The sequence below is a fragment of the Hibiscus syriacus genome, unplaced genomic scaffold (assembly GCF_006381635.1).
Source record: "Hibiscus syriacus cultivar Baekdansim isolate YM2019G1 unplaced genomic scaffold, ASM638163v2 tig00111614_pilon, whole genome shotgun sequence".
Taxonomy (NCBI): Eukaryota; Viridiplantae; Streptophyta; class Magnoliopsida; order Malvales; family Malvaceae; genus Hibiscus; species Hibiscus syriacus.
The window spans coordinates 389,849-460,938 of record NW_024063134.1 but is presented as its reverse complement, the minus strand read 5'-3'; the positions used below and the strand labels follow the sequence as shown (position 1 = coordinate 460,938).

Here is a 71,090-nt window from a genome sequence, read left to right as displayed (position 1 = left end):
TTATTAGAACTCTTATTAGGATTTTTAATTTGATTATTTTTTGAATTAATTATTTTATTTTCTTAGAACTCTTGGGTTATAAATACCCTTATGTTCATCTGTTGAAACTCATATTGGAATTTATTTTCCTTGGTTATTTATTGAAGTTATACTTTTCTTTCATCTCCATCTTTCTTTATTTTCTTTCATTATTTTCTTTCATTATTTTCTTTTCACAATGCTAAGCATGATTCAGTCCATGCTTGGCTAAACTTCTACTTAGCCAAAGGTTTTTGAGAAACTCAATTCCATTCGTGAGAATTGAATCTTGATCTTCATACCTTTAGATCGTATTCTCGATTCTCTGGAAACTGAGAGTGTAATCGGTCATTCTTTTAAAAGTTATTACATCTTCAACTCAAAAGGTGCACGTTGATTTGAAGATTATTTTGCTTGAAGTTTGGAAGTCGGATCGGTTGGTCTTAATTTTGCTCCATGTGAACAAACTTAGTGGCGTTCCGTTAAGGGGAATCAAGATTGAGTTTGATTCTCGGTGAGACGCTATAACTCGAGTCAGACTTTTTTAGAATTTAAATTTATTTTGGATCTAACGGCGATAAATATAGCTAGACCAACAAAGATCATATTTCGAAGCTACACTTGGAAATTTCAATTAACCGGAGAAAAGAGTTAGCTGCAAGGGTTGGGCTCTGTCGACTGTAACCGACAAACATCACGATGATCGGTCGAAATTGAAACTAAGCAAAACCTGAGGCTATATAATCTTTATTGAATTCTTCTACTGTATATTCTTTATTTATTTTCTCATTATTATTATTTATTTAGTATTTATTTTATTCATTTATTTTCATTAATTTTAAATCCCCTTTTTATTTTTCTTGCAGTTGATTCAATCCAAGAAAAACATTATCAAATCTCCTTAGTCCCTGTGGATCGACCCTACTTCTCTATACTACTTTATTTATTTATTTATTTACTTGAGAATTAGGAATTATTTTTATTTGAAAAATCCGACGCTTGTCATAGACGATTTGTAACACCCTCAACTCATATACGTCCTCGTATATGAGTCAAAGATGTCACATTAGCTGAATAAAACATTTACAGTCCGAAAATCGATAAAATTGTGTTTCCTTTAAATTCGACATTAAAAATATTTAATTGCATTTAAATCTATAATGTAAATATATAAAATACTATTCATTCATCACATGGTCAAAAAGAGTTCAAACATATTTGATTCGAGTCCCAAAATATAAATATGTACATGCAAACTAAGGAACATCAAAAACATCGAAAAGATGTCATACTGGTTTTGGCTGTATGAACTGGTCTTAAAATATATGTAAGATGTTCTACTTGGCTCCTCACTCGACTGGCTTCTCTTTACCTACGTGTAGACCAATTACACGCTAAGTTTTTCACTTAGTGAGGCAACAGAAAAACATACTTAAAATAATTAACATATACAATAAATCATTTCATATATAAACATCATCAAAATAAAACATATATATAGTTTACATCTAATCGAATATTCGAAACAAAATAGTATTATAAAAATTCGATAAGTCACTGTACTGAGTCATTCTAAATTGTAATTTTCTACTTCATATCATATCGTTTTCATATTTTTTTCAAATCAAATTTTTACGTTTCCCACTGTATTTTTCATGAGAATATATGATACGCGAGTCAAATAACGAGTAAGGGCACTATATACAAATTCATTGTCAAAACAGATTGCACCGAGTCACTTCACCTCGTGTATCACTAAGATACGCCGAGTCAGAGCACGAGTGACCTATCTTGGTGCCACATCATATATGTGTAGTGTCAAACAGTTGCACCGAATCACTCCACGTCTTGCACCACTAAGGTACGTCGAGTCAGAGCACGAGTGATCCATTTGGTGCCAGATCTGAAACAAATATAGATTCACTCCACTTCATGGCATGCCATTGTACCACTAACCCTCATTATAATACAATAAGATTCATTTAAATTCAATTACTAATTTTCATAAAAATACTAATTCATATAATTGAATATAAAACCATTATCATAAAAATCAGAATTTTGGGTAGTATGTACCTAAAATTATTCAGATGCTAAGAAATAAAATAAAAAATAAAATGTATGTATTTAAAATACGATTTTAAAAAAATTCTTTTCATATCAGTCGAGGTTGACTCATCGCAAGTCGTCCTTGAATTATTTTTGATAAAAAGTTTGTTGCACTCACCTGTTGCCTCATTGCACTTTAATTACTATATTCCTTGCATCCTCGAACTTAATATTATTATATTCCTTGCACCCTCGAACTTAATCCAACTTTGGACCCCAAACATCATTTCAAGCACCTAGGATTATTATTACATTCAATCTAAACCATTATGATTTTTTCCAAAATTTTCTCTTTATTTCCTCCCTTAGGCCGAAACTTTGCAATATTTCACCTATTGGTCTTCAATTTGATTTCAAGCTTAAATCATTCTCCAACATTCATTTCTAATCAATCTAAACCATTTTAATATCAAACACATCAAATTCAACCATTGTTCATAAAATCTCCATATGGTTGAATTCCCTATATAGCCCCTCTAATATTTTTTATTCAATTTTCATGCTTGATTCTAACTCCACAACACCACTAACACCTTAATCCAACCTTATTCCATTGAATTCATATCTTTCCTTAATCCATTAAATTCACAAACTCCCCAATACAAGCATGAAACCATGAAATTTTACTACAAAATGAAAGATAATTTAATAGAGATTATTTTTATTCTTCACACTTTAATCCAAATCCTAATTAAAATGGACCAAAAATTGAAAAAACAAACTCACCTTTTCTTATGGAGGTTCGAGGGTTTATGGAGATGGAGAGAAAATCTCCGAAAATTTTTAAGTAAAAATCCCCTAATTTTGAATTTTAAAACACATAAAATAATTTTTTATTCATTTTGGGCCAAAAACCCAAATCGTTATTCACGAATCCTCTAAATTACAACCATGCCACTCCATTATCTCTAATTTAATATTATTACATAGCTGTAAAAATATCAACTCCCAAATTTTCTCTTTGACCTTGTAATTTTCCAAAATTTCATTTTAGTCACTAAATTGTACTATTTCACTTTATAGTGCAATTCTCCCCAAATTCCACCCATCTAGCTTAAATTTCACTAATTAAAAATATTTATATAATTTTTCCAACCCAAATATACCTTTCTTAAAATTTTTGTAGACTTCTGAGTCGATCCAGTTATTCGAATAATATATCAAACTTTGTCATTTAATAAACCTTTGTACAAACCCCAAATAAAAATTCTAAAGCCCAATAAAATAATTGTCTTGGACTAAATTACTAATTTACAAACCCAAATTTTAACTTTTGAAAAATTATATTTTAGTCCCCAAACTACAAAATTTACAACTTTATACTTTAGTCCCCAAACTACAAAATTTACATTCCAATCACTAGTCTAAAATTTGAGATATTACAATTCTTCCCTCTTTTTGAAAATTCGACCTCAAATTTTCAGCCGTTACCAGGTCGAAGCAAGTAAAGAAACTGCTTTCTCATATCCTCTTAATGTTCCCAAATAACTTCCTCTACTTTATGATTACGCCAAAGGACCTTAACCAATGGAATTATCTTGTTCTGTAGTTCTTTGACTTCATGTGCCAAAATATTCACTGGTTCTTCTTCATATGTTAGATCTAATTGAATTTCAATTTCCTCCAGTGTAATAATGTGTGAAGGATCCGATCGATACCTCTGAAGCATCGACACATGAAAAAACATTATGAATCTTATTCATTTCCGGAGGTAAAGCTAACTGATAAACTAACGACATCTTCGTCGTGCTTAGCGGTGATGGTGACGGTGTCGCCTTAACGGCAACGTTTTAGTTCATGTACAAGGTTAAAATAGATCAAAATCTATTAAATTTAACTAAATTAAGCATCTCAAATTATATCAATTCAAGAGTTAAAAACCTAAATGTTACAAGATTGACAGAATTAAAATATCTTAAATGATTGAAGAAACCATACGCAATAGAAGAATTGTATTGTTAGGATTGTACCCACATGGCCACATTCTAAGACATTTAAGAATTTCTATATACAGTTTTATGTCCTACATGGCTTAAGGTCAGGGTTTGATTTTCCTGGATAATTTTCTAAACTTTTTACGGTTTTATCTTCTTAGACAATTTGTTTGGGTATATAAAGTACTTTCGACTCTATTAACATTTTCTTATTCACTCTTTCACAAAAGAAAACTGGATTTTGTTCTTCCTCGTGATGATGGATCAGTTTTTGTTAAAAGTGTAGACACTTGTTTTTGCATGGGATTTATTATTATTATTATTATTATTATTATTAATTTTTATTATTTTCAGGTTATAAAATTGGCACAAATTACAAAGTTTACAACCAGCCCAATACTACGAACAACACCCAAGCCCAATGGAGATCCAAGCTCACATGTATGAGCCCAAACCCACCTAGGGTTTTATGGACCTTCTTTTTCTCTTGCGCGCCATCAATCCACAGCTGTTGGATCTGATTTTAGATCCAACGATCTTGATCTCCCAATAATTAGGGTTTATCCTAATGCATCTCAGTTGCCGCCGCCACTAGCAGATATGGACCATCTGATTGCTGCGTGAGATGCACGCGCTACCTTTCCTCGCTGCATGAGCCGTCGCCGAATGATCCCCACCTTCGCTGTCGTCAACAAATCCGACCGAGTAGTAAAAAATATACACCAAATCAGTCAAAAATCAAGGAAATCAAAAACCGATTAAAAATTTCATAAAAATCCCGAAATATCCGGATTTTATCTACCAAAACCAAGGTATATCATATCCCTACGAATATAGTCATGATTTTCACCCGAAAATCAACCTTAAATTGGGCATGCAAGCAATATTTTCGGGGGATTCAAACAATAAAAGGATTTTTTTCAAACCGAAAAGGAGGAGGCCATTCGAACCAAGGAAAATCCCAAGAAAAAAATATTCAAAAAAAAGACCCACCTTTTAAGGAGATCCGACCATTGATTTGCTTCACCGGAGCAACAAAGTTCCATTACTGAAGGTAAAGTTTTTACCTTTAGGTATTAGCTTTTGATTTTTTGGGTTTGGGTATTTTGTGGGGTTGAGTTTTAAGGGGATCGACTGGTGAAAGGTGTTCCAACCGTTTTATGTCCCATGGCCATCGATTTACTGTGGTTGGAGTCTTGGTTCGTGTTCACCAGCGGCGGAAAGGAGTAAAAGAGGAGAAAATGGGAGAGAGTTTTGGTTCATATTTTAAGGGTTTGAAAAAAATGAAACCCAAAGGATTTTCAGGCCAATTTCGACCTTGCATGTGGTATATATTACAGATGCCAAACGGTGTCGTTTTGAGAGGGAAGAGGTTAATGCTTCAGCGCATGGTTTAATAGCATATTAGGTCCTTGTTTCTTTGTAAAATTGTATTCTGGTCACTTAATGAGAATGTTATATTGCCATTTCGAACTCATTATTTATTTTATGTTCCATTTTAGTCCCTACATATTTGCTATTGTGCTTGTTTATATTTAGATTTTGACTATTAATTTTGCATAATATTTATTTTGATCCTTTGTATGTTCTAATACATATAAAATTGAGTAATTCTCTCTTTGAGCCTTATGTTTAGCCTAATATTCATTTCAATCATTTTTTTTATTTATTCGTTGCGTTTTAGTTAAATATCTGTTGGTAACATGATATTATTAAGTTTTTTTTATCTTAGTCCTGCACGCTGTTTTAGATTTATTGCTATTTCAGTACTCCTGTTACATAATGTTTGCATGAAAGTTATGACATGTTCACGGTTATACATCTAAAATTATGGGCTTCAATATTTTTAACAAAGCATGATTAGTTCTTTGGTTATACTTTGGTCTATCAAGATTGTATATATGCCTTTTAGTCCAAATTGAATTTTTTTTATCAACAGTTTATATTATAGTTCATAATTCCATATATATATATATAAATCAGGTAAATGTTATTTATTTACCACTTCTGTGTTAAATATGTTTTATTCTTAGTATTTCTATTTATGTATATGTTAAATGTTTGTTTCTATATATATTTCGAACCTCATTTATTTTTAATTATTATTTTATATTTCTTTATTTGATTAATATATATGTTTTAGTTTGCTATTCAAACATTTTCGAGAACACTCGTAGTAGAATGAGTGTGAAAAGCACCACCTTATATAGGTGAACTTGAAATAAATCGAATATATTTATTTTTTAAATAATAGTAATATTTTATTCTATCTTATTTTTTATGATATTTTATTTTTATTTTGTTTTATTTAATTTTAGTATTGACAATTTTTTTCGTTTTAGAAAAAGTAATAAATTATTTCATGCAAATTCCGATATTAATTTCTTAAACAATTTAATATTTTAAACAATTCAAGGAGAGAATATTCTTTTACATATAAGAAATAGATGTGATAACTTTCCCGATGGAGGATTACAAATCTCGAGATTTTTTTTTTCATTTTCAAGTCAAAGAATTTTCCCCAATAATTAATTCGGAATAAATTAATCAATATTCAATAAATGAATCATAATTTAATTTTCTATTCCAATTCCAATTTCCACTATTACGACAAAGTATAAGCGACTAGGTACCAATTTTGGGCACGATGGGGGTGTTTACCCTTCCCCACACGTAATCGACTCTCGAACCTAAGATGAATCTTTGATAAGCGCATACCAGTTTTTTGTCTTAAAAATAATTTTTTCTTAAAATTGTTTAAAAGACGTTTTTAAGTGTTCGACCTACTTGATCCAAAGGTCGATGACGAATCCAAATCAATTTAAACAAAATAAAAACAAAAAATCAATTTTTTTGAATAAGTCGTCATTTAGGGTTTTCATTGAAAACATATTCTTTCGTCAAAAAAGATGTTATGACAAAAAGGTCTTTGAAAAAAAATTTAGTTGAACGTTGGAGACATGATGCTGTTCTTCCCATTTATTCTTGATGGATTGATTTTTTTTTCATCTTGTCGGTTTCTTCAATCTAGTTTCTACCCTAATGATTTATATGTATCGACAGTTTCAATTAAATCTATATCTGCAATCCAATCACAAAGAACTAATCACTATTCATAATCCTTGTAAGTTTACCATAAAAGGATATTGTGTGTTCTATTATTCCTCAATGCAAGATCGTACAAGCTACTCCATTTTCACCAGACAGGTATCAGCAACACATGCATCTTTATTGAACATGATGTACTTGTTGGAAAAACGAGTTATTTTTCACACGAACGTAGTTTTAAAATTGATCTAAAATGTCAAGATTAAAACCACCAAAGGTTGCACAACGGATAAACCTGTCAAACTATTGAATATTGAAACACAATGGAAAAGAACCGAATAAAAAACAATAAAGGAGAGAACACACCAAATTTACGAGGTTCGACGAGAATATCGTCTACTCCTCAGGCACCACACCGGATGATAACTTCACTATATCGCCAATATTACAACAAATGGAATTCTTTGGAATTCCCAAAGTGGGAGAATGAAGAATACAAGAGAAAGAGAGAACTTGTTTTTGGGATGATTTCTAATGGAAATACTTAGGCCTATTTATAGTTGAGTTTCAAGAACAATATGTTCAAAGTTTGGCCACTTACCAAAGAATTTTCCAATGTGTACAAGTTAGCCACCAAATATGAAATTCACATGTTCAAAGTTTGGCCACCAACCAAGATGAAATTTCCAATAAGTTGGCCACCAACCAAGATGAAATTCCCAACTTGTCAACTTAATTTCTAGACAAATCTAACAAATCTCCACCTTGGCTTGAAATTACCAAGCCTACTCAACTTCTTTAACTCCCCAAATTTGTAGTGCCTCTAATTGCGCTCACAAGCGCCACACACCCGAAGGTGTTCATACTTTCAGGATGTTAATCAAATTCAAACAATGATTGAACTTGATTACTGTTACCACCTTGGTCATCATATCTGCAGGATTTTCTGATGTCGCAATTTTCTGAAGTAGAATCTTTCATTCTTCAAAGATCTCCCGCACAAAGTGATACCTCACGTCGATATGCTTAGTCCTTGAATGGTAGACTTGATTTTTCGCTAAGTGAATAGCGCTCTGACTGTCACAATAGAGACTAATGTGACTTTGAACAACTCCCAAGTCTTCCATCAACCCGTTAAGCCAAATTGCTTCCTTTACAGCCTCTGAAACTGCCATGTATTCTGCCTCTGTAGTAGACAAGGCCACCGTAGATTGCAATGTAGACTTCCAACTTACTGGGGCTTTAACAAGAGTAAAAAAATACCCAGTAGTTGATCGACGCTTATCCAAATCACCAGCATAATCGGAATCAACATATCCAACCATACACTGACCAAGTGCTTCATCCTGTTAAAAAACTAAACCAACATCCACGGTTTGTTGGAGATACCGTAGAATCCATTACACAGCTTGCCAATGTCCTTCTCCAGGATCATGCATGTACCTGCTCATAACTCCAATTGCTTGTGAAATGTCAGGACGCGTACACACCATTGCATACATCAAGCTCCCAACTGCATTAGTATATGGAACTTTTGCCATATACACTCGTTCTTCGTTAGTTTTAGGAGATAATTGAGAACTAAGTTTCAAATGAGAAGCCAATGGGATACTTACATGTTTGGTATTTTCATTCATGCCAAAACATTGTAATACCTTTCTCAGATACTGCTTCTGTGTTAAACAAAGCTTCCCTCTCTGTCTATTTCTGCTTATCTCAATACCAAGAATCTTCTTGGCCTCACCTAGATCTTTCATCTCATACTCTTGATTCAACTGAGCCTTTAATTTGTCTATCTCCTTTTGACTCTTCGAAGCGATCAACATATTGTCAACGTACAAGAGAAGATAAATGAAAGATCCATCTTTGAGCTGTTGCAAATACACACAATGATCATATTTGCTTCTAGTATACTTTTGACTCCTCATAAAGCTATCAAATCGCTTGTACCACTGCCTCGGAGATTGCTTCAATCCATATAGCGATTTGTTCAGCTTACAAACCCATTTCTCACGACCACCATCTTTGTATCCTTCTGGATGAGTCATATAGATCTCCTCTTCTAAATCACTGTGCAAGAAAGCCGTCTTTACATCAAGTTGAGCTAGCTCCAAATTCAACTGTGCTACCAAGGCCAACAATATTCTAATGGAGGAATGCTTCACAACAGGGGAAAATACTTCATTGTAGTCGATTCCCTCCTTTTGAGCGTAGCCTTTAGCTACCAACCGTGCCTTGTAGCGAACATCTTTCTTGTTATGAGATCCATATTTCTTTACAAATACCCACTTGCATCCAATGGCTCTTTTACCTTTCGGTAATTGTGCCAGTTTCAAAGTGTCGTTCTTTTGGAGAGATTGCATTTCTTCATCCATGACACTTTTCCACTTATCACTTTCCAAGCTTTGTATTGCTTCTTGGTAAGTGATAGGGATATCATCATCAACAACTGGAAGAGCATAGGCCACCATATCAACAAATCGAGCAGGTCTACGAATTTCTCTCCTTGGCCTTGTAACTGCAAGTGTTTCTGGTGTCTCCAATGGTTCTTGGGTTTGAACCTCTTCATCTTCTGATTCTTCTATTGGAGTTGAAGAATCAACTGCATCAACTTCTGGGATCATCATCTGCTGAAACTCCACCTGTTTTGGAGTATGCTCCACCTGCTATGGAGTACTACTTGTCTGGACAGCTTCACTTGTTACCTTCTTTACTAGGGCAGATTCATCAAAGGTAACATCTCTGCTACAAACTATCTTCTTGGTGTCTAAACACCAAAGGCGGAATCCCTTCACTCCATGGGTGATTCCCATAAAGAGAGCCTTCTTTGCTCTCGGATCAAGCTTGGATTCCTTCACATGATAATATGCAGTGGATCCAAATACATGTAAGGAATCATAATCAGTAGCAGGTTTTCCAGACCATACCTCCAATTGTGTTTTTCCTCCTATCACTGATGACGGTAGACGATTAATGAGATGGCCAGCATATGTCACAGCCTTAGCCCAAAATGCCTTGCCTAACCCAGCATTAGACAACATACATCGAACTTTCTCCAATAGTGTTCGATTCATACGCTCTGCCACCCCATTATGTTGTGGTGTATGTCTAATAGTGAAGTGTCGAACAATACCATACTCATGGAAAACGTCAAAGAATGGGTCACTTTTATATTCCCCTCCATTGTCCGTCCTAAGACGTTTGATCTTTCTACCAGTCTGGTTCTCGATCATATTTTTCCATTTCAGGAAAATTTAAAGCACTTCATCTTTAGACTTCATCGGATACACCCAAACTCTTCTGGAAAAGTCATCTACAAAAGTTACAAAATAATGGTTTCCTCCCAAAGACGATGTCTTTGAAGGACCCCATACATCTGAGTGAATATAATCTACAATACCTTTTGTATTATGTATAGTGGTGCCAAACTTCACTCTCTTCTGCTTTTCCAGAACACAATGCTCGCAAAAGTTCAATTTGCAAGTCTTTGCACCTTTCAACAATCCTTTCTTTGCCAGAATTTGCAAGGATTTCTCTCCAGCATGTCCCAACCGCATATGCCACAACTGGGTTGCGTCTAAATCATCACCTCCGGAAGCTGCTGCAACTGCTCCAATAATTGTAATACCTTGGTAGTAATACAAATTATTTTTCCTGATGCCCCTCATCATCACAAGTGCGCCATATGTGACTTTTAAAACTCCATCTCTCATAGTGACTATTGAGCCTTTGGATTCTAAGGCTCCCAACGAGATGAGATTTTTCTTCAAACTGGGCACGTGTCGGACATCTGTCAGAACTCTGGTTGATCAATCTTGATTCTTCAATCGAATTGAACCTATCCCAACAGTTTTACAGGCATTGTCATTGCCCATATAAACAACTCCTGCATTTAGTTCCACTAAATCGGAGAACCACTCCCGATTAGGGGACATATGATAGGTGCAACCCGAATCTAATATCCACTCATCGGAATAGAATATTGTTGATGAAGCAACCAATGATATGTCAGAGTCATGTGCATCATGCTATGCAACACATGCATCTGGAGCAGCTTTTCCTTTCTTCTTCAGCTTCGGACAATCTTTCTTTCAATGACCTTTCTCATGACAAAAGGCACATTCATCTTTTCCCAGTCTGGACTTCAACTTTGATCTCCCTCTCCACTTTGGCTTTTGACTTTTCGAGCGACCTCTTGCCACCATGGCCTCTGCTGCTTCGTACTTGCTCTCCTTCTTGGTTTTCTTCCTGAGTTCATAACTATACAAAGCAACAGTTACATCTTTAAGGGTAACATTATCCTTACCATGAAGTAACGTTGTCTCAAGGTGCTCAAATTCATCTGGAAGAGATGACAACAACATCAAAGCCAAATCTTCATCTTTGAAGGTTTCATCCATGCCCAATAAGTCTTCCACTAGCTCATTGAACGCAGTGATGTGTTCATTCATACTAGTGCCTGGTTGATAATCAAATCTGAACAATCTTTTCTTCATGTGGAGACGATTCTGAGAGCTTTTCTTCAGGAATTTTTCCTCCAAAGCTTTCCACATCTTACTTGCAGAAGTCTCGTTCTTGTAGCCATACTTCTGCTCCTTGGAAAGACAAGATCGAATCGTGCTGCACGCCAAACGATTGATTGTTCCCCATTCTTTCTCCTCCATATATTCGGGCTTTTCTTCCTCAATGGCGATGTCTAGACCTTGTTGGAATAAAGCGTCTAACACCTCGCCTTGCCACATGCCAAAATGACCGGATCCATCAAACAACTCCACCGAGAAATTTGCATTTGACATCACCCTCCTCACCGGTCCAGATGAAGAGCTTGATGTCTCAACTGATCCGTATTTTGGCATTTTAATTCTAACGAATAATATTCAATATCACGAACTGTATCTTTTCAGCAACGGAACCACCATGATAACCTCAACCAAAGCTCTGATACCAATTATTGGGGAAAACGGGTTATTTCTCACACGAACGTAGTTTTAAAATTGACCTAAAATGTCAAGATTAAAACCACCAAAGGTTGCACAGCGGATAAACCTGTCAAACTATTGAATATTGAAACACAATGGAAAATAACCGAATAAAAAACAATAAAGGAGATAACACACCAAATTTACGAGGTTCGACGAGAATATCGTCTACTCCTCAGGCACCACACCGGATGATAACTTCACTATATCGCCAATATTACAACAAATGGAATTCTTTGGAATTCCCAAAGTGGGAGAATGAAGAATACAAGAGGAATAGAGAACTTGTTTTTGGGATGATTTCTAATGGAAATACTTAGGCCTATTTATAGTTGAGTTTCAAGAACAATATGTTCAAAGTTTGGCCACCTACCAAAGAATTTTCCAATGTGTACAAGTTTGCCACCAAATATGAAATTCACATGTTCAAAGTTTGGCCACCAACCAAGATGAAATTTTCAATAAGTTGGCCACCAACCAAGATGAAATTTCCAACTTGTCGACTTAATTTCTAGACAAATCTAACAGTACTCACTCTAGTTTCAACCGAGTGGAGAAGGCTATGTAACCTTCCTTATCGCGTTCGATCGGGATCCGCACCGGTCCAAATGTGAGAAATCCATCATGGTGTTCTCCATGGAGGGTGAAAAGTTCAGTACACTGCCTCATCCAAGTTGTTTATGCAAAACAATTAAATCTCATGATCGGATGAATCTATTAGAGATGGATGGTCGGCTAACGTGCTGGTATTTGTTGGGACAAGATGTTCGAGTATGGGCCGTTGAGGGCTGCGGCCACATCGTCAGTGATAATATCACGGTGGTGCATGAGGTTCAGATCTACCATCTTGATTTTAATCGATGTTTTACGAGTTATTTTTTCTCATGTGTTCCGGATAATTGCCAAGTGAAACTTATGAGCACATTGAGGATAGGAAAGTATTACTAATTTGGCTACATAAAGAAAATTCTTACTACAATTTATCGACGAATACTGTGGAAAAGGTTAAATTAGAGAATGATAATCCTGCATTAAGTATTTACGGCTTACCAATTAAACCAAAAATATGATCTTGTTGAAGAATTTTTACTCTGGCTTATCTAATATCCATGCGAATTAAATGCATTTTGATGATTATTTGTTTTACTATATCAACAATTGTTAGAATAAATTTTAGATATCATATGCCAAATTTTGATTAAAGATTTTGCTCTTATTTTATTAATACTATATTTTCATGATTAATGTCTAATTATCAAAATATTTATTTAAAATTTTCAAATTACAGATTAAGAATAATTTTAATATTAACAAGTACCTAATTATGATTTAAATAAAAAATTCAGAATTACCAAATTTCAAAATAAATAAGTCGGATTTTGAAAAAATATGTTGCTATAATGGTCCTTAAGCTTTTTAAGGTTTAGACGAGATCGATCTAATTTAATCTTAAAAAAAATCGGTTTTTGAAAAATAAATTGATTTGGAGTCGTTATCGACATTTGGATTAGGTACCTCAAAATATCTTCTAAAATAATATTTTTTAGAAAAATCAAATTAAAAGATAAGAATAGCATGTGTTTATCTAGAAACTCATTTTGATAAGAATAACAAGCGTTTATCTAGACACTTATTTTGAAAATGGTTCAGAAACTGATTACGCGTAGAGAATGATGAGCACTCCTACAACGCCTAAAATTAATACGTAAGTGATCATACGCCATCTAAACAATGAAATTTAGAAACTCGAATACACATATAAATTATGATCATTTTTTAAAAGAAAATAAATGGATATTCTTTTGTGCGAAAAACTTTAAAACACACTTCTTGTCAATCAATGTGAATTTTCATAGATTTTCCGTTTGAAATAATAGTCTAATTATTTTTATGAAATACATATATTTAATATAGTTAAAAAATCACTCGAATACAAGGGTTGATGAGTGTTTAATATTATATATATTTATTATTATTTACTTTTTATTTTCGATTAGATATTACTGATTTATCATTATTTGAGGTTTATTAGTCCCAATGAGAATGTTTGCATCTTGTTATGTTGTCTCTAATCAAATTAAATTGATGTATGAACATTAATTTTGTGAAAGAGATTTAAAAGACGCTCAATAATTATGTAAGGGATAATATTAATTACACGAAATTAAATGTTTGTTCATTAAAAATTTATTTATTCGATATTAAATATGATATGATTATTGTTACACGATGTACTTTGATATTATATTTTTAGGGATAAATGTGATTTTAAATAAATTGGAAATATTTTTTTTATTTGTTGCTCGATATGGTTATATTTTATTTATTTTAAATTAGTTTTTAATTTTTGAAAAAAGGTACTATGATCTAATATAATTATTTTTCATTTTATTCAAAAAAATAGTGATAAAGGAGAAAAATATATGGAGAGTTATATTGTAATTGTTATCCCTAATCATATACGGAAGAATCATAGAAGTTGTCTTGAGTTAAATTAGATCGGATCAAAATTTTTTATTTTAATTTCGATCTTCATCTAATTATGACTCTTATTTTATAAAATTCGTAAACTTTAATTTCTAAAAAAAATAAATTTATGATATTGAATTAGATCAAAATTCATTATTCTAAATCTAATTATTTTTTAGCAAGCACATTTGATTGGTTAATTAAGTTATTGATCTTTATCTTTTCATATTTTCTTAGGTCATAGATTTTAGACCCACCATGAACACTTCTCTTCCCCTCTTTAAAGATTTTTATCTAAAATAAAATTTAGGATAAAGTACACAAATGATCCCTTTAGTATAAAATATTGTTTTATTGAGTCCTCTAACCATTAAAAGTTAGAAAATAATCTTCTGACTATAGGATGTTGTTTTTTTAAGTCTCTCAACTATTAAAAGTTACAAAATGGTCACTCAACTATTCATTGTATTCCAAACTCGTCCTTTTTCGTTAAAAGTTGGTGGTAGTTTGAGTTGGACGTTAACCTGTTGACTAAAATATGATAGTCGTTTTAGATTATGTGATTATATTATATCATATCTTAATGAATAGGTTAATGTTCAGCTCAAACTGCAATCAATATTTTAATGAAAAATGATGAGTTTGGAACACAATGAATAGTCGGATGATTATTTTGTAACTTTTAATAGTCAATGGACTTTAAAAAGCAATAACTTATGGTTGGAAATCTATTTTTTAACTTTTAATAGTCAAATAACTCAATAAAATAATATCTTACCATCGAGACACCATTTATATACTTTACCCTAAAATTGAATGGCACTCCAACAAAATCTTTAACTGATAAAATTAAGTCCAATTCAGCTCATATTGGGCTTTATATCTTGGACTTGTATACAAAAGTCCATATATAGAATATGAACATTCACGAACGTCCTAGAATTGAGTTGTCTTTTTAGCTTCTGATTGACACGAGACAAAACCCTGGATAAATGCCCGAGAAAATGATTTAAGTAAAACTAGAAAAATCTTGTGAATGCTAGAATCCTCCACTACTACTATTAATACCCCCTTCAGGTTCCTCGATTCACAGGACAGAACAAGCAAGGCTTCCATAGCAATCAAAGTATTCCGAGTTTTTGTTGATACAAAGGTTATTTCAGTTCTGAAAATGTCCCTGATTCCAAGCTTCTTCGGCAACCGACGCAGCAATGACTTCGATCCCTTCTCTCTCGATGTTTGGGATCCTTTCAAGGACTTCACTTCCTCTTCGCTGACGACGCGAACTCCAGAAACGTCGGCCTTTGTCAACACTAGGATCGATTGGAAAGAAACCCCTGAAGCTCACGTGTTCAAGGCCGATGTTCCTGGTCTTAAGAAAGAAGAGGTCAAAGTGGAGGTCGAGGACGACAGGGTGCTGCAGATAAGTGGGGAGAGGAAGGTGGAGAAGGAAGACAAGAACGACACGTGGCACCGTGTGGAACGGAGCAGTGGGAAGTTCATGAGGAGGTTTAGGCTGCCTGAGAATGCCAAGATGGATCAGATCAAGGCTGCCATGGAAAACGGTGTGCTCACTGTCACTGTTCCGAAGATGGAAGTTAAGAAGCCTGATGTAAAAGCCATCGACATTTCTGGCTGAAACACTTCCACTTGAACAACAGATTACTCTGTTTTAAAGTTATGAAATGTGTGGGTTTGTCTTTATCAGATGAGAGTTTTATGCTAAGAAACTTATGTTTGTGTAACTAAAGTGTGTGGAGTGGAGTGAAGTGAAGTTGTAAACTTCGCTATGTAGAAAATAAAAGAGTAATCTTTCTTCTTAATTCAGTAAGCTCAGTGTTTATGAATGTGGATTTTGTTTACAACAGTACATCCAGGACAGTAACCATAGTACATTCTTTTGATTAAAACTTCTATTGTATTTCATGGGCGATAAAAGAAGAGCTGCAACCTTAATTGCATTGAAATTGGTGTTGCTTACTTGTAAAGCACCGAGGGAGTACCCAGGGCAGTTTTATAAGTATACCACTTGGCAATCCCTAGGAAAACCACAAAATTGGCCACGCTTAGAGCAGCCAATAGCCAAAAGAAGTAATCAACATGACCGAAATTAAGGTTGTCGGGTATCCACCCCGGCTTCCCATGTTTAGCTGTCACTCTAGTAACAATGGTAACAAGCAAAGAGCTCAAGTAGCTTCCCAGAGCCACGGTCGTTAACGACAGCGCCGAGCAGAAACTCCGCATCGCATCGGGCGCCTGTTCGTAGAAAAACTCCAATTGTCCGATGAACGTGAAGACCTCGGCGCACCCTATGAGGAAATACTGCGGAACTTGCCAAAATATCGTCAGTGGCATTTCCTTTACGTAATAGTAGTTGTGTTCTTTCACTATTTTCAGCCTTTCTTGCTCGAGGATGGCTGCTGCTACCATGGCGAATATTGATATGAAGAGTCCGATCCCCATCCGTTGAAGTTGTGTTAGGCCGTTTCTATGGCCGGTGAATCTTCTTGCCATCGGGACGATGATTCTATCGTAAACCGGCACCCAAAAGATCACGCTCAAAGTGTCGAAGATAGAGAGTGACGCCGGTGGGATATGGAAGTTCGAGTGGCCGACTCGAGTATCCATTCTTTCACCTTGCAACGTGAATAAGTTTCCCATCTGGCTGTAAACTGTCGAGAAGATGATCCCCGAGGCCCATATCGGAAGCAACCGAATTATGGCTTTTAGCTCCTCGACCTGTGTGACGGTGCAAAGACTCCATGGATTCACCGAGCCCTTTAATCGATCTGTTTGAGTTTCCACTGCTGCTTTGTCAAAGAACCTGAACATATAACATCCATTATTACATACTAAGTTTTCAAGACTCGGGATGAGTATCGGATTTATGAGTAAATGATCGATTAAAGCTGAAGTGCTGACCTGAGATTTCGAGTGTGTTCGATCTTGCGGCTTCCTTTGATATTGGACTCTGCATCTGCTGTCTCATACAAAAGAGAGCTATCATCAGGTACTGCAACATTATATTTGCTGATGGATGCCACCAAAACCTGACAGAGACGCGTGATCGGGCTGCCTCCTGGTATTTGGTTCCGATATAAACGAGTGCCGGAGAAGAAAAAACAAACTGCTATAGCCATGGCAATAGCAGGGATACCGAAACCCCATCCCCAGCTCTTATTGGTTTGAATCCACACCAGCACAGATGCTGCAATAAGAGCGCCGATGTTTATGGAAAAATAGAACCAATTGAAGAAAGAACCCTTGTGTTTCTTCTCCTTTTCATCCGCATCGTCGAATTGATCGGCACCGTATGATGAAACACAAGGCTTGATCCCTCCTGTTCCTAGTGCTATCAGGTAAAGCGCTAGAAAGGTCATGGCACTTTGTGTCTCGGTCGGATCACAGTTATCTTTCGCATAACATCTTGGCCTCATTCCATGGACTGAAGCAGACAATGCTAAAAGTGTCATTCCCTGTGCAAAAAAAGAAGGTAACCTTTTGTTGTCATAATTGCAGGTACGGATTTCGGGTTGATTCTTTTAGTGGTGACAGAGACTTACAATGATATAGATGATTGAGAAACAGGCAATTGTCCAATATCTTCCTAGATAAGAGTCAGCCAGAAATGCTCCAATCAATGGCGTAATGTAACACGTTCCGCCCCAGTTCTGGTTGTTTTTGGTGGCGGTCGCGCTTTGCTGGTTTAGTTGATGCTTGAAATAAAGCACCAAATTGGTGCTCATCCCATAGTATGCCAATCTTTCACACGCTTCATTTCCTGTTTGATAAAATACCATAAAAAGCATCAAATCTCCATCTTACAATCACAAATTTCAGGTTCATCTAATGGTTTCCATTGATTACCTATGACATATGGGCAGGCTTTCCAGGTACCGGTTTTCTTCTTATTAGCTGGATATCCCTTGTAATCCACTGTCCCATCTTTTGTATATATATCATCTTCTTCCATTTGATTTTCAGAAATTTATCCAAGCCTGTTGGGATATAGTTCGGAACTCACTCAGAAGTCTCAGAACTGTCCCATCTTTAGTGATAGTTTCTTCTTATTACTTGTGAAAATATAGTTGCAATAGGGTTGTGTTTGCATACACGAAAAGAATAACATGAACACGATACGGACAAGTGTCTTGAACTATATGTAATAACAAAACATTGATGCATGAGAAAAAGGAACATCGGGTTTATTTTCGTTACCTTGAATTCCAAGCAGCGGTGGATTTAGTGATGGTTTCTTCTGACTCAAGTCTTCTGAAATAAATGAGGGTTTGAGCAAATCTTTTTTCGGATGACGGAAACAATGGTGGAGATGGCTTTGGTTTCAACAAGGGAAAGCATTGGTTTCAACAAGGGAAAACGTTGGTTTCATTAAGGAATTCTGTACTCTTTTATAATCAGCTATTCATATGCTTCCAAAATCCAAACACAGCTTTAGCTGAGTTGCTTCTTCCACTTTAATTTATTAAAAATGTTGATTAATCGAATATTAAGACATATTTGGTGTTGATTAATCCAATATTAGGACATATTTGGACCGACTTTAGAAACAATTAGTAACATGAACAAAAAAGCAGTCCCATGCCATTGCTTTGAATTTCTAGTCCAGAAAATGACAAGCTTGATGATATATACAAACTTTCTTTCAAGCAACCAATTCTTCATTAATTAGTTTCTTAATGCTATTTTTAATCATTGATATGAAAGCTATATTGCCTTTCACACGTACGCCGATGCCATCTTGAAGTCGACCTTATCATTTCGAGTATAATTTATAAGTACGATATGAACATGATATGATGTATAAATGTAAACACAATCAATACCTATTTATATGCATCCATACAGGACAATTAATCTTGTCTAGCGCCTGCAGTCTTTTTCCAGAATAGCTTGTGCAATCATACTTTGATAAAGGCTGTGTGACATAAAATTAAACCCCTATTGGGACATAAAATGATGATATTTGCAAGCAAACCTTCCCTTAGGGGTTAGGATTTTTTTAATGCTGATAGTATCATATTAATATACAGATATAATTTTACAAATGTTGTGGATACAGAACTGAAGCTAGAAAATTTAATTTTCACTTCAAAGTTCTACTTTATGTACCTTAAGATGGACAAAATCGATATGTTCAAGACTTAACAGTATCTAAAAATTGCTACATCGATTCAAAAGTGGAAGTATTGAGCGTATCTCTGATGCTGTATCTGATGGCTTCTAGATGTGTGACAGAATTGTGTAAATCGTCTCATTCTGCCACTGCATCGCTACCATTTCCCTCTGGCTTGACAGGTTTCACTTCCGATTCTTTTGGCTTTGATGCTTCCATGGCACCATTAAGGTTATTGGCATTGTGATTATCCTCCTCCGACTGTGGTGCATCTATGGTACCATCATGACCAGTCAGATTTTTCATTTCTTCACCATTTTTAATGTTATTCGAGCTATTTCTTTCTCCTGCTGAAATTGTTAGGCTTGTGCAGGCTTTAGCTTCAGTTAATTTTTCGGTTCCATGTGTGATATCTTCGACAGATTGAAGACTGGTTTCCCCGGAGACCCTTGATGGTTCCACGATAGGCACGGTATTCTCTCTACTTAATATTTGGGATTCCCCTTTGTCATCAACACCAAGGTTTAAAATCTCTTCGTCCGTCACATTACCGGCAAATGAGTCATTCACATTGCATATACGATCCACTTCTGCTCTCACTTCCATTTTGGTTGCGTTATTCACATCAGCTTCATGTTGAATTGATTTTCTGGTCCCTGGATCACTTCCAGTCCAACTGAGAGTTGGGATTCACCTTGATTTGCTGTTGACTTCACCTCTTCGTCCTTCTTATTGACTACTGAATTATTGATATTGACGCCAATGCTACCTTCCTTGGTGCCCTTCCTTGAAGATTTTGTTGGTTCCTTTTACAATTTAACAGGACACAGGCTCACAGGCTTAGTAATCCAGCAGTTTACAACGTAGTTAATTGATTTAGAATTGTTCTGAAAGGTAAATCTGTAAGTCAAAAACAGGCTGAAAGGTGTCCCCTAGGACTACCACATAACACATTCATGCTCTATGTTAGGCAGACTCTTTGTTCTTTTCTATGGTACCCGTGTTCGACATTGGTGTCTTACATATATTTATACCAAACATTATATGGCTCCAAGACTCCTTAAATGTATTAAAAGAACCCATGCTCTCACACTGACCTCCGAGGTTCCGAGACTGCTATTACCTGATAATTGATCCATTGAATTCTCGGTCAACTGCCGTGCATTTTGCGGTATGTTATAAGTTTTCTTGTGGCTGCTTCATATCTGACTGAGACATTTCATCTTCCAGGACATTTTCTGGTAATACCGACCTCGGAGATGAAAAAGAGTTTTCAGGAATTTGTTCAATCACCAATCTTCGATTTAGAGCCATGGAACTTGAACCATCAAATCTCTGATTCGATCCGGAAACGTTATTCTCTATCAAGCTGTCTCTACTTTGAACTGCATTTGTTGCACCCCCAGTGTCATGCTTAGGCTCAAAGTTTCGAGTATCTTTTTCAATATACTTTGAAGGATGGCTTCCCTTGATCTTCTTTTTCGATTCCAAAGGTGTTTTAGACTCATAAAATGTTTCTAAATTGACATGACTATGCTCAGTGGAACCTGGACCGATTGTCTCAGTCGGTTTTTTCATCTCTCTTGAAGCTTCAACCGATATTTCGGCTCCATTTGCCCTGTTTTCTGATGGTTTCGAATAAAAAATGCTAGAATCTCTTTGAGTTATCGGCTTCTCCATCAAATGCATGGTTTTCTCTGGATTTTCAAGTGATAATTTATCAGGAACATTGGAAGTCTTCAATCCATCAACCTTTTCATCTACATTTTTGGTATCTTCATGAGCTTCAGGGTTCTTATTTATCGGATGGGATGCAACTGTTCCTTTGCTATTCAGAACATGCTTGACTTCCTGCTCAGATGGAGAGGGTGATGCATTTGGCTTCTTGAGTTTCTTCTTTAGACCCGAAGCGTCTACTTTGACAGAATCCTCTTTGATAATACCATGTAATTCTCTTAGTTTTTCTCCATCTGCCATAAGATTCGGTTTTTCTTCGTGTGGATCGTAAGGTAGGTCGAAAGGATTCTCTTTAGGCAATGAGAATGAAGGTGCAGATCCTGGCATCTGTAATATTTCTTTGCACCGATCATTCGAAGAAACATGAAGGTTGCTTTTAGCAGTCAGAATGGGAGGCAGATAACTAGGGAGAATAGCATCCGTGTTCATCACGCTTTTATCGACTGTCATATTCACCAGCTTCCTCACTCTATGTTTCGCCATTAAACTTTCTAGCTTTCGGTTAGCATTGTTCTGATCATCTTCGGTCGATTCAGCCGCCTTTTTCCCGTCATCCTCCTTGTCCATACTTTCTAGCTCTAGCTGACCCCCACTATTAGGAACCCTTCCTGACTGTCCTTGAAAGCTATTACTTGACAGATAATTCGTATTATCAAGCACTCGATCATTTACCGTCTCGATGTTGGAGTAACTCTCTCCATGTTCCATGTTATTCCTCCCTTTCTCATCGAAGACCGTCTTCAGACTTTCATCCAAGAAATTAGGATTACTAAACAAACTAGAAAGACCATAAGGACTTCTAGGAGAAAACATTTTCATTTCCTCGCGGAACAAATTAGCAATACCATAAGGAGTTCTAGGAGAAAACCTGTCCATTTCCTCCCTTCCAGACTGTTCTTGAAAGCTATCACTCGACAGACAATTCGTATTATCAAGCGCACGATCACTTGCCATCTCGATATTGGAGGAACTCCCTCCATGTTCCATGCTATTCCTCCCTTCCTCATCGAAGACCGACTCCGTATTTTTGTCCAAGAAATTAGCGATCACTTGCCATCTCGATATTGGAGGAACTCCCTCCATGTTCCATGCTATTCCTCCCTTCCTCATCGAAGACCGACTCCGTATTTTCGTCCAAGAAATTAGGATTACTGAACAAACTAGCAAGACCATATGGACTTCTGGGAGAAAACATTTTCATTTCTTCACGAAACAAATTAGCAATACCATAAGGAGTTCTAGGTGAAAAGTTGTCCATTTCCTCCCTTCCCACTGTTCTTGAGAGCTATCACTTGACAGTGAATTCATACCAGCAAGTGCTCCATCATTTGCCATCTCTTTATTGGAGGAACTCCCTACATGTTCCATGTCGTTTCTCCCTTCCTCGTCAAAGATCGACTTCGGATTTTCATCAAAGAAATTACGATCTTGGAGAAAACATTTTCATTTCCTCACGAAACAAATTACCAATACCATAAGGAGTTCTAGGTGAGAACTTTTCCATTTCCTCCCATCCTGACTGTTCTTTAAAGTTATCACTCGACCGCGAATTCATATATGCAAGTGCTCGATCATTTGCAGTCTCAATAGTGGAGGAACTCCCTCCATGTTCCATGCCATTCCTCCCTTCCTCGTCGAAGATTGACTTTGAATTTTCATCCGAGAAGTTACTATCACTAAACAAACTAGCAAGACCATATGGACTTCTCGGAGAAAACATTTTCATTTCCTCACGAAACAGATCAGCAATACCATAAGGAGTTCTAGGAGAAAACCTGTTCATTTCCTCCATGACTGTTGTTGAAAGCTATCACTAAACCGCAACTTGTACTGTCGTAACCGGTTTTCGTCCGGGTACGAATTTTTACTTGGCGGGAAAAGTGATGTAAATAAATGGTTTTTAAAATGTTTTGGGAGTCGTCATCGGCTTTTTGGGTCAGGTGGGTCGAATACCTAAAAATTATATTTTAAAAGAGTTTTTAAGAAAACATCAGTTAAAAGATAAACTGGTCTGCGTTTTAATCAAAAATTTGTTCTTTTTAATAATAAAAAGGGATTCGTGGTCGATTACGTTTGGGGAATGATTAGCACCCACACAACGCCCAAAATTGGTACTCATTAATTATAAATTGTCTCTATTATTGAAAATTTTAAAAATTCAAAAATGTATTTAATTATTAATCATGTTATTTCAAATTTATTAATATAATTTTAAGAGAATATTTATATATAAATAAGGTATTTATTTACTTAGAAATATCAGAAAAAGACTTGTAGGTGCTTTAAGACAACCAATTTCTTAATATTAAAAAATAAATAAATATTAATAAAATATTTTTAAAAATAATTAAAATAAATTAATATATATAATTGATGTAATATGTTATTTCAAATTTATCAATATAATTTTAGGAGAATATTTATATATAAATAAGGTATTTATTTTTCCACTGGGGATGATAATTTATTTTCTTCTGTGATGTAATATGGCAAAAAGTTGAACAAATTCTTCTCATTTTGAATTTCTTCTCATTCTTCAGATGAGTTCTTCTCATTATGAACTCCTTCTGGAAATGCTGATTTTCAAAAGAGGGGTTGTTAATTCAGCTTTATATGTGATGAATTAAGACAATGTTGAACAAGTTCTTCTCATTATGAACTTCTTCTCCTTCTTCAGATGAGTTCTTCTCATTATGAATACTTCTGGAAATGTTGATGCTGATCTATCTCCTTCTGTGATAGAGTCATGCAAAAGGTTGAACAAGCTATTCTCATTATGAACTTCTTCTTCCTCTTCAGATAAGTTCTTCTCATTATGAACTTTCTCTGAAAAAGTTGATTATCGAGTGATGAATTCAAACAAAAGGTTTGAACAAATTCTTCTCATTATGAATTTCTTCTTCCTTCTTCAGATGAGTTCTTCTTATTATGAACTTTCTCTGGAAAAGTTAATCCATTGAGTGATGGATTCGAATCTTTGGTAAAATCTTTGAAATTCTTGTCAAATATTAAACCTGAATAAAATGAAAGAAAATGCCCTTATTTTGCAAAAGTCTAAATATGATGCATGAATGTTAAGTTCATCTTTATTTGATTTCAAAGTGGTGAACTCGGTCTTCCTTCGCTTAATCAAAATGTCATTTCAAGCTGGCATTTCTGATTTGGAAGAGTAATCTTTGTATCTTCTTTGTTTCATGAAAGTCTCAGAAAAAATGTTTCATTTGCGTTAAAGTCTTAGAAGAAATGTTTCATTCACAAAATTCTTGCTGCTGATGATGAAACGCACATGATAAATCAAATAGATGAAAACTCAGTTCACCCTGACTGGAAATGATAACCCCAGTAACAACGAGAATAAGAATAACATAAGCTGAGCCTCCTTATTCAATGTCATCAAGTAAGCGAAAATTATTGTGAAAAACATCTTCATAGCCCCTACAGTATGATTGAAACTAACTGCAATGAATCTTAAAGAAATATTTCCAATCATCACCGATACACATAATACAAAATTCAAAGCTGATATTTTGATAAACTGAACCCTGTATCGAATATTCTACCTGGGGACCATCTTTATCCATCCAACCGTGATGTATCTTAACAAAGATCACGCTGTCATGTAACACATGGTTAAGAAGATTGGGTATTTGAAACCATATTTGTTGAGTAAATATTTGTTCAACATCATGACCTTAATGCAACTGCCTGATGAACGAAGCAATTATGTATAGTCAGCTCCATTATCACTGTTTCACCATTTTTATTTTTCATTCCTTTCTGTCTCATTGGAAATATTTGCTCAAGTCAATAATCTTTAACACATGATGATGTAGACCTTCAGCATACTCCAGTATTTGCTAATACAAGAAATCAAAATGCGTCAATATTCCTCATTCTAATTGAAATGGGCTTTCAGCATGCCCCATCATTTGCTTCTTGTTGACGTGAGCTTTCAAAATACCCCAAATATTCATATTGATGTGCCTTCAGAAGACCCCACATGAATTATTTATGTCTGAAATGGGCTTTCAAGATATCCTGCTTGGATCTGTCTGAATTGGGCCTTCAAAATGCCCTCAACTTTCAACCTTATAAACTGTAAGGCTTACTTTCAATGTTTGTTTGATTTCAATATCATGATCCCCACGAGGTCCAATTTTGACAATGTACTGTTGTGGGTACTTGCGGCTTTATCCGTGCCTCAAATCTGTTTATCTTGAATACTCTCATTTTGGTGTCACTAAATAGCAGTTGTCAAGTAACTTGAGGAATTCTCTTCATGTTGTCACAAACTTAAGAATCAATCATTCAGACGGAAATGTCTGAGATATGTGCCTCTTCTGAATGAGGTGCCCATTTTTTGGATATGGAGGGATTTAGTCGGACAGAGTGATATAAATCGCTTGGTAATTCATTCCAAACCGACACAGTGAACCTTGTTTTCAATGAAGGCTATTTTTGGAATATACTTTTCTGTAGGAGAAGCGATCTTTTAGGATGATTTCACGGATATTGATAGTTCTTATGATACCAAGGAAATCCTGAATTCTGATTCTGATGAGGAGAATAAACTATTATACTTGACAAAAATGGGGTACTCAGATGCTGAGGCTTCAATAGCCATGGAGATATGTGGTCTGGATTCATCAATTGCAGAGTTGATATATTTTATATGTGCTGCTCAAATGGCTAAGGCTGCTGACGCACTTCTTCCGGTAAAAGATAGGAAGCCATTATGCAATGACCCCAATTACAAGAAAAGAAAAAACTCGGGCAATGATTTTTGGAAAAGGAAGAAGTAGAGGAAGCTTGAAAAGAAGCTTCTTAATGAAGACGATCATGCAGTTCATCTTCCAAATCCAATGATTGGTTTTTGGGTTCCTACCGAACCAAATCAGATAACTCAGAGAACACTTCCAGAAGATGCTATTGGGCCTCCTTTATTTTTACTACGAGAATGTGGCACTTGCTCCAGTTGGTGTTTGGACCGAAATGTCACGGTACTTATACGATGTAGAGCCAGAATTTGTAGATTCGAAGTATTTTTGTGCTGCTGCACAGAAAATGGCTATATTCATAATCTACCAATTGAGAACATATTTTCTCTTATTCTGCTTCCAAATGACTCTATGGTGGTAATAACTTGTTCGTTTTTCAACAGTGATTGCAAACGTTGATAAGACTTACTTTGGTTTCCATGTACTTAAAAGTATTAACATAAAGTGATAACCAAAAATATTTTGTTTGTTTCAAGATTATATTAATCCATTTACAAGATGTTTATGTGAAAGAATAAATTGAATTTCGAAAATAAATTGAATTTCAAAAAGATAATCTTGGAATAAATAATAAATATATAAAAATGTATTCAAAGTTATGGCAAACATAGGAATGATAAAATTCAAATGACTCAACAAATTATTAGCATAAGTATTTCTAAACTAATCAACTTGATATAATTTAGAGCATTGAGGTAAGCTTATGTCTGGAAGATCTCAAACGTTGCCAAAATGCTTGTAGATGTAAAGTTTCTCCCAAAATAACAAGCTCTTAAGAGGGTTTGATTGCCAGATGCCTAATATCAACATGCATTTGAGCAGCCCTTTCAGGTCTTCAACTCAAATCCTTCATTTGGTTGCAAGACGCCCTTTGTGGGTTTTCATCTTGACCCTCATTTTCTATATCTTTTTTCATCATTTTTTTCTTTTTTTTTTTCATTTCATTTTTTTTCATTTCATTTTTTTTTCATTTTCATTTTTTTCTTCTTCAAGCATAATATTTCTTGACAGAATCTGAGTTTATTGGGTTTCTCAGAACTTTTCCATCCATTTCTGCCAAAATCAACGCTCATCCAGAAAAGTCTTTTTTTTACAACATATGGCCCTTTCCAATTAGGCATCCATTTCCCACGGAAATCTTTATGTATAGGCAAGATCTTTTTCAGCACTAGATCACCCTCTTGGAATTCTCTTGGATGCACTCTCTTGTCATGAGACTTCATCATCTGTTTCTGATACATCTGTCCATGGCAAATAACTTTCAATTTATTCTTATCAATAAGGTTCAATTGATCAAATCGAGCTTGGATTCATTAAGACTCATCCAATTTTACCTCTCTCAAGATTTGAAGTGATGGGATCTCAACTTCAATCGGTAAGACTGTTTCCATTCTATAGACTAAAGAAAAAGACGTTGCCCCAGTAGATGTTCGCACAGTAGTTCGATATGCATATAAAGCAAAAGGTAATTTCTCGTGCTAATCTTTGTAAGTTTCAGTAGCCTTTGTAATGATTCTCTTGATGTTCTTATTTGCTGCTTCAACTGCCCCATTCATCTTTGGACGATACGCCACTGAGTTTGCATGTTTGATCTTAAAATATGTACAAAGTTTAGTCATCATTTTGTTGTTCAAGTTCAGAGCATTATCTGTGATGATTCTCTCTGGTAGCCCATATCGGCAGATTATTTCTTTCTTTATAAATTTACAAACTGTAGACCTCTTAATATTGGCATATGAAGCAGCTTCAACCCACTTGATAAAATAGTCAATTGCCACTAGGATAAAACAATGTCCATTTGATGCTTATGGTGTGATTGCCCCAATGACGTCTATTCCCCACATAGAAAATGGTCAAGGTGTAGTTATTACATGTAAAGGTGAGGGAGGTACATGAATCTTATCTACATATACCTGACACTTATGACATCTCCTTGCATAATCAATGCAATCTGTATGCATGGTAGCCCAATAATATACATATCTTATTATTTTTCTAGCCATGGAAAGACCATTTGCATGTGTTCCACATGTCCCGCTATGTACTTCCTCAATGATGATTCTGGCTTCGCTATTATTTACACATCTTAATAGCATTTGATCATTGCTTCTTCTATATAAAGTCTCACCATCAAGAAAGTATCCAACAACCATTCTTCTCAATGTTCTTTTATCAATCTCAGATGCATTTTGTGGATAGCTTTGATACTTTATATATTGCAAGATATCATAATACCATGGCTTGCCATCTGCCTCTTCTTCTACACTGTAGCAATGTGCAAGAATTTCATATACTTGCATTTTAATCGGCATTATATCAACTTTTTTATTTGCCTGAAACATAGCAGCTAATGTAGCCAAAGCATCTGCCATTTGATTTTTCTCTCGAGTGAGATAATTTAATTTGGGATCTTTTACTAATTCGAGGGTAAAATTTCTGTATTCCAGCAATTTGGGATCTTTTGTTTCCCATTCTCCTCGTAATTGATACACCACTAATGATGAATCTCCGTATATCTTGAGAAATTTAATTTTCCTTTCTATGGATGCCTTCAATCCCATGACACAAGCTTCATATTCCGCCATGTTATTGGTGCAAAAGAACTTCAGTCTACTTGTAAAAGGATAATAAATATTTTCTGGAGAAATTAACACTGCTCCAATTCCTCGTCCCAAGGCGTTGGATGCTCCATCAAAATAAAGCTTCCAAGATTCATCATTTGTTCTGATTTCTTCGTTCATGGATATGCACAACAAATCTTCATCTGGAAAATTAAAACTCGGAGACTGATAATCATTTGATACACGACTTGCCAGAAAATCAGCTATGACACTTAATTTTATCGCTTTTTGGTTGACATATATGATATCAAACTCGGATAATAACATCTGCCATCTAGCCATTTTGCCTGTCAAAGCTGGTGATTCTATTAAGAACTTTAAAGGATCAAGTCTAGATATCAGCCAAGTGGTATGATATAACATGTATTGTCTGAGTCTTCGAGTAACCTACACCAAGGCACAACATAATTTTTGTATTGGTGGGTATCGAATTTCACAATCAGTAAATTTCTTACTCAGATAATAAATGGCTTTCTCTTTTCTTCAAGATTCATCATACTGTCCTAGTACACATCCCATCGAATTTTCAAAGATTGTCAAATAGAGAATTAACGGTCTATTAGAAACTGGTGATACTAAAATAGGGGCATTGGATAAATATTTCTTAATAATATCCAAAGTTTCTTGACATTTATCATTCCAGACTTTAGGATTGTTCTTTCGAAGTAATTTGAACACTGGATCACATTTGTCCGTTAATTGAGAAATGAACCGAGATATATAATTTAATCTCCCCAAAAAGCCTCAAACTTTTTTTTTGTATTAGGTGGTGGAAGATCTTGAATTGCTTTTACTTTATCTGGATCAATCTTGATTCTTTTTTGGCTGACTACAAATCCCATAAGCTTTCCTGATGTTACCCCAAAAGTGCATTTAGCAGGGTTGAGCTTTAATTGATACTTTCTCAATCTCTGGAAAAGCTTTCTTAGATTTTGAATATGTTCTTCTTCGGTTCGGGACTTGGTAATCATGCCATCAACATATACTTTAATCTCTTTGTGCATCATGTCATGAAACAGAGTTACCATTGCTCTCTGATATGTTTCCCCTGCATTTTTCAATCCAAATAGCATTACTTTATAACATAAAGTGCCCCACATGGTTACAAATGTCATTTTTTCCATGTCCTCAGGGTTCATTTTTATCTGATTATACCCTGAAAAGCCATCCATGAATAAAAATCATGCATGTCCTGCAGTATTGTCCACCAATGTGTCTATGTGAGGTAATGGAAAGCTATCTTTCAGACTAGCTTTGTTAAGATCTCTGTAATCCACACACATTCGAACTTTCCCATTCTTCTTTGGTACTGGAACTATGTTGGCTACCCATTCTGGATATTTGGCTTCCTGTAGGAAACATGCATTGATATTCTTCATCACTTCTTCTTTAATTTGAAACAACATTTCTGGCCTCATTCGTCTGAGCTTTTGTTGAATATGTTTGTATTCTGGATTGATCGGAAGTTTATGGACCACAATATCTGTACTCAAACCAGGCATATCTTGATAAGACCAGGCGAAAATATCTTTGAATTCTTGAAGGAGATCTATTAATTCTCATTTTATCTGGGCTGACAAAGTAGTACCAATTTTTACTTCTTTCATTTCTTCATTGGTTCCCAGATTTACAATCTCAATTTCTTCTTCGTGAGGTAAAATTTGTTTATCTTCTTTTTCTACTGGTCTTAACAATTCGGTAGGAGCATCACATTCTACTTCATCCTCACACTCATTGATTTCCTCCAAACATATGGGCCGCTCTAAATTTATCTCATGATTAGATTTAGGAATAATCATGTTATTAACATTGTGACACCTGTAAATTTAAATCGGACATATTTCCGAAAGGATATAGTAAATTTATGAAATAAATATAAAGAATGAAAAATAATGAATATAAAAATATAAAAATGTAAAAAATGTAAGGTATAAAGAATGATTGTCATTTGATAATTTTAAGAAAACTTCTTATATTTGATATTAAGTGAACTTAACATAATTGCCCTTACAAGATAACAAAAACTTTTTATATTCTTGGGTTAAAGCATAAAAGATTAGTTCTGAGTATTACTCTGAGTTAATACTAAAAACTACAGGGAGATCTTCAGCAGTCCAATTGTTGAGTGTTTCACCAGGAAGATAAGGGCGAATTCCAACCAAGTATTTGCCAGTCTTGTGGTCATCTGTGATCATGTTGATAAATAATTCTCCCATAGCTTCTTCAACTATGTTTTGATCTTTTGTCAACTTTTCTTCTTGAAGACCATCAACAAGCTGTTATTCCACATTAACCATTCCTCCAGATTTGAATGTGGACTTCAGATGAGGGAAAGACATGCGTTCCCATGGAATTTCTTCTCCTTTTAATCTTGCCCTTCTATCTTCAGCTCTTCTTTTCATCTCTTTGTTCTTTTGTTGAAAATTAGGCTTAAATCCAAGCCCAAAACGATCATTCTTCATCTTCATATTTACAGGAACTGAACTTCCTTGAAGATTCTTTCCCAAAACTCTCCCAGTTTTAGCTCCAATGCTTAAAGTCTGTCGTACAATCATTTTGGTGCAATCGGACAATCTGGGATGTGGAATTTTGCTTCCTTCATCAATAAAGGTTGCATTGACAAATTCCAAAGCTCGGAAAGAGCACTCGAGAGCATCATCATTGGTTTCAATATACAGAGCATCACTTATTACAAAGGCAATGATTTCTTCCTCAGCTCCTACATATATCAGTTTACCGTCAACAACGAATTTCAGTTTTTGATGCAATGAAGAAGGAACAGCTCCTGCAGAATGAATCCACGGCCTCCCCAATAAACAATTATATGTAGGGTGGATATCCATTAGCACAAAATCAATATTGTACACTACTGGTCCGATTAATAATGATATTTCCATTCTTTCCATTACTTCCTTTTGAGTGCCATCAGAAGCTCACATTATGTTCTAATAATTCTTCATGTGCGATTTGTCCACTGGCATCCTTTGTAGTGTAACTAATGGCATCAGTTTAAGAGAATATCCATTGTCAATTAGTACTCCTGGCAACACATGGCCATGACAATGTGTGGTAATATTCAGAGCTTTTACTGATCCCATTCCACCTTCAGGTATTTCATCATCAGTGAACGTTATATAATTATCAGTGGCTATATGCCCCACAATCCTGTCAAGCTTGTTGAGGGATATATCTTCAGGGATAAAGGTTTGATTAAGCATTTTCATCAAGGCATTTCTGTGTGCTTCTGAATTCATCAACAGATCAAGAATTGAAATTCGTGCTTGTTGTTTATGTAGTTGTTCAACCACACTATATTCGGTATGTTTCAAAAATTTCAAGAATTCTTGTGCTTGCTTTTCTGTTACGGGCTCATTGACTATTGGCGGGGATTCATCATAAAATACCTTTTGGGGTATCACTGTAGCTTTTTCCTTTGCTTTTGCCTGTTCTGATGCATTCGATGTTTCAGGAGAATAACACCTCCCACTTCTTGTAAAGAATCCGACTTCACTCACTGATTCAGATGTCGAATCCACACTCTGTACTTTCTCTTCTACTTTTTCCAGAGAAATAGATCCTCCTACCATTGAAACATTGGTAGTATAATTCCAAGGTACCCTGCGGGTATCCTTATATGGAAATGGTAACGGAGTTGTGATAATCACTTTCGGCTTTGTTGGTGCATGATTTACTGTAGATGATTTCACAGTGATGATCACGGGATCACTTGTTCTTTGTTTAGGTTTAGAATCTTCTGATGTGCAAACGTCATCTTCTTTTTTTCCTGGTTTTTCTTCAAAGAATTCTATCTCTTTGTCATTCATCAATTTTTGCACCAAATCCCTAAATTCAAGGCATAGTTGAATTACATATCCCTTTTCTTGATGATATTCACAATAATTCTCGCCTTCATTATGCTTTGGCTTGAATTATTGCTGAATTATACCAGATAGGGAGAGTTGTTGAAATATCCAACCAAAGGGAGATTTAATCTAAGAAACATCAGTTTTTGCTTTTCTTCCATTCTCTTCCTGGATTGCGTTCACGTTTTTATCTCCATGATTTGGCAGCAGATGATTTGATGTAGCTGGTGAATTGAATTCTAGTTTTCCAGTATTAATCAAATTTTGGACCACCCTTTTGAATGCCAAATAGTTTTCAATAGAGTGACCCATAATTCCGTCATGATAAACACAGTGTGCTTTCACATCATACCATGGTGGGAATGGTGGTTGCATGGGAATCAAAGGATAGGGCCTTATGACATTTGCCTTTAACAACGAATCTTAGATCTCTGCATAGGGTACTGGTAATGGTACAAAAGAAGACCTCTCATTTTCCCTGTGAGATCCTCTAGATTCCGTTCGATTAGTGTTTGTTTCCTCCCTTGGTTGGGTTATCGTAACACTTTTCGAGGTATCATTGTTGTAAGCGTTCGCATTGTTAACTTCATTCTCCTTTTTTCGGTACATGGGTCTTTTGGAACTAGACCCTCACTTGATTCAATTTTGCCACTTTTCATGACATTCTCAATGAGTTCTTCAGAAATGACCAGATCTGCAAAATTTCTGGTTGCATTCCCCATTAAATGGCTTAAGTATGGGGCTTTTAAAGTGTGGACGAACATCATTGTGGCTTCTTTCTCTGATAAAGGTGGATGAACTTGGGCTGCTGTGTCATGCCATCTCTGAGCGTACTGTCTGAATGTTTCATTGTTCTTTTTCTCCAGATTTTGGAGAGTCCATCTATCAGAGACCATATCTGTAACATGTCGGTACTGCTCTAGGAATGCTTTTGCTAAATCCTTCCATGATCTAATGTTGGCTTTGGTCAATTGAGTATACCACTTTAAGGCTGGTACTGTCAAGCTATCTTGAAATCAATGAATTAACAATTTCTCGTCTTTCACATGACCTGCCATTCTACGACAAAACATGGTAATGTGGGACGAAGGGCATTTAGTACCGTCATATCTTTCAAATTTAGGAACTTTGAACATGATGGGGAGGATTAGGTCTGGGACCAAACTCAACTCCCTGGCGTCAAACCCATAGAATGATTCAGTTACTTCTACGGATTTTATTATTTCCTCTAAACTCTTGATATGTCTGATCAATTCTTCATTGGGTTTTTCTTTCTCATTCAACTCATTCAAATATGGAATTAAATGCTCAGCATTAAATTCCCCTATTTTCACATCTGACATAAGTGAATTTTTGCTTGAAGATGCGGGATCCACTTGTTGACTTTCATTAGGTTTGGTCTCTTGAAGTGCTAATGTGCGAGCATGGATTTGCACAGGTGTAATACCATAATGATAAATTGGTTCCAGCGGGAAACCTAAAGGACACATAGGTTCCTGGTAAAAAGATACAGGATTTTCATGAATTTTTCCAATAGTAGCTTGCGTTCTGAGCATATCTTCTATTTTCTGCATCATACTGTCTTGTGAGTTTGCAATGCTAGCTTCAATTTTCTCTAACTTCATTCTCATCTCTGCTTGTTCTTTATTATGCTGTTCTTCGAGACGTATTTTAGCCTCCATGATTTTCTTACTCACTTTTCTAGTACCGTAGTGATGTTGAATTTCTTGTTTGGCCAGGGTAACTGCGATTGAAAATCTTTTTGATATTATTTTTAGAATTTTATTTATTGAATGTTTATCTTAATAAAAAATAAAAATTATACATAAAGAAAATAATACAATGAATAATGAATGTATGCAAAAATGACTGTATGCTAAAGGTATTGATCCCAAAAAGTTAACTGTCATAGAACAACTTCCATCGGCATACAAAAGTTTCTATAATAGTTCATAACTACAGATACGACATAACTTTCTTATTAAGCTCTATGATTTCTTTCATCAGCCATGACATCTTTCCAAACTTAGAAACTGGATCGACGTGATGCTCAATAATCTTTGCTTCAGCAGCTAACTCCCCACTATATCTGGCAACTTCGCTCATTTGTACCATGGCCTCGAATACCATACTGCCTCTTTCTTCACTTCTTTCTTCAAAGAAGTCAGTAGATTTTTACCATTGTTCATTAGTTCTCTCGAGAGTCTGCTCTAATTCAGTGATTCTGACTTGACAACTGTGCAGAGTTTTTTCAAGATCTCGGATTCGTCTTCGTAGTGAAGCGTTCTCCTCATAACTTTCTTTAAGATCACTAGGTCCTAGACGAACCTTCTCTTTGAATAATGATTCTTCAAGTTGCAAGATGTAAGCATTAAACTCTGTGTTTTTGTTTCTACACTGATCCAGATCCTCTTCAAGCTTTGTTCGTGTTTCTTGTGTCCTTTGATTAAGCTTCTGGATTTGCACATTCTTGTTTCTACATCGTTGCATCCAATTATTGGCCACCCCTTGCTCTACTTCGAGTCTAGTATTGAAGTTCTTTCTCTCCAAATCCCATTTTTCCTTTTTAACATCGAACTCTTCAATCCTTTGGTCCTTAACTTCAAGTTCAACAATCAAATTGTTCATTTCATCTTCAAATCCCTTGAACATGGTATTTTTCTCATCCTCAAATCTTTCAAGCATGTCATTCTTCATATCTTCTAATTCTTTGGTTCGATCTCTTTCTTTTTGCATTTCATTCAAAATTTTGCGATTTTCAGCTTTGTGCTTTATAATTTGCTCGCTTTTGTCAACCTCAAGATCTTCCATTTTATGCTTTCCTTTCTCAAGGCTTTTGAGTAAACGACTATTTTTTCCTTTTAAATCTTCGACTTGGCCTTTCTCAATGTTCAACTCTTTGGTCAATTGTGCTGCTGCTTAGCTCAATCCTGATGCTCTCTGGGATCTTTGTAACTCATGGTAATTCTTCTTTAACGTTCTGAACTCACCATCAACTTTTTCTTTGTTTTCCCTCAGCATTGCACATTGTGCTGAATGAAAGGCAACATCGATACCCAGCATAGCTTTATCTCGTCGCATTTGTTCTAACTCTTTCTACCAACCTTCTCTTTTCGCTTCAAACTCAACTCTTAGGATTTCAATCTCTGATGGAACTACACGAATGCGATCTTCTATAGAGATATCCTCATTTTGATCTGGTTGAGGAATATTTTCATTTTTCCTGACAGATCTCCATTCTTCATAATCAGGAGTTAACATTATTTTTGCTGCTTTAGCTCGAATACAGAAAGTTGTTTTCCAAGCTTTAACGACTTCCATGATGTTTCTTTTGTAATTTTTGCTATGAAATGCAAACTCAGATGAATTTAACCCAGCAATAACGGGAGCAAATTGACGACCCTCGTACTGTCTTATAACCAGAAGTGGTGCATATTCGATTCCTCCCCACAAACCAAGTAGCATCACCCAGTTGTAGTCACCATATTTGTAAAAGAATTCCCTTTGAATTTGCCACGGAGCGCGCCAAACGATGTCGTCACTTTGCAGATTTTGAAAGGGCATTTATCCACATATCTTTCGTGACTTCTTTCGGCCATTCTTGCTCCAGAAACTCTTTCAAAGGTGAGTGGTCCATAATAAAGCGACGGTAAGAGACCTTTTCTGTCATCCAAAAATGGCTACGGATCCAGACATATAATAATTGTGCACATCCAAAAAATCGTCCATCTCCCAGCCTTCTACAAGTGCTTAACGATCGAAAAGTCTCTACTAGAATTATAGAAGCATGATTGACCTTTTTTGGTAACTGCTCAAACAAATCTACTACTGCAACTTTAATGTATCCCAATGGTTTTGGGAAGATGACCATACCATATATACCCAGAGCAAAGAGATCAAATCTACTTTATCATCTGGATGACTCTGAATAATTTCTTTGATGTTGGTCCAGGCAATGCCTTCGCCCTCGCCCTTTTGTTTCGTACGGGCCACTACCCATTCCTCTCGTACTCCTGCAATCTTTGCTAATTTAACTCGGAAAGGTTGAGTTTTAACTGACCTTGAATAAATTCTATTCTCCAAATCCCCTTCTATATGTAGCAAAGTTGTATACTCTTCAATAGTAAGAACCAAGTCCTCCTTATTGAAAGTGAAGCAATTATACCCTGGATTCCAGAATTGAATCAGGGCTCGAAGCAAGTCATCATCAACTTCGACATAGAGCAAATATGGGATGTCCCCGTAAGACTGATAGAACAACAACTTTCTATTTGAATCCCAACTCTCCCAAATGACTCGCAAATCTTGCATATCATTTATTTTTAGAGAAACCGGAGCATAACTTGCTAAATCTGGTACATAATCCTCCTGCAGACTGTCTCTCCCTTATCTTTGTAAGTCTTCAGACCACTGTCTTACTTCTGAGTTTGGAACTATTTGATTTGAACACTTTTTATCCATAGATGAAGGTTTTACATTGAGACGATTAACTCGTAGATCAATACCTTTAATCATGTATGATGCTATGCAAAAAGTAAAAAAAGAAAAGAAAACATAAAAATAAATGAATTAGTTCACATAATAAAGGAAAATTTTAATTTAATAATAATGTCTACCCAAATATTTCTATTTAAACATGCTTTCTACATAGTATACTTTAAATAATCTAAATTCGTATGCCATTTATTTAACAGGGAAATAAATAAATTAATTAAAAGGAAAAATTTAGAATTCATTTCTCCTTCGTGTATACCTATTTTAGACAACATTTCGACATGGATTCATATCGGAAGAGTTTCTAGGGTTTACTATATACAGAGTTTCAGTTCTAAGAGTAAAAGTATCCGAATTGTCCTTGTTAGTGCCCCTTGGGCTGCCAACCCTCAATCCTAGTCCACTACAGACTTAAGCGGATCGAGTTCAATTCGAGGGGACACACTTCTCTATGCCTGACACGGAGAATAAATTCTCATGAAGACATAGAGCATATGAACCCCGAAAGCTACTTGCTAGGTCTGACACGGAGAATAAATTCCCACGAAGACGTCGCTTTCACTCCCACTTAAAAAGGACAAGCTTGATTATAAAGCTTATGTTATGCAATGCAAGTAATGTGTGTGAGGAGAAATGTTCAAACCTCTGACAAACAAATAAATAATGAAATTTAATATTTGAAAATAAAATTAAAACATTAATAGATAATATATATATGAAAATAATAAGTATATATAAAAATTTTGAAAGGAAAAATTATAAATTAAATATATGAATTTTTAATTTCTAATTAATAGAGACAATTTATAATTGATTTTAAAGCTTGACCAGAGTCCCCAGCGGAGTCGCCAAGCTGTCGTAATCGGTTTTCGCCCGAGCACGAATTTTTACTTGGAGGAAAAAGTGATGTAAATAAATGGTTTTTAAAATGTTTTGGGAGTCGCCATCGGCCTTTGGGTCAGGTAGGTCGAATACCTAAAAATTATCTTTTAAAAGAGTTTTTAAGAAAACATCAGTTAAAAGATAAATTGGTCTGCGTTTTAACCAAAAATTTGTTCTTTTTAATAATAAAAAAGAATTCATGGTCGATTACGTTTGGGAAGGATTAGTACCCCCACAACGCCCAAAATTGGTACTCATTAATTATAAATTGTCTCTATTATTAGAAATTTTAAAAATTCAAAAATATATTTAATTATTAATCCTGTTATTTCAAATTTATTAATATAATTTTAAGAGAATATTTATATATAAATAAGGTATTTATTTACTTAGAAATATCATAAAATGAATTCTAGGTGCTTTAAGACAACTCATTTCTTAATATTAAAAATAAATAAATATTAATAAAATATTTTTAAAAATAATTAAAATAAATTAATATATATAATTTATAAAAATAGGATATTTATTTATTTGAGAATATCAGAAAAGGACTTCTAGGTGCTTTAAGACAGCTCATTTCTTAATATTATAAAATAAATAAATATTAAAATATGATTATTTTTCTTATAAGTAATTTATATAAAATTAAATTTATAAATGGGATTTTTATTTAATAATAAAAAAAGTAAATAAATATTATTTATTATATATGTTTATATGATTACATAATAATAATAATAACAATAATAATTAAATATAAAAAGTAAAAAGGCTTGTAATTAAATAAAAGTATTAAAATTAGTGACTAAATTATAATTTATTAAAATTAAATACCCTAATTCCCAATTATTTATTTAAAATTTACATGGACTAAACATGCTATTTTACATTTACTTAATTTAGGGACTAAAATAAAATTATATAAAATTCAAACATTAAATTAAAATAAATTAAACCATGTTGTTCGTGATTAAAATAATAATTATTAAAATCATAATGGCTAATTCTGTTATTTTACCTAAAATATATATAATTATGTAACGGACTAAATCATAAAGTAAATAAAATTTACAGACCGAATTAAAATAATTAGAAATTGAATTTAGTGACTAATTTGTAAAGTTACAAAATTGCAGGTATGGCGGAAAGAGTTTACCCATAAGCGTAAATTACGCGTATACCCCTACCCAAAATGACACCATTTGGGAGGGGTATATAAACCCCGAATGGCCAACCCTTCGGGTCATTCTTCTCATTTCCTTTCTTCTCATTCTCTCTCTAGCTGAGAAAAAAATGAGAAATGCTCTACCATCTTTCTAAAAGTCTCCGGCCGGAGGGAGACCGGTCACCAGCCGGCCGCCTTACTCCGACACCGACAGCCCCCGCTGGCCACCATCCGCGGTGGTCGGAAATGAAAATTTTACACCAAAATTTCCTCTCTTTTTTTGAACCCGAATATGAGTACTTTTAGTACTAAAAACCCCTTTAAATCCGTAGATCTAAACAAAACCGAAGGTTTTACCTCGGTTTTTCGGTGGCTCTACTGAGAATCGGAGACTCCGATGAAGGTAAGTTTCTCTCCTCTTCTCTTTTCTTTCTGTTCTATTTGCTGCTTTGGTTGCTGTCGATTTTGTTCACGTTTGATGTTGGTTCTCTGCTGTTATTTTGCTCTCGGATTCTTGCTCGCTGTCCCTTTTGCTTTTTCTTTGCAGGTTCGGTTTTATAGGCCTCGATGAGGCTCTCGTCGGACCGGATAATAGGACGGTCTTCGGTGAGTCACCAAGCTATGGCAGTGACTCACCATAAAGCACTGATTTGGTGAGGCAGCTGGCTTCTGGAAAGCTCGGTGAGGCTGACGTCGTGGTAACAGCAACGTCGGTAGCGACTGGTTGGACCATCTGGCAATGGAGGTGTCGGCAAGGTGGCTGGAAGCAAGGGTAGCTGAGGCAGCGTCGTGTGGTTTCCCTAGGGTATCATACCCTAGGGTTTCGGCTGGAACTATCTGGGCCGTTGGATCAAAGCCAGATCCAACGACTGTGATGCTGAGGCGATTGCTGAGATGATGAAACCCTAATTTGGTTTAGGATTCTATTTGAGTCAATTCTGGTTAGGCCTGACAGGGATTGGATCTAGACTTGGATCAAATATGTTTTGTATTCGGGCCTCCAGTATTTATAATTGTAAATGGGTCTGTAATATAATAAAGTTAATAATATTAATAAATAATAATAATAATAATAATATTGATTATTAATAATAAAAAATAAAAACGAATGGACAAAAACTAGTGTCTTCACGTACCACGAAGTGCTCGATCATTTTGTCTTAATATTAAAGGAACTCCCTCCATGTTCCATGCTATTCCTTCCTTTCTCTTCGAATACTGACTGCGGAATTTCTTCCAAGAAGTTAGGATCACTAAACAAACTAGCAAGAGCATAGGGACTTCTAGGAGAAAATCTGTTCATTTCCTCCCTTACTGACTGTCGTTGAAAGCTATCACTCAACCGCGACTTCGGAAGTGCTCGATCATTTTTTGTGTTAATATTGAAGGAACTCCCTCCTCCATGTTCCATGCCATTCCTCCCTCTCTCATTCTTCGACTCCAGATTTTCGTCCAAGAAATTAGGATCACTAAACAAACTAGCAAGGCCGTAGGGACTTCTAGGAGAAAATCTGTTCACTTCCTCCCTTGCTGACTGTCGTTGAAAGCTATCACTCAACAGCGACTTCGGAAGTGCTCGATCATTTTTTGTCTTACTATTGAAGGAACTCCCTCCTCCATGTTCCATGCCATCCCCCCCTTTCTCGTCGAAGACCGACTCCAGATTTTCCTCCAAGAAATTAGGATCATTAAACAAACTAGCAAGACTGTAAGGACTTCTAAGAGAAAACATTTTCATTTCCTCTCGAAACAAGCTAGCAATACCATAAGGACTTGTTGGAGAAAAGTTGTTCAATTCCTCACTATCTTTTCTATCCCATTCTAGAATCTCCATTCGAGCATTTCGTCTAACACTTTTCAGATTTCTCAATGAAGGGTTGTTCGATCTATTTACGTCAACATTTGATTTCTTGTCACTGTTGTTGCTCTTAATCCATTTGGATTCAGGGTGTTTGGCTTTCAAATAAAATCTAATGGAAACGAAAGTGCAGGCAATGATAGGAGAAGAACACAGCAGATAGTAGAAAACAAGAGGAACACGTGTACAGGAAGAAAACAAAGACAAGAGAACCTGACACAACTGGATATTTCCTTAAATGTCTATAACAACAACATCCAGAAACTGTAATGTTTTTCCAAAGAAGATGTTGAATGCCCTTTGCATCAATACTCATTTTCTTTAATCTGCAGAAAGCAAGACATGAAACAAACCAAATGAGTGAAGAAGAATTCAACACCAAACCTGCATTTCAGACATGAGGAGAACCATTTCCCTTTTTTTCAGTTGAAAGAGAAAAGAAAATTGTAGAAGAAAGGTCAATGGATAGCTCTTGTCCAATCCTTGGATTTAGGAGTTCCTCTGCCATTCTTTTGCTTGATTCATGGAACAATGTATGACAAATACAAAATTAGTATACAAGTGGCGGTTAATATTGAAGTCTATTTTAGTCATATGTCCGTATATTACTTGTATCGTTTCATGAATTGTCCTAATATTTTAAATTAGCAGGGTTCGATTCGAACGAAATTAACAAATTTTCGTCCCAAAATCTCTACAGTCATCATGTATTCATTTTTTTCTTTAATTAATTTTTAAATTAGAACGAATCAAATAAATATATCATATCCTAAAACTTAAGAAAAATTTTATAGAATGGCAATAAGACCAGCGGCGTTGTATGGATCAGAATGTTGGGCAACCAAGAAGAATCATGTAAGGAGGATAGAGGCTGCAGAAATGAGAATGCTTCGATGGACATGCGGTAGGACTCTGTGGGATATGACAACAAACTCTACTATTAGGATGTCATAGGGGTTGGTGCCTGTTTCTGAAAAATTGAGGGAGGGAAGACTACGGTGGTTTGGGCATGTCCTTAGGCGACTACTGTCGGATGCGGTCAGGAGGGTAGAGTCAATTATAGTCGACGTTGCCAAAAGGAGAGGACGACCAAGACGGAAGTGGGAAGACTGCTTGAGATCTGATTTGATGGATTTAGCTCTTACCGAGGACATGACCTCTGATAGGAAAGTATGGAGACTAAATACTAGGGTAGTCGAGTAAGTGTGAGTTACATCTCTAGGGTGTATCATCTCTGTCTTTTTTTAATGCCATTGTAGTAATTTCCATGAATTCTACTTTTTATACGTTTCTGTTATTGGTATTTATGAAGGCTTAGAACTAGGCTTGTTATCGTGGACTTCTGTGTGATATTCTCTTCACTTTTAAATTTAGTCGGGTCTTACGTTTCTGTCTATATGCAGAGATTTTTTAGCAGGGATTTATTTTCATAGATTACTTCCCATTTCAAACGCGCATATGATATTAATGATATTTATGACTGCATATAAATACTGTTCAACTATATATTTATGACTGCATATAAATACTGTTCAACTATATATTTATGTATTTATTTATACATGCTTTGCATTTTATCTATATTTTTAATTTTCTAACTAACAGAGGTCTTCCACGGAAGTTACTCTCAACCTGACGTTGGGGACAGCCTACTACCCTACATCCCCTTACCCCATTGTATATTGGAATTGGGTTTTGTTGTTGTTGTTGTTGTATGTAGGAATGAAAATGCACAGTGTGCTATAATATAGGGACTTACATGGGAATTTTTAACTTATATGCCATACTTCCGGTACCAAAGGAATTTGATAAGAAACATAGATGTGTTGTTGCCTTATCTTCTTTCTCATCGCACCCGAAATCCGAACAACTAAAAAATGGCGACTTCAGCTGCAACACTTTCCTTCTTCTCATCCTCCCTTTTCCTCTCTTCTCCCTCCGCAAAGCTCCCAACTTTCCTTTCCCTCTCCTCTTCTTCAAAATCCATCCTCTCAATTTCTTCCCAGCTTTCCACTCTCCCCATTTTATCCTTCACCGGTGAGAAAGTCGGCGAAACCTATCTCGAGCTCAAGTCTGCTCCACCCGAGACCGCTCGAGCTGTCGTTCACCGAGCAATCACCACCGACCTTCAAAACAAGCGTCGCGGTACCGCCTCCACACTCACCCGCAGCGAAGTTAGTGGTGGTGGGAAAAAGCCTTATCCCCAGAAGAAAACCGGAAGGGCACGTCGTGGGTCTATGCGCACTCCGCTCCGTCCCGGCGGTGGTGTTATCTTCGGACCGAAACCCAGAGACTGGTCGATTAAAATCAACAAAAAGGAGAAAAGATTGGCGATTTCGACGGCATTATCCAGTGCAGCTGAGAACACGATAGTAGTGGAAGATTTCGGGGATAACTTCGAGAAGCCAAAGACGAAAGATTTTATCGAGGCGTTGAAGAGGTGGGGATTGGACCCAAAGCATAAATCTATGTTTTTGTTGATGGATGTGCCGGAAAATGTGGATAAATCGAGTCGGAATATCGGGACTTTGAGAATGTTGACTCCCAGGACACTTAATCTGTTCGACATTCTGAATTGCGATAATCTGGTGCTGACTCCGGATACGGTGGAGTATCTGAATGGAAGATACGGAGAAGAGTATGAAGGTGAAACTGAGGATGAAGAAGAAGAAGAAGAAGAAGAAGAAGAAGAAGAAGAAGAAGAAGGCGCTGAAGGTACATCTCGTTTTAATTAGTATTATTAGAGAATTCTTGTTAGTAATGGTACTATTCATTGTCATCTTTCATTGCATTACATTTTGTTGTGATATGTGAACTTCTAGGAGATGATGGTTGTATTTGCGAAATAGAAGAAAATGCATTTAGACATGTTTAGATCATTAGAATGTTCAGGGCTCGTAACTGGATATTCAATGCAGATGCTGCTGAGAAATGAATATTCATTTCGGCATGTTTAGTTCATTCGAATGTTCAGGGCTCGTAATCGGAAATTCAATGCAGATGCTGTTCGGAAATTATCTTTGTTTGTAGTTTAAGTGCACATTCAAATGGTAAAGATGCATAGAGAGTATTGAGATGCTATTCAAATGGTAAAGATGCATAGAGAGTTGAGATGCTTGTTCATCTTCAGAGAGAGCTGAGTTCGCCGTAATGAATAATTGCAAATTTGTCTATGGTGTAACAAGTCCTAAATTTTTCATTTTCATAATTGAATATATGGGGTTTCGTATATTATCTCCTGAGCCTGAGGAATGCAAAGAGGAGAAAAGAATTTGATTTCCGTTTTCAGTTACCATCTTTGTTGATTTCTATACTCGTTGTGTTAATTTCTTGAATACTTTCTTCAGAGGCAGATGAGAATGCGGATGGAGCGCAATGAACTGCTCTTTCCATCGGTTAACCTACGAGCCATGTCATACATGCTGAAGAAACTCAAGGCTTGGCCTAAATCAAAGATTGTTGTAGGCTAGTTTTGGTGATTTATTTAGTGCATTATTTTTGTATCTTTGCCATTTAGTTCATTAATGCTCTAATAACACTCTTGCAATCCAAGCTTTTCCCGGATTCATTCTCCCTTTGTTTTGATTATTTTTTTCCTTTTGTTATTCATTACTTAGATAAGATTAACATGCTTGCTAGCAATGAACAATTGTGTTCGAGTTTTTATAACATTAAGACATCCTAAACCTGAAATTTCATGTTTGTTGTGAACATAGTGATTAAACGAGTTCAATTTAGGGATATTTTGGTGCAATTGACCTTTGAAGTTTGGATTTTATAACCTTCTGTGTTTCTAAAACAGTATCCCAAATAGCAAGATATCAGCCAATTTGATGTTTAAACCATGTAAGGTAATTGAAGACTACAAATCTTTGTTCATCCTATGTTTACAGCCGTGCCTGCATATCTTGTCTTAAAGAAAGCAAAACTGTCCTATGTGTATATTGCATAGCACTAATGACAGATTAGTGTTGAAGAATCAATAAAGGTTCCAAAAAGAAGGGGAAAATATAGAAATTCAAAGCCAATGAAACCCCAGGGATGGTTGGATCAATGATTTATGCTGCCTTTTTTTCCATTTCTTTTTGGAAGGTCCACTGAAACCGCCGTTGTTCTTCCAAATATCAGAAACAGAGTTCTTGTGGCCCTGTACATCTAAAGTTTCCCAGAACCTCATCTTTTAAATCTGGGTGCCGGGGGGATTTGCTATGTTTCTATACGATGTCTCAAACATCTTGAGCAGTGTCTGAAGAGCTAAGAGGGTAACAAGTATCCTCTCCTCCGCTACTCCATAGAAAATCAGCATAGTTTGCCAAATAATAATCGTTATAAGGCTCTGCTTCAATGGCTTTCAAGAATGTTTGCTCAGTGTCTGAAGAGCCAAGAGGTAACCAGCAACCGGCTGTGCTCTTCTGCCATTGTTTCCGGCTTGCCCTCCCGATGATGCTCCCGGATTATAAAAACCATCCAATAGAACGCCTTTTTCATCTAACAATAAGCCCGAAATTTCAAAGATTTTGATCCAACAAAAGTTCTCGCCTTTGCACAGAATCTGATTCAATAGATTACATAACATGAGTTAAAACCAAAATTTTAAACTTTGACAAGTACATAGATTAAAAATACTGAATTAAAAATACAATTTACCTATAGTATAAAGTGTAATAGAAGAAGTTGACCCAAAATAGAATAAACTCTAAACTAATGGTGCATTTGGTTCACAGAATGTAAGATTACCAGTGTGAATGTAAGATTACCAGGGAATAGGATTACTGAGAATGTTTTATTTTGTATTTGGTTGGTTTAGCAGGAATGTAAGATTACTGCGTTTGGTTAAAAGAATAAAAGATTATTGGAATGTATATTTGACCAAATTGTCCTTATTATATATTTATTTTTTTAACAAGTTGGAAAATATTTATATATTTTCTTTAAAAAAATTTAAATTCATAAAATTTATTTATATATTTTTTACAAAATTGAAAATACAAAAAAGTTTAATGAAAGGGTAAAATTTTATTTTAACCCCTAAACTTCATATAAAATTTTAATTATAGATTTTTTTTTTGTAAATATAAAATAGTTTAAGGATAAATTTGAAATTTAACCTTCGTAGAATTTTTATTATTCAATGACTGGAGAAGGATATTTTTGGGGAAAAAAAATTAAGGGCATTTTAGTCCAAAATGTCGGTAATCCAACAATACCTAAGGAAAGGGAGGTAATGATATTCCCGGTAATATATCCAAAAAATCTACTATTGGTAATAAAACATTACCAGTGATGAGATTCCCGACCAACTAAACATGGAAATGTAGATTCCATTCCTATGAGAATCTCACATTCCTTGAACCAAACAGCCCAGGTTTTTCTTATTGGCTGATATTTTATGATTTAATACATCCCCACAAAGTAAATGGTATCTATCTCTTATTCAGCAACATATAATTAATTTATTAATGGAATAAATGCAGTAAATGAATAGAGATAAAAAAAATAACAAAAACTTTATTAAGGAATCCCCACGAGCAAAGCTTGCAATTACAAACATTTTCAAATGAGAAGATGGTTCTTTTTTTCCTCTCATATATATATATATATATTTATTAGCTTGAAAAATGGTCTCAACTCTTTGTCTGCAACACCCTTTATCTTCTCAGTGCTCAGATCTCCCAAATGTAAATATATTTTCCCAAAGGTCTACGGAAACAGATGGTTGGAACGTCGGCATCCTCAAGATGGTGGCGGAAAAAGGCGGTGCCAACGAGGCTAGGCTAGGTTGAGTTGAGTTCCGAGTTGACAATAGTTTGATCTATAAACAAGCAGAATTTGGAATTGATTAGTGTTCATTAATGAGAAGAAAAACTACATGGGAAGTTTGGTGTTTACTTACCCAATGGAGCTGAATTTTATGAACAAAAAAGCATGCAGAAATTGCGATGTAACAAAGGCAAAGAACTACTCCTTTCATGTAATGTGAAGTTCCATCGTGGCAAAATAATAATAATAATAATAATAATAAATAAGAGGAAATTATAAATATTATAATTAATAAGTTAGTAAAAAAAAGAGAAGAAAAATAAACCCGTAGGGTAAAGATCAATTGGGATTAGAGCAAGACATCCAGTTTCAAGAAGACTGAAGTCAAGATCAATTGGGATTCTCATAATCCACCCTACTACAACACACAAGGGAACCAGAAATATATATATATATATATATATATATATATATATATATATATATATATATAATGGTTGATTTGTTAGAATTGATTTAGAAAGTTGTTTCTTGATCAGTTTGTAGTTGTTAGCCTACATAGAAGAGAGGGTGCCCTTGAATTTTTCATTTTCATTATTGAATCTACGGGTTTCCGTATATTATCTTCGTTTCCTCCTTAGCCTGAGGAATGCTAAAAGGAGAAAAGGATTTGATTGCTCTTTTCAGATACCACTGTTGTGGATTGAGAATAAAGAAGAAGAAATTATCGAAGAATGAGGGTTTTAGAAGAAGAAGAAGGAGATTACAGAAAGGAAATTCTCATTCATTCAAATCATAAAGGAAATGTGCTCTACATGAGGTATTATTTAGTTACAATTTGTACGGGTAAATCTAGCAATGACAGCTGGCAATTCTCTATAACTAAATGCTTAACAAACTGATTTCCTTTTCTTTTGTTGTTCAGGTACTGGACCACTTAGTTGGGCCGCTCCATCTCGCCCCAAATTCCCTTGGCCTGCCTCCACTTCATCAGATAAGTCAAATTCCCCTCGTGCTTCAATCCCTTTTCTGATTTCAATCCCCAATTTACTCTCCTGAATCCTTAACCCTTCTTTCTCCATAATCCCTAACCCTCCTTTCTCCATTCCCAAATCATGCTTGTTCCTCCGTTCTCCATCTTCTTCTCCAACTATAACAATACCCGCCCCACAAGACGAGCCCTATCCCCAAGGATCAAACGTAGGAAACTGGCCACGCAGAAACGAATAATCTTCCCAAGTATTATTCTATTCATCCAAGTTTTCTCATCGAACCAAAAGTTGAGTGACTGGCTTTCCATTTTTATTTACGATACATCTTCCTACAATTTTCAAGGGTTTTATCCGCAACTGACCATCTTCGTCTATTGCAGGAGGATCTGTAGCAGTCACCGATGAATCCCAGATGAATCTTTTCAAAAGGCTTACATGAAATACAGGGTAGAGTCTCGAAGAATCAGGTAAGTCCAATCAATAAGCCAATTCACCTATTTTTTCGAGTATTTTGTATGGTCCGTAATATTTGGCAGCTAACTTAAGATTTTTTTTCACAGGGCTATTGAAGATTGTCGATATGGCTGCAATTTCAGGTACGCCAATTCTCCAATTTGAAAAACCCTTTATGATCTACTTTTATCAGCCTGCTGCTTCATTCTGTTACTGGCTAATTCTAACTTATGCTTGACCATTTTCCTTATATGCTCCCTGTTAGTCATAATTTCACTAACTGACTGAACTGTAGCATCTGTTGGTCAAACCATAATAGGTGGTTTATACCCATATAAAGCCTGAAAAGGAGTTAATTTTAAAACAGTATGGTAAGTGGTGTTGTATCACCATTATGCCTGAGGTAGCCATTTAGCCCAATACATAGGCTGATAAAAACAAATGCCCCTTAAATACTACTCTAAACACTGATTGACCCTCTCTGTTTGTCCATCCATTTTTGGATGATAAGTAGTGCTGAACAGTGTCCTTTTACCCAACTGTTTCATCAATTCTTTCCAAAACAAACTAGTAAAGGTCTTATCTTTGTCAGAAATGGCCATTTTAAGCTGGCCATGTAGTTAATAAACATTATCTAGGTAGAGTTTGACAACCTCTGCTGCAGAATAAGGATGCGATAAGGACAGAAAGTGATTGTATTTGGTAAATTTATCCACAATGACCAAAATACAGTTTTTCTTGAAGGAAGTAGGCAAACCCTCAATGAAATCCATAGTAATGATTTCTCAGGCTAGATTAGGAACAGGCAGGGGCTGGATCAAACCAGGTTTTGCTACATGTTCCACCTTAGTTTGCTAGCAAACTTCACAACACCTCACATAGGTAGCAACCATAGCTTTAAGATTTGGCCAATAAAAATTTTACCTAATCTTATAATATGTAGCCTATGCCCCAGAATGTCCACCCTAAGGAGAATCATGCAAAGTCTGTATAACTTTCAACCTAAGGTTTCCATTAGCTCCAATATAAACTCTCTCATCATATCTAACAACAGCCTTAGCATATTTCCATTTATTGTCAGCAACATGATTAATAGTTAAGATGGAAATCCAATTCTGAGCTAGAGAGTCATCCTTATAGCTTTCTTCAATCTCTTGAACCCAAATAGGAACTAAAACTGTCACTCCCATAGTCAAACAATGAGCTTAATCCTCCTATGTTCTAGATAAAGTATCAGCAACTACATTTGATTTCCCCTTTTTATATTGAATAGTGTAGTCTAAACCCAATAGCTTTGTCAACCATTTCTTCTAAATAGTGGTAGACAACTTCTGCTCCAAAAGAAATTTCAGGGGCTCCTGGTCAGTCTTAATAACAAATGGTCTACCCTCCAAATAATGTCTCCATTTGGAAATAGCCAAGAGAATAACAAGATATTCTCTTTCATAAATAGATAGAGCTGAGTGTGTAGGACTTAAAGCTTTACTCAAATAAGCAATAAGTTTTCCCTCTTGTGAAATAACAGCCCCTATACCCCCAGAGCTAGCATCTATTTCCAGATAAAAGTCTTAGAAAAATCTGGTAATTCTAAAACTGGAGCAGAACACATAGCTTTCTTAAGATCCTCAAAAGCAGTATAAGCATCAGTCCATTGAAACCCATCATTTTTTAACATTTGTGTCAATGGTCTGTTAATAATGTCATAATTCTTTATAAATCGCTTGTAGTATCTTGTCAGACCAAGAAATCCTCTAAGAGATTTAAGGGATTTAGGCTTGGGCCTAGTATGCATAGCTTCCACCTTACTAGGGTCTGTAGACACCCCTGCATCAGAGATAATATGGCCTAGATACTCCACTTTAGTCTGACCAAAAAAACATTTGGAAAGTTTTGCAAATAATTGGTTCTTTTGCAAAACTTCCAAAACTAACTGTAAATGTTCAACATGGTCTGTCATACTGCTGGTGTACACCAAGATATCATCAAAGAAAACCAAAACAAATTTTCTAAGGAAAGAATTAAACAATTCATTCATAAGGGCCTGAAATGTAGCAGGAGCATTAGTAAGGCCAAAAGACATTACCTTAAATTCATAATGGCCTTGATGTGTTCTAAATGCAGTCTTGTAAATGTCTTCTGGTTTAATTCTAATCTGCCAATAGCCTGACCTCAAATCAATTTTTGAAAAGTAAACTACCCCATGTAGCTCAACCAATAAATCTTCCACTATAGGAATAGGAAATTTGTCCTTAATAGTCAGACTATTTAATTGTCTGTAATCCACACAAAATCTCCAAGTGCCATCATTCTTTTTAATAAGAAGGCAGGGAGAGGGAAAGGGGCTTCTGCTAGGTTGAATGACAGAATAAGAAAGCATTGTAGTTATCTGTTTTTCAACCTCAGCCTTTTGATTGTGAGGAAATCTGTAAGGCCTCATATTAACTGGTGTAGCATTAAGTTTAAGTGGAATGACATGATCATGAGACCTCTAAGGAGGTAGCCCTTCAGGTTCAGCAAAGACTGAACTGTATTTCTCCAATACATGTTCGAGTTCCATAGGAATAGAAGAAGAACTTCCTGCCATATTCAATAGGAAAATATGCCCCATAATATCAGAATCCCCTGCACTCATTTTTAGTAATGTAGCCCCTGAAATTTGCTGTAATTCAGTTGAGGGTTGTTGTCCTTGAATACAAATATGCTTTCCTTCATGATCAAAACTTAAAGTCATATTATTGAAGTCCATTAATATTGGACTAAATAACTTCATCCAATTCACTCCTAAAACCATGTCACTCCCACCCAATTTAAGTAATCTAAAATCATGCAAAAATGTATGTCCCTGTATTTGCCACTGTACTTGGTTGCATCTAGCAGTACTGAATAGTTGTTGGCCATTAACCATAGTGATGGCCAAAGGATAAGGGGTAGTGATCTGAATACCAACATCAACCCATTTAGGAGTCAAGAAACTGTGTGTACTGCCACTATCAATTAGGATATTTAATGATTTTCCTTGTATAGTGCCCTGGATTCTCAATGTAGTATGACTAATAGAGCCAATAATAGCATTCATAGAGATTTCTAGGGTTTCTTCTTCTGTTTGTGGAGATTGATATGAGTCTGTAGGCAAAAATTCTACTGGGGAAGTATCAATTTCCTCAGTAATCATATTCAGTTGTCTGTTTCTACATTGATGACCTGTGATGTATTTTTCACCACATTTAAAACAGAGATTATTCTGCCTTATGTACTCAATAAGATTTTGCTTAGGGTTTGATACTGCTATAGGTTTTGTAGTTGCTGGCAGTGAAGATGGTTTAGAAATAATAATGGGTTTGGGTAGGGTGGGGATTTAAAAGAAGGCCTCAACCTTCTATTCTCGAATTCCACAGATAGTTAATAGAGTTTAGCTTGCTTACATGCTTCAGACAAATTCTTAGGATCTAAAGCTTTGACCCTATGCTTAATATCATCTCTGAGTCTACTAATAAAAAGTGACACAATAAATTCCTCAGTCAAAGTAGGATTATGCAAAAGCATATGAGGTTGTAACTCCTTAAACTTCTCTTGATAATCCTCTACACTCCTCTTCTGAGTCAACTTAGTAAACTCCTCTACAATATCAGAAAAAGATCTGTCACTGAATCTGTGACAAAGATTAGCTTCAAATTCATGCCATGTAACATGGTGTTTTTGCATAATATACCCATCAAACCATATTTCAGCCTTGCTTGTTAAATACATAGTAGCTACCTCTACTCTCTGCTCAACAGGAATGCCACAAATAGAGAAATATTTCAAACATTTCTGAATATATCCCCTAGGATTAGCCTCCTCAATGAATGACATCTCTATTTTAGGTTTATGCCACATAGTCCCTGAGTTGTTAAATGAATCCCTTGAGCTTTTTTTCTCTGTTTCCTGACCTAACAGAATAGGTCTAGATTCACTGTTTTCACCCCTTAGATTTTCATGTCTAGAACTATTCTTAATATCCCAGGCTCATCTGCTTTATAAGTAAATCTGGATTTGTCATTTACCATAGTTACCAAAACATGACTTTTCTCTTCATTTTTAGAAGCATTAGGAGTTTGTACCTGTTCACCATCAGCATGTTCTTGCTCACCCGTTCTGCCTGTTAGAATCTTTAACAACTCTTCAACATAGCCTTGATTAGTAGCCATCCTTGACTCCAGTGTTGTGATTCTGTTTTCTTGTGTTTCCCACCACTTAGGTGGATTAGTCTCATCATGTCCTTGCTTCACTAATGTTGTTAATTCTTCCATCTGTTTTTGTAGGCATGATAGATCAGCTTCAGCCATGTTCTGATTCTTTTTTGTCATGCCCACTGCTTTCCAGAACCGAGGCTCTCGATACCAATTTGTTGTGGATTGAGAATAAAGAAGAAGAAATTATCGAAGAAGGAGGGTTTTAGAAAAAGAAGAAGAAGGAGATTACAGAAAGGAAATTCTCATTCATTCAAATCATAAAGGAAATGTGCTCTACATGAGGTATTATTTAGTTACAATTTGTACGAGTAAATCTAGCAATGCCTGCGGGCAATTCTCTATAACTGAATGCTTAACAAACTGATTCCCTTTTCTTTTGTTGTTCAGGTACTGGGCCACTTAGTTGGGCCGCACCATCTAGCCCCAAATCCCCTTGGCCTGCCTCCACTTCATCAAATAAGTCAAATTCCCCTCGTGCTTCAATCCCTTTTTTGATTTCAATCCCCAATTTACTCTCCCGAATCCCTAACCCTTCTTTCTCTAGAATCCCTAAACCTTCTTTCTCCATTCCCAAATCCTGCCCGTTCCTCTGTTCTTCATCTTCTTCTCCAACTATAACAACCACCTTTGTTGATTTCTATACTCCTGATGTTAGTTTCTTGAATACTTTATTTAATGCAAATGAGAATTCTGATGGAGCACAATGAGCTGCTCTTTCCGTCGGTTAACCTACGAGCCATGTCATATATGCTGAAGAAACTCAAGGCTTGGCCTAAATCAAAGATTGTTGTAGGCTAGTTTTGGTGATTTATTTAGTGCATTATTTTTGTATCTTTGCCATTTTGTTCATTAATGCTCCAATAACACTCTTGCAATCCAAGCTTTTCCCTGTTTCATTCTCCCTTTGTTTTTATTATTTTTCCCTTCTGTTATTCATTACTTAGATGGGATTAATATGCTTGCTAGCAATGAACGGTTATGTTCAAGTTTTTATAACATTAAGACATCCTAAACCTGAAATTTCATGTTTGATGCGAGAACATAGTCATTAAACGAGTTCATGTTTAGGGACATCTGGTGCAAATTTGAATTTTATAACCTTCTGTGTGACGTGTTATTTAGCTTGAACTAGCCTCTGTTCTAAAACAGTATCCCAAACAGCAAGATATCAGCTGCGCACAGATCACCCTCTGGCTTTCCATAGAAACTTGGCATATTTACTGTATGATTCGGTGCCGGTTGGTTCACTTGTATTGCTTTCTTGAACAAAAAGTAAAAATAGAGAGGTGAAAATCTCCTCTCTCCATGTTGACTCTGTTTTATCAAACCATTCATCACCCTCCGTGCCACCAGCAACCGACTGTGCTCTGCCATCGTTTTTTCGGCCAATCAAAGTGGTTTTCTCGCCCGATGATGGTGTAGTATCGAACTTTTTATGCTTACGATCTTGGACGTTAACTTCAACCAAAGAAACATAGGACCCCGAGTGTTGTTTCCCATGGAATGAACGGAGTAATTTGCTAACAATATCATGACACCCGTTGAAACAACCAAAGGAACGACGAGAGTGCATCTTGTTCTCAACTCCAACGAGGATCCCTTGTAAATCTTCTTAAAGCAAAAGTTTCCGCATTTGCAAACTCTGACTATGAATCTCCCTGATGATATAAACCATTCAAAAAAACGCCTTTTTCGTCCAACAATAAGCCCGAAACCCTTCTCGCCACTGTGATATCCTCAGCGGTAATTTCAAATACTCTGTTCCCTGGTCGGACCTTACCGAATCCGAAAAACCCGTGCTTCTTTTGTAGTTGGATTCGTTATCGTCGTCCGACAAGTGAAAATCCAGTGGCAGCTCCTGAATTTTCGAGGAAAATTCTTCATCCGAGAAATCGTTTAAACAATCAAAACCTGATAACATATTTTACATGTTCAATAATTAAACATTGCATTCTTTTTAACAATTTTTATTTAGGGGGGAAAAAAGAATAAATCTCAAACTCTAAAACACATAAACACATACAATTACATATAGAATGCATGATACATGCATTCACTAAAGGTCTAAACTATACAAAAGATATAACTGCATTTGGAAAAAATTTCTTATTGGCTGATATTTTATGATTTAATACATCCCCAATAAGCAGATGGTCTTTATCTCTGCTTCAGCAACATATAGTTAAATTATTAATGGAATAGATGCAGTAAATGAAGACAGAACAACAAATAACCAAGACCTTATTAAGGAATCCCCAGAAGCAAAGCTTGCAATTACGAACATTTTCAAATGAGAAAGTGGTTCTTTTTTTCCTCTCATATATATATATATATATATATATTAGCTTCAGAAATGGTCTCAACTCTTCATGTCTGCAACACCCTTTATCTTCTCAGTGCTCAGATCTCCCAAATGTAAATATATATTCTCAAAGGTCTAAGGAAACGAATGGTTGGAACGTCGGCATCCTCAAGATGGTGGCGGAAAAAGGCGGTGCCGACGAGGCTAGGCTAGGCTGAGTTGAGTTCCAAGTTGACAATAGTTTGATCTATAAAAAAGCAGAATTTAGAATTGATTAGTGTTCATTAATGAGAAGAAAAATTACATGGGAAGTTTGGTGTTTACTTACCCAATGGAGCTGGAATTTTATGAACAAAAAAGCATGCAGAAATTGCAATGTAACAAAGGCAAAGAACTACTCCTTTCATGTAATGTGAAGTTCCATCCTGGCAAAATAATAATAATAATAAATAATAAATAAGAGGAAATTATAAATATTATAATTTTAATAAGTTAGTTAAAAAAAAGAGAAGAAAAATAAACCTGTAGGGTAAAGGCAACAACAAGTATTGTTAGAGCAAGACATCCAGTTTCAAGAAGACTGAAGTCAAGATCCATTGGGATTCTCATAATCCACCCTACTACAACACACAAGGGAACCTGAAATATATATATATATATATATATAATGATTGAAGATGACAATATGTTAAAGATGTTTTTGAGCTTGTTTAAATCTTACAGCGAACATAGAAATTTGAGTTGCAGAACCCAGAGCAACACCAAGTGATATGTCCTGAAACAGGTCCCAAAACACATAATAAAGTTACGTATAGATAATTCAACGTAAAATTATGTATTATACTTAGATACTAAGATTTTACGTAAAAAAACTCCATAAAAATTATAAGTTTAAGTTTACCAATTTATTCTTGAAAGCAAAAATGATAGCTCCAGCATGTTCAGCAGCATTCCCCACAATAGGTATCAGAATTATGCTGATAAAGCTAATGGAAATTCCCCAAGTTTCCGATGCAGCCTGATATCCATCAACACACACATCCATCACTATACATATACCATATCTATATATATAGTAAATATATTATATAAATATTATATATACCTCAACTGTGCCCACCACATACTCAGATAGCAAAGCTATAACGAGTGTCATACCAACCAGCCAGCTGAATCCACTCCAAAATCCAATCACTGCTTTTTCTTCATCTTCATCCTCACCATCCCCTTGAGCATCGAAAATCTGTCTATGAGTTTTAAGCTGGAAGATGATATATCCGATATAAGCCACGAGCATAACCACACTACTCGCTCTCGACAACTCCAGTGTAGATTTGGCAATCGAAATCCCACTAGGCTGTGCTGCGTATCTGAACATCAACGGCAACATATGGCACAGCAGTCCCAGCAACAGCAGACCAGAGTTCACATCAGCTTGTTTCTGCACATTGTATACGTAATTCCAAAGCATTAACAATTCAACATTCTCAAATTTTATACATAGAGAAATAGAAATAGCTTACTCGATCATATCTTTGCTCTTTCTTGAGGTTAGCTAAGCCACCGCAAAGGAGAGAGGTGCCGAGAACAAGGAGGAGATTGGAGAGAACAGAACCCATGAGAGAGTACTTGAGGACAAGGATTTTGTTCTGGTAAAGTGCAAATAATGCTATGATCAGCTCTGTTGCATTTCCACATGTTGCATTCAGCAGCCCTCCAACTGCAAATATTTCCAAATCCATTTCATTGTTTTCGATTCTCTCAAATTCTTAAAATAGTTGAGTTATCAGTAAGTATAGTCTTGGAAATAATACCTGTTGGACCTGTATAATATGCAATTTGTCTGAATTTATAGGAAGAAACCTTGTTAGAAATCTTACATGTAAAACTATACGATATACGTGCATGGAAGGAAAATGGTTAATTTGTAAATGGACCTCCAACTATACAACTTTTAACAATTTGACCGAAGGAAAGGCTGGTAGAACTTACTCAGTGAGAAAGCTGACACGCTCGGCAAGGGGGGTAAGTCCAAGCAAGCTCAAAGCAAATATCCATGGCTATTAACCATTTAAAAAACCCAGAAAAGGAAGAATAAATAATCCAAATTAAATTAAAACATGATAATTAATCAACTTTGATACAAACTTACTCTTCCAAACTTGTAACAATCAGCAGCAATGGCTAAAGGGATGGCAGGGAAAAGAACAGCAAGTTTTGTCCCTAAAATCACTTCTTGCAAGTTGGATAAGAACTGTCTAAGCATCTGAAACCGAACCGTCGAAACCAACATGGGGTCAGATTTCTTACGCATGAACGAACTTGACCTGTTTTGTGCTGTCCTGATAACTCCACCATTATTATTACATGTTTCTTTGCCCATCAAGCTTTTGTTAGACTCCCCATTCTCCATGTAAGAAAGCTCTCCTGCAGACTCCATTGATGAAGAACAAAGAAGAAGAAGAAGGGTCAAATGCAAATGCAGGTGTTGTTTTGTTTAGAGAGAAATGATTATTAAGAATAAAAGTAAGTGGGGAGCGTTTATGATTTGTATATGCATGGCGATTATATAGAGGTGCCACTGAAGCGCTAAAATATTTTATTTTCTGCCATTGTTGAAAGAGTCGATCGAGAGGTGCGCATTGGGTTTCATGCTTTGGCTTTGCAGTTTCCTAGAATTTTCCCGCTCTTTTGTTTCCATTCTTGCATGCCTGAACATTTTTGCGTACTGTTTGTTTACCCGTTAGGATTAATAATCTTTTATTTCTACCCATTTCCTCCCGAACAAGTTAAGTTAAAATATTAGGGTAAATTACATCAAATATTATATAATTTTAGGGTTTTTATTATACAGCTTTAACATGTAATTTTAGTTTTGGCTTAATATAAGCATTGGACTCTTAAATCCAAACCACGTGACGATGAGATAGTTATTTCCCGTAAACTTAAGTTTGTATATTGATTTTATCATTAAACTTTGAAATACTTTCATTTTAAGTACTAAATTTTAGTTCGCGTACTATTTTGGTCTTTGCAGCTACTTGGTTTGTTGTTGTCGACCGATCTCTGTCCATCAGGAGTAATCATTCATCACAATATCGATATCAAAATATTTCTATTTTATTCATATTTCTTCTCATCAGATTAGTTTTCTCGTGAAACCCACTCAAAATCGAAAAAAAATCATACAAAAAGTTGTTATTTTTTGCTTCCACGTTAGTATCATGTCAGCATCTAACTATCATATCATCATTTTCTTAGCGATTCAACGACTCAATGCTATAATTGAAGCCAAAACGAAAGCTCAACGCTACAATTCAAACTTTTTAAAATTCAAAGATAAAGTGGATACAAATCTTAAAGTTGAGTGGTAGTTAGTGTAGTTCACCCTAAAAAGTATTAAATTTGTAGGTCAAATTGCATATAAGGTCCTTGTACACTTAATATCACTACTATATATATGATTTCCGAATGTTTTACTTCTCAAAAATGTGTATTTATGGATGTCTTAATTTCGTCAAATAATTTAGAGGGTAGCGTATGGGTACGTATACACTCAAAGGGTTGAGAAACTTCTTGCTATTTTCAGAGCTTGGATTTATACTCAAAGGGGAGAGAATCTATCTACAGACCCTTCAAAATCCCCCTATAATTATTTGTTAAACAAATTTTAATTATATTTTATATTATATATATAATTTAATTTGAAATTTAATCCAACTAAAAGATCTGTAAGGTAAATTAAGATTTGGAAAAGTATTATTTTTAGTTAATCTAATTAATTATATTAATTGAATTAAGAATCAATCGATAATATAAATAACGTATGGAGACGATATTTGTAATTTTATAAATTAATATTTTCACGTCAAAACAACATTAAATTTAAGATAATTTTTTTTTTGTGGGAAGTTAACAAGTGCATTTGTTTTGGACCAACATGAAATTGAATGAAATTTCCGTTTAGGTTATATGGCAAGATGGTACATTCATATTGTTATCATGGTTTAACAAGTACTAGTTTGGGCCATTTTTGCCTTGTGGTTTAGGATCGTCAATGAAAGCTAATTACTAAGATTTTTTTATGTACATTGACATCGAGATGGAACATGTTGTTTTTATTTATGAACATGGAATAAAATCTGCCAAATCATGTTCATAGCATGACCCACCATGGAACTGCCATCAACATATAAAATTCTCACGTTCTCATCAATCCACAGCCTGGAATCTTTTGTAAAGTAATTCTTTATAAACTTGAGCTTTATTGATTCCGAAACAGAACCGTTTGGTGTAATCATATAAAAGACAGGTCCTTGTTCTGTTTTCTAAACCTCTAATGTCTCTTAATGTGCTATGCTATGATTTGGAATGACCTCGGTCATTTACCGATACGAAGTTAGGATCATTGTTTTTGTTACGTCTGCAATAGCGATATGAAACAACCAAAACAAGGTTACATGGACAATTGATCTGCAAAAACACCTTCATTTACAGTCAAAGAATAATAAGAAGAAGAATGAAAATTCTTGGTTTCTACTGAAAAGAAGAATCAATCCGAAGGAAGGGACATGGTTGCAGAAGAGAGGCTAGCAGGGCTATTCTCACAGAGTGTTAGAGCTTTCTCCAAGTTGGCAACAATGTCTGTCATGTTAGGCCTCTCTTTTCCCTCCAAATTCACACAATTTATAGCTGTATGGGCCATGAGTTCCACAGCCTCAGCCTCGTGAGCCTCCGGAACCCCGATCCTCGTATCGAGCACTGTCCGGAGATCCCCATTTGATATCCTCGGGGTGGCGTATTCGAATACCCCGATTGGCCCGCTGCCATCTTTGTTTCTGAAAACAGCTCTTTTCCCTGTCAGAAGCTCTAACAATACCACACCAAAACCATAAATATCGCTTTTGGGTGTCAATACATTGAGTACGTAGTATTCAGGATCAATGTACCCAACTGTCCCAACTGCGCCGGTTGACATAAATTCTTGATCAGATTCAGGTCCCATTAGTGATAGTCCGAAATCCGAAACTCTAGCTGTCCAATTCGCGTCTAATAGTATATTGGATGACTTTATGTCTCTGTGAATTATAGGTGGCATTGCATAGTTATGGAGGTAGTGAATCCCTCTTGCTGCATCTAATGCAATTTTGATCCTCATTCTCCAGGAATTCACTATGCTGCTCGACTTTTTGATGTTGTCCTTGTTATGCAGATGATCGTAGAGCGATCCGTTGCTCATGTACTCGTAAACCAGAAGCCTCTCATCGTTTTCGTGGCAGAATCCGACTAATCCGACTAAATGTTTGTGGTGAAGCCTTGATAACAAAGCTAATTCAGACTCGAATGCGGTTTCTTTCTCTTGGAACTTCTTCACTTTGTGAGCAGATGTTTCACTTTCACCTCTTTTAATGGCGACCTGACGACCATCTTGAAGTTTGCCTTTGTAGACAACCCCAAAGCTGCCAGAACCGATCCGGTTTTTGATTGAGAAGTTGTTTGAAGCATTCGCGAGCTCCGAGAATGAAAAGTTTTGGGTTCTCTCTGCTTGTTTTGATGATGATGATCCACTTCTTTGCCGTACTAGTCTCCTCGAACTGTTGCGCCTGATGGAGAATGATCTCAAAGGTGGGGCAATGGAGTCATTGTTATCCACAACAGCGGTCACTATGTTTGCATCAGCAACCGTCGGTTGCACCGGATTATGAGTCCGGCAAAGCAAGAACCGATATAGTCCTTGGTGTGAACTGTAGATGATAGTGCAAATCCCTGCAAAAGCTCCGATTGATCCGACGATAAAAAATGCCAAGGAAAGCTTGTTGATGCCTTTACTCGATTGAGAAAATGGCAGTGATCCTTGTGATGGACTAGGTGGTAGTATCGGTGTCAATGGCACCGGAATCGGAAGCTCGGTCCTACACGGTTTGCAAATGTTCCCTGAAGCATAACACAATGTCTCAGAATTCAGATAGGTACCACAATTACATGAACTCTGAACACATGGACCTGGAATCACCATTCCTAGAGGAACAACATTTTCTGAATTAAACCATCCATTTCCCCAACAGATCAGTGTCAAATTCCTTGTTGTCAAGCCGCAAATGAAATCCAAACCACCGACAATTGACTCAAATGAAACATCTGCCACTCTACTTGTATTACCTCCTCCCCAGCATAGAACCAGTCCGTTTCTTCTTCTGATACCGCAGCTGAAATTCCGTCCCAATGAAAGACCGGAAAATTCGAAAGCCTGACCGCGAGTGACATCGAGTTGTCCGGTGTCGTTGTTCCCTTTGCAAACCAGGAACTCTGTCGTAGTCAATCCACAAGCATGTGAATCTCCAGCGACCAAACTCGACATTGACAAGTTACCAAATTGTCTTTGGATTTCAACTCCAATCTTATTAGCACCCCAACAGATAACTCTACTATCATTCCTCAAAATCCCACAACTAAAACCACTCCCTGAGGTGATTCCACGAAACTTTAAGCCGATACCGGGTGACGGAAATGCCGAACCGCCCTTTCCTCTCCAGCATCTAGCAATACCCGAACCGACTTCTCTAGCACAAACATGATCATCACCCACGGCCAAGTCGGTCAACGGGACTCCGTAGTTCGAATATATACGTTTTGGCCTAAAACTTGATGAATTCACCAAAGTTTGAGTCTCCCAACAGTGGATGCTGGAACCACCTGATCTAAGGCCACAAAAGAAGGTTCTGCCACCGGAGATTGCCTCAAACGACACGTTCGGCAATACCGACACAATGAGTCCCTTTTGGTAGCACTGGACTTTCTGTGTTGGATCACCAGCTATAATCCCACAAACGGTTCCCGTGCCGAATGTGACAGCAACCGTGGAGGCCGATCCCAGAGCGGTAACAACATCGGATTCCGTCGTTAACGAGACGATGATGGTGGCGAGGAGGGAAACGGTGAAGGAGAAGGGCGTGGGGGTCATTTCAGATATGGTAATTTCTTGATATTCCTCATGGAAGAAGAGTGAAAAAGCAAGAACATAGGAGCTGGGGAGAGAGCACGACGGCAATGATAAAAAAGGGAGACGAGTGAGTAATAAAAGAATACAAAAGACATTAATTCAGACAGGCTCGAAGCATGTGGTCCAATGAAAACGGTGATGCTAGTTTGGAACAATGTCTTGGATCAAGGCAAAGCAATACCCTTTTTTCACAGACCTAAAGTGTTCACCTTTCTATCTGTCTTGCTCATGTTCCTACTACCAGACTTTACTTTGGGACAACTTTTAAATGTACTTTAATCATACTTCCCACATCCCAAAAATGTTTTACCCCCTTCTCTAGTATTGTTTAGGCACACTAACAGAAGAGAATTTGAAGATTATGTATCCAAAAGAGTACATAGAAACTAATGAAAAAGAATTTTAGTAATAAAATAGGAAGCACGTTCAGTTTGTGTCCTGTTTTAGTTGTTTGATCTGTCAAGTCACGGGGATGAGGTAGAGAGCTATATTCCTCAGCTGGTTTTTAATATAATATGTGTTTGGATTAGAATAATATTATTTGATGAATAAAAATCAATAATTTATTTAATTGATATAAAGAAAAATACGTAACTTTTTAAATACGAAATTGTTCAAATGAAGACAATTATGCAGCAGAGTAATAAGGGCAGTACCATTCAGTCCACCCACCCAAGTTCAAGATTTGCATCAGTACCAGTAGGGTTTTAAAATGATGGCAACTCAGAGCTTTATGTTGCTGCCCTGCCTGAAATGAATGCTCAAATTTAAAATAAAATTTATATCGTGAGGACTTCGCTTCGTATATCTGATTAATGATACGAGAGTCTTTGCATCTATTAACAATTTTTTATCAAATGAATTATGTTATGACATTGTAAAATTAGATTAAAATAAAATTCACATCACACATTATAAGGGATATATTGTCAAATGTTTTGTTAGGGTAGAAAACAAAAGTGTTCACTTGGTGTGCTTTTCTTACAAAGACATGTATAATCACGAGTTCGACGGAGGGCACGTGGGTGTCTTTCAAAGGTCATGTCATGTGGAATCACATGGGACATTGCTTGTTTTGATGAAATCCCCTACCGAATACATCACACATTATTCCTTTGAACGAGTGTCAAATACACAAATATATTAACCTCAAAATGGTATCGGAGGGATTAGATAAATAATACTAATTCAGTTTTACAAATATTATACACCCTGAAATGTGTTCATATCCTTTTTAATGTTTTTGTTCTGAATAATTGTTTTTGCATATTTTAAAAAGTTATTTGCAAGATATATTTTTGGTTAAAAAACAGCAACAGCTCTGTACAAACAACTAAGCATCCACATATCCTTCAAAAATAAAATAAAAAATAAAAAAAACTCAGCATCCACCTAGATATGTTATAACCACTTTACAAATTATACTAAAAATTATCATATTTAAATAAATTTTTTTTAAAAAAAAAAGTAAAATATTTAAAACATTCTTCTTCAAAAGAGAAATTACCATGTGCAATGTTTCAACGAGGAAACCAGCTCAAATCATGGAAGGTGAGTCTCATAAACAAAATGGGGTTTCTCAAAAGTTCTCGAATTTGCTCGAGTTGTCAGCCATGAATGATTTGGTCGGCTTCAAATTTGCCGCGAGGAAGAGGGTCATGACATTGACGAGTCAAGTTTGTGGTATGGAAGGACAATAGGTTCAAAGAAGATGGGGTATGCAGAAAGAACTCCCCTTTTGACAACTTCAATCTTCCGGTGCAAGGATGTGGTGAATTATATCGTCAAAAGTGGTTGTGTTGACGTTAACAAGGCTTGTTCTGATTAGGGCTGAGCAACGAAACCGAGAAAATCGAAAAATCGATACGAACCGAGTAAAACGGTTCGGTTCGATTTGACATTATACAGTTCGTTTTTCGGTTCGGTTTAAAATCTTAATTATTTTGATTCGGTTCGGTTCGGGTTTTCCATATGAAACCCATTTGTTCCATATTGAACCGAATAGGCAATTTTTTTTTTAAAAATTTTATAGTTTCAAGTGATTTTTTCATTGAAAAACCGAAAAACCGGTTTCGATTTTTTCAGTTTCGGTTTCAGTTTAAATTTTGAAAAACCGTTTATTTCAGTTCGGTTCAATTTTTGGTAAAAAACTAACCGAACCGAATACACCGCTAGTTCTGATGGGTTCAAATTAGCATGGAAAAAGGCATTACCCCTCGGTACGAAGCAGGAATCTTGTTTGATGCTTCCGCAAATATGAATTCTTTAGATGCTAATGGAAACCGACCCGATGAGTTGATTGCTTAAGCTTGTTGCAAGTCTGGCTTCAACTCAAGGAAGAAGATATTGGATGCTTTGTTGAAAGAAAGTAGTGGTATTGACGAAAGAGAGGGTTTTCCAACTCAAGTAATGACTAAGAAGGGTTCGAGCAGCAAGCGAATTCGACTCCCCGAGTTCGGAAAGATGGAAAATGAGAAGAATGATTATCCCTACGATCTTGCTCTTCCTAACATCAAGAACAAGATATACGTGACAGCTGAGTTTAGGATGTACACCTTCAAGATCCAACCTTGCTCGATCTAATGACTGGATTGGATGTCCATTTGTTCACCCAGGGGAGAATGCAAGGAGGCATGATCCTTGGAAATATCTTTATAGTTGTGTCCCTTATCAAATATCGTAAGGGAACGTGCAAGCAAGGCGATAACTGTGAGTATGCACATGGTATTTTCCAATCTTGGCTTCATCCCGCGCAATATCGAACTCGTCTACGCAAGGATAAGACTAATTGCACTAGGAAGATCTGTTTCTTTGCTCACAAGCCGGAGGAGCTCCGTCCCTTATATACTTCGACAAGTTCAGCCTTGCCTTCACCTACATCATATGCAACTAGTCTTGATCATGGTTCGAAGAGCCCACTTGCTCTTACCTCTCCATTTGTTATGAAACCTTCAACATCAACACCACCCTTGACTCCTACTGGAACCTCTTCTACATAGGAGAAGGGCGTGCAGCCATCTCATGTTCCTAAACAATGGCAGCAGTTTAGCAAATGCAACTCTCAATGCCATCAACCGATGATGAACCAAAAGCTTTCGGGGTCCAGTCTCACATGAACACCATCCTTTCTACCTACCAATTTAGGCTCGATGACCAGTCGCAACAACAATGTCACAACAATGGGTTCCAGAATCGCTTGTTGCTTGGATGGAAGAATTATAGGACCAAGATTAGCCAATTACCTAAAAGCAAACCCACTCCCTCAATTAATTCCTAAGTTAATGATTTAATTTTTTTTTTGAATTTTCATAAAAAATCATTAACTATATATGACTATATGGAATGAAATGGAATGGGGAGAGTTCATTACAACACCAAAGATCAAAGAATTACATAAACAAGGGATCTTACCAGTAAAGATATAATGATATGTGCATGATAAAAGGCGAGACTCAACCGAATAAAAGAGAATTACCTTACTTCACATTGTAAATCAAGATCCAATAGGACTACACATGAGCAAAAACAAAGGTATAAAAAACATCTAGAATTGAATCATTTGTATTAACCTATAGATGCAAGATACAAATCACACAAGAGTGCAAATCAGTAAATAGATGTTATAGATCACCATAAGCAATGTGACTAGCTATTTCAGCCATAGATATAGTTATTGAAGGAAACATATCTAACATGCAAATCTAAAGACCTGAAGCCTTGTTATAGTTCCAACATTTCTAAAAATCCTATCATTTTGGTCATTCCTGGCTACATAATCAAGCAAATTTCATCATCGTTTCTTAAAGCCGTATTTCTTACGTTCGTAGAACAAGTCGGTTTTTGCGCTCCCAAGATTAACAATTTTAGGACAACCATCTCGATCCTTCTCTTGCTGTGTACACTCCTTACAATAGTATGCATCAGATATTCCCACTCCTCCACAGATAACACACCTACCTTGAAACGAACCATAGTTGCATTCATCGCAAACCCGAACCAGAGTACAAGGACGAACATAGGAGTCACAGATTACACATTTGCCATCACATTTCTCACATAATCGTCCAATTGCAATACCAGGCTGCTTCCGGCACATGATCAAATCAGGGTGGTGCTTCGCCATCGCTGCAGCAAGTCGTCCTTACTCGTCAATGTCAACTGAAACAAAGAAACAAAAAGAAAAGCATACAAAAAATTTGAAACAAGAAATTTCCCTCATAAAAATCACCATAGCAGTCGGCAATTAACCCAAATACAACTAACTCTAACATAACCAAATCATATAAAAGAAAGATCAATCTTTTTGTTCGCCATAAGAAACCCATTACCTCAAATTCTTCATTAAGAAACAAACATTAAGACATGAGGGTGGCAAAACCCTTTTCTCAAAGAAAAAAAACCGGCAAGTGAACTACAACCTTTGGATCAAATATTCTTAGCAGAAACGGTAATCCCAGGAGAATAAATTAAGAAAGAAAAGAAGGGAGAGAGGCAATGCTGACCTAAGAGGTGTATCGAGCTTTGCCGGAGAGACTGAAAGCGATGAAGAAGCCGAAATCCGAGAAGGCGAAAGCGCTGGATATGAAATGAAAAAGAACAAAAGGGCCGCAAAGATGTCTACATTAGGGCAGTGGTAAATCAGATTGTATTGAACAAGGAATAAATATTGGGTAAACTACACAATGCGGCTTTTGTTATTTTTTATCTTACTTTAACCACAAGACTTTTAGTTGTTATGTTTCAATCACCTATATTATCAATTTGTTTCTATTTGATCATTGAACCGTTATTCTATGATGTCGCATATAAAATTAGATATTTTTTAATCAAACTCCTAAATTTTAGATAAAATATTAATGTAATATTTTAATCATAATTATATATAAACTTTAATCGTCGTCTCTTCCATTACAATTGTATGTATGTAACACTATCTGACATAAAGTTTTACGCCTACCTTTAAATGCATCTCAATATTTTTATCGGATGCTAAATGATTTTAAGTTAGAGAATCTAGTTATGTATGGGTTTTGAATAATAGCTATACTATTTGGGTTTGGGAATGTATATTAAAAGTATACAAATTTAATATGTTTGAGTTAATTTGATTATCGATACAAAGAGATGTAATACTAAGAGCAATCAGTTTTATTGGTAATTTTGTTCAACTAAGGTTGTAGGAAAAAAGATTTTCCTATATAATGTCCCCACCATATCATTTGCTCAATTAGAGTCATTGCTATAGTGACTATGGGAAGACACATAGATTGCAATGCTTCTTTAGTTTTACCGGAGACAAAATGCATGGATTGTAATGTGTCTTCAAGGTCTATCAGTTCCCTCGATCTACATTTCCCTTCCTCCAAGAATATTGAAGATGCATTACCCTCCCTACGTCTCTTGAAGATGCAGTGTGTTCCCAATGTCATATGTTCGACGTTGCAACAATCATGGATGGAGCCAGAATTCTAATTCAAGGGAATAAGATATAACTAATAATAGAAAATAGAATGGCACAATAAAAATAAACTAAAATGAGAGGGAAAAATCAAAATAAATCAAAATTTGAAGGTCTAAATACATGTTTATCCCTTATATTTTATAATAATAATAAATTAGGGAGGCAGTGGCCCCAACCTATATATATATATATCTACGTCCCTAGTAGCAATGACCCTGAGCAAATAATATGGTGGGGTATTATATATGAAAATCATTTTTCCACTGGTTGAGCAATTTTGCCTAGTTTTATTATAAAGGTGACGAGAAATTATAATAAAATCAGAATCTCATAAAACAATTTATAAAAATTACACGAATTAATTTATTTTAGTGATTAAACGAATTATTATTTTTCTAGAAGTTACGGATTCAAACACAATTACTACAACATGATAATTAAGTATTGAGAATATTTATAACATATAATACTTTATATTCACATTGGCTAGATAAAAAAAATCTATAAAAATTAAATAAGATATGAACAAGTATCATTGTCAGTATGAAAAATAAGCACACATTGACGAGCATCGAGTAAAAGTCTGTTGTTTTAAATAAAAATATATATAAATAAGATAATTAAGTAACAATTGAGGAGTCAATGTCTTTTTTTTCTCAACAACTTGTAATTTTTTATTTCACTCAGAGAGAAAACATGTCCCCAACTAAGAGCTTCATTAAAAAAACCCTTAATCCTAAATGGGGGAAAAGAGTACTCCATAATTGGGAAAGAACACATAATTAATACACAAAATCAAGAGATAAAATACACGCCTAATATCGAACTGCCCCACCTTAGACAAAATCACAAATTGCAGAGTCATGAACATGGACTCGCTACAACAATCTGGATAAAGTAACCCCCTATATCTGCAAGCCTCTCAAAATCTATCTATTCAAGCTTTTACAATGCTAGCATTATTTAAACATAACGGACCCATACCATCGTCTTGCCAACTTTATTTGAACATAACTCTTCTCCTCGAACCCAACTTGGCCAAGTAATCTGTCATACTATTTGTTAACCTTGGCATGAACACAAACTTGACCTCCTTTATCTTCAATACATTGCCATCGATCTATTAAAAAGTTGAACCCCATCTCTATGGTCGAACATAATAGTTTTGAACCCAATTCAACACTACTGTATAATCAAATTCTACAATCAGTTCAGCCTTACCGCACCAAATGGATTCACTAAAAACCACCAAGGCATTTTTAGTTACTGACAGTTCTTCATAATCAGAGTTAACCTCTAGAACCGACCCAAAAAACATCGCTACTATGACCTTCAGCAGTCTTTAGCACTTCCCCACAACCAGCTACCTCATTTGTAGTTGATTCATCCACATTAAACTTCATATAGCCCAACACAGACGATTTCCAGACACTCTTCAATCTTCTTTGGTCTTCACTTGATCCAGTTGAATCCCCAGGACAATCCCACCAACGTTTCTCATCTAAGACATCAAATTCCTTCATCGCCTTACACCAAGATAACACTCTCATCTTCACATAAACTAGAATGTCTTTAAGAATAATACCTTTATTCCTAAAAACAAATTCATTCTTAACCAGCCAGAGACTCCAAAACGCCGCTGCAAAGCTTAAATGCCAAGCTAATACTATTGTACCTGTCTATCGAAACTTATAGCAGAAATCAAATAATTCATCAACTGTTTGGATATTGCATCCTGTAATATGCCACCATCTGCAAAAAGCATTCCAAAAGCATCCCATAAAAATACATGACACAAAAAAGTGGTCCGCATCTTTTTCTGCATCCCCACACCAAGGACATAAACACTGGTTGTCAGGCAGCATAATCTCTCTGTTTTTAAGGAACATCTTTGTTGGCACTCTATTCAATTTTAACATCCATAAAAAATATTTCACCTTCGGAGGAACCTTTAGACTCCAGATTTTATCAAAGCTAAACAAATCGACATCTTCAAAATTTCCATTACAAATCATCAAATCTGTTATTTTCTTAACCTTAAACATTCCATCCTTTTTATAAACCCATATAATACGGTCAGCCACGCACGAATTTAACTTAACCATGTCGACTTCTCATTTTATGATATGGACTATGGTTCGTTCCCTATCCAAGAGTTGTCTGTCAAACAAAGCTGTCATTTATAGTCTTTGCCACTCACCTATACTTAGCATTTCACAAACCGATTTAAATTTTCTTGACACAAGCCTATATAATCGAGGGAATCTTGACCTTAGTGTTTTCTCTCCATACCACACATCCTCCCAAAACAGTGTTGTTTTCCCATCTCCCACTTGCTATCGAAATGAATTACCACTCATCCACTTTTCATTTTCTTCACTTTGCAAATTATTGATGATCTCTCTCCATGTTATAGAAGCGTCTTTGATTTTTCCTTGATTAACCAACCAAGGAAACCAATCTGATCCATATTTATGACATATTACTGACCTGCATAATGCATCTCTTTCATTTGTATACCTCCACCCCCATTTTGCTAATAGCGCCTTATTTTTTACCCTCAAATTAATTATTCCCTCCCCACCTTTCTTTTTAGGAGTACACAATCTTCCCCAATTCACCATTGACAGCCTCTTTTTGTTCCCTTCATAGCCCCAAAGGAATCCTCTTCTAATTTTGTATATCTTTGATATTACTGCTTTTCGGATGGGAAATATCGACATATAATAAAGCAACAACATTGACAAAACTGAGTTGATAAGGACCACTCTCCTAATAAATGACAACATTCTGCTTTTCCAACCCGCCTATTTAACTTTACATTTCTCAATTATCGGGTCCCAAGTCAAAACTCTTCTCGGATCCGCTTCTAATGGTATTCCCAAATACTTAAATGGCAATTTACTCACAGTACATCCACACAAGAGGGCTAATTGATTAACTTTAACATCTTTAACCCCCACCCCTGCTAAACATAATTTCCTAAAGTTTATGCTAAGCCCTGAACCCATTTCTAAGCATCTAAGAATTCTCTTTACATTTATGAGAACTCTTTGCTCTGGTCGGATGAATAGAATTATATCATCCGCAAATTGCAAATGCGAAATGCTTGAATTTAGTGCTACATTATTTATGTCTTCAATGAATCCTTTTCGCTCTGCTTATTCCAATAATAAATGAAGAGCCTCTGTTATCATAATAAACAGGAAGGGGGATAGTGGGTCTCCCTGCCTTAAGCTTCAGTTCAATGAGATCCATTTAGTAATACAAAAACTCTTACTGTTGAGACACACTCCCAAATCCACTGTCTCCATTTGCTTCCAAATCAAATTTGTTGCTGAACAGAATCTAAAAACTCCCAACATACACAATCATAGGCTTTTTCAAAATCTAACTTTAATATCAAACCACCTATCCCTCCCCTCTCATTGTTCAAGGAATGAATTACTTCATTTGCCACCAAAATACCATAAAAAATCTGCCTTTCAGCCAAAAAAACACATTGAGTCTCGCTTATAACTTTTCCTATCATCCATCTTAATCTCCTAGTTAAAACTTTAGCTATTACTTTATATAAGCAGCCCTCGAACGATATCAATAAAATGCTATGTTAAATGTCCGCTGTTTGTGAGTACTATATATGGGTGTGGAAATATGTGCAAGTGTACACAATCGAACAAGTAATACAGTGATAAGTTTAGTATCGTCTCCACAGGGAATTGAGGAAATTAAATAAGTTTGTCAAGGCACTTTACTTTGTCACCTAAGTAAAGTTAGTGATGAAGTAAAGTTAGTGAT

General features: G+C 35.8%; 8 protein-coding genes and 1 pseudogene across 12 annotated transcripts; 3 read left to right on the top strand and 6 right to left on the bottom strand.

The window, feature by feature from the left end:
- The first annotated feature begins 15,562 nt into the window (after positions 1-15,562).
- On the top strand, positions 15,563-16,384 carry LOC120165812 (17.5 kDa class I heat shock protein-like). Its single transcript, XM_039175248.1, has one exon. The coding sequence runs from the start codon at positions 15,594-15,596 to the stop codon at positions 16,194-16,196; it is 603 nt and encodes a 200-aa protein (XP_039031179.1). The 5' UTR covers positions 15,563-15,593; the 3' UTR covers positions 16,197-16,384.
- Positions 16,385-16,519: 135 nt separating this feature from the next.
- Positions 16,520-18,905, bottom strand: LOC120165811 (protein NRT1/ PTR FAMILY 8.1-like). The gene is made up of 5 exons (XM_039175247.1): positions 18,776-18,905; positions 18,425-18,555; positions 18,121-18,338; positions 17,480-18,033; positions 16,520-17,381 (listed from the first exon to the last, which is right to left on the bottom strand). The coding sequence occupies exons 2-5, from the start codon at positions 18,528-18,530 to the stop codon at positions 16,535-16,537; spliced, it is 1,725 nt and encodes a 574-aa protein (XP_039031178.1). The 5' UTR covers positions 18,531-18,555; positions 18,776-18,905; the 3' UTR covers positions 16,520-16,534.
- Positions 18,906-20,867: 1,962 nt separating this feature from the next.
- Positions 20,868-22,538, bottom strand: LOC120165794. Its single transcript, XM_039175236.1, has one exon. The coding sequence runs from the start codon at positions 22,536-22,538 to the stop codon at positions 20,868-20,870; it is 1,671 nt and encodes a 556-aa protein (XP_039031167.1).
- A 20,400-nt stretch (positions 22,539-42,938) lies between these two features.
- On the top strand, positions 42,939-44,630 carry LOC120165831 (50S ribosomal protein L4, chloroplastic-like). 2 transcript variants are annotated; one of them, XM_039175272.1, is made up of 2 exons: positions 42,939-43,807; positions 44,446-44,630. In XM_039175272.1, the coding sequence occupies exons 1-2, from the start codon at positions 42,970-42,972 to the stop codon at positions 44,469-44,471; spliced, it is 864 nt and encodes a 287-aa protein (XP_039031203.1). In that variant the 5' UTR covers positions 42,939-42,969; the 3' UTR covers positions 44,472-44,630. The 2 variants fall into 2 exon arrangements, with proteins under 2 accessions (XP_039031203.1, XP_039031202.1); XM_039175271.1 differs by having other exon boundaries at positions 44,440-44,630.
- A 2,173-nt stretch (positions 44,631-46,803) lies between these two features.
- On the bottom strand, positions 46,804-57,339 carry LOC120165830 (vacuolar cation/proton exchanger 3-like). 2 transcript variants are annotated; one of them, XM_039175270.1, is made up of 11 exons: positions 56,984-57,339; positions 56,824-56,891; positions 56,646-56,674; positions 56,355-56,551; positions 55,937-56,272; positions 55,733-55,849; positions 55,553-55,606; positions 55,354-55,470; positions 55,160-55,256; positions 55,008-55,078; positions 46,804-46,844 (listed from the first exon to the last, which is right to left on the bottom strand). In XM_039175270.1, exons 1-10 carry the CDS (start codon positions 57,269-57,271, stop codon positions 55,041-55,043), a joined length of 1,341 nt encoding a protein of 446 aa, XP_039031201.1. In that variant the 5' UTR covers positions 57,272-57,339; the 3' UTR covers positions 46,804-46,844; positions 55,008-55,040. The 2 variants fall into 2 exon arrangements, with proteins under 2 accessions (XP_039031201.1, XP_039031200.1); XM_039175269.1 differs by lacking the exon at positions 46,804-46,844 and having other exon boundaries at positions 54,629-55,078; positions 56,984-57,338.
- LOC120165793 (uncharacterized mitochondrial protein AtMg00860-like) lies at positions 49,847-50,377 on the bottom strand. Its single transcript, XM_039175235.1, has one exon. It carries the CDS (start codon positions 50,375-50,377, stop codon positions 49,847-49,849), a length of 531 nt encoding a protein of 176 aa, XP_039031166.1.
- A 1,867-nt stretch (positions 57,340-59,206) lies between the features above and the next one.
- On the bottom strand, positions 59,207-61,862 carry LOC120165829 (putative serine/threonine-protein kinase-like protein CCR3). Its single transcript, XM_039175267.1, has one exon. It carries the CDS (start codon positions 61,790-61,792, stop codon positions 59,384-59,386), a length of 2,409 nt encoding a protein of 802 aa, XP_039031198.1. The 5' UTR covers positions 61,793-61,862; the 3' UTR covers positions 59,207-59,383.
- Positions 61,863-63,343: 1,481 nt separating this feature from the next.
- Positions 63,344-64,830, top strand: LOC120165792 (annotated as a pseudogene).
- Positions 64,831-65,468: 638 nt separating this feature from the next.
- LOC120165780 (PHD finger-like domain-containing protein 5A) lies at positions 65,469-66,445 on the bottom strand. Of its 3 annotated transcripts, none has more exons than XM_039175226.1 (2): positions 66,334-66,440; positions 65,469-65,956 (listed from the first exon to the last, which is right to left on the bottom strand). In XM_039175226.1, the coding sequence occupies exon 2, from the start codon at positions 65,952-65,954 to the stop codon at positions 65,622-65,624; it is 333 nt and encodes a 110-aa protein (XP_039031157.1). In that variant the 5' UTR covers positions 65,955-65,956; positions 66,334-66,440; the 3' UTR covers positions 65,469-65,621. The 3 variants fall into 3 exon arrangements, with proteins under 3 accessions (XP_039031157.1, XP_039031156.1, XP_039031155.1); XM_039175225.1 differs by having other exon boundaries at positions 65,471-65,959; positions 66,334-66,445; XM_039175224.1 differs by having other exon boundaries at positions 65,479-65,989.
- Positions 66,446-71,090: the final 4,645 nt, after the last annotated feature.

What these genes read in the sequence shown, in the direction of transcription:
- LOC120165831 (XM_039175271.1), top strand. Translation starts at nt 42,970, where the DNA reads ATGGCGACTTCAGCTGCAACACTTTCCTTCTTCTCATCCTCCCTTTTC. An exon ending in AGAAGAAGAAGGCGCTGAAG is followed by an intron (nt 43,808 to 44,439) that starts GTACATCTCGTT and finishes TACTTTCTTCAG; the next exon opens with AGGCAGATGAGAATGCGGAT.
- LOC120165830 (XM_039175270.1), bottom strand. Translation starts at nt 57,271, where the DNA reads ATGGAGTCTGCAGGAGAGCTTTCTTACATGGAGAATGGGGAGTCTAAC. An exon ending in AAGAGCAAAGATATGATCGA is followed by an intron (nt 56,273 to 56,354) that starts GTAAGCTATTTC and finishes TACAATGTGCAG; the next exon opens with AAACAAGCTGATGTGAACTC. An exon ending in TTGTTGCCTTTACCCTACAG is followed by an intron (nt 55,257 to 55,353) that starts GTTTATTTTTCT and finishes TTATTTTGCCAG; the next exon opens with GATGGAACTTCACATTACAT.
- LOC120165793 (XM_039175235.1), bottom strand. Translation starts at nt 50,377, where the DNA reads ATGTCTTTTGGCCTTACTAATGCTCCTGCTACATTTCAGGCCCTTATG.
- LOC120165780 (XM_039175225.1), bottom strand. Translation starts at nt 65,954, where the DNA reads ATGGCGAAGCACCACCCTGATTTGATCATGTGCCGGAAGCAGCCTGGT.
- LOC120165812 (XM_039175248.1), top strand. Translation starts at nt 15,594, where the DNA reads ATGCTAGAATCCTCCACTACTACTATTAATACCCCCTTCAGGTTCCTC.
- LOC120165811 (XM_039175247.1), bottom strand. Translation starts at nt 18,530, where the DNA reads ATGGAAGAAGATGATATATATACAAAAGATGGGACAGTGGATTACAAG. An exon ending in AGCCTGCCCATATGTCATAG is followed by an intron (nt 18,339 to 18,424) that starts GTAATCAATGGA and finishes TTTATCAAACAG; the next exon opens with GAAATGAAGCGTGTGAAAGA. An exon ending in GAACACACTCGAAATCTCAG is followed by an intron (nt 17,382 to 17,479) that starts GTCAGCACTTCA and finishes TTATATGTTCAG; the next exon opens with GTTCTTTGACAAAGCAGCAG.
- LOC120165794 (XM_039175236.1), bottom strand. Translation starts at nt 22,538, where the DNA reads ATGAGGAAGGGAGGAATAGCATGGAACATGGAGGGAGTTCCTCCAATA.
- LOC120165829 (XM_039175267.1), bottom strand. Translation starts at nt 61,792, where the DNA reads ATGACCCCCACGCCCTTCTCCTTCACCGTTTCCCTCCTCGCCACCATC.